Source organism: Tasmannia lanceolata, unplaced genomic scaffold (genome assembly GCF_043159265.1).
Source record: "Tasmannia lanceolata isolate RefF3 unplaced genomic scaffold, GAP_Taslan_0.1 ptg000013l, whole genome shotgun sequence".
Taxonomy (NCBI): Eukaryota; Viridiplantae; Streptophyta; class Magnoliopsida; order Canellales; family Winteraceae; genus Tasmannia; species Tasmannia lanceolata.
The window spans coordinates 25,732,643-25,804,731 of record NW_027518690.1 but is presented as its reverse complement, the minus strand read 5'-3'; the positions used below and the strand labels follow the sequence as shown (position 1 = coordinate 25,804,731).

Here is a 72,089-nt window from a genome sequence, read left to right as displayed (position 1 = left end):
AAGTACTTGCGAATTTTTCGGGTTCTTTTTACAATTGGACCTCGATTTTTTGAAATTACGGGACTCAGTTTTCGGGGCGCTCTGGGAATTTATTCGATTTTGGGAAATTGGGTCAGGTCAAAATGGGGTGTCTATAGATGCCCCTCTTTGGCAGAGCGTGTGTAACGCGCGAATGCCAAAGCTGAATAGAATACACATTTTGATCAACCCAAAAATATTTTTTTTTTTTTTTGGATTTTTAGCTTCTAAAATGATATTCACAAAGGATAATACAAGCAAAATTACTTTTTCACTAGACTCAAACTCTATAAACAATAAGGAGATAGCCTCTCACTGACTCTTAACTCGGTGCTTGTATCGAAGATTGAAGATTTTGATTGACAAATTAAACCAAGAATTACTCGGGTAATTATCGGGTGCTAAAACAGGTAAAGAATATTTGAGAAAAATCAAACCAGATTACGAAATTACCAAGACGGGTAGAGAAGTATTTGAGAAAACTCAAATTTTCAATACCGGATCACAAGATTACCAAGACGGGTAAAGAATATTTGAGGAGACTCAAACTTTCAATACCGAACTGCAAGACGGGTAGAGAATGTTTGAGAAGACTCAGACTTTCAATACCAAACTACAAGACGGGTAGAGAATGTTTGAGAAGACTCAGACTTTCAATACCGGACTACAAGACGGGTAGAAAATGTTTGAGAAGACTCAAACTTTCAATATCGGACTACAAGACGGGTATTGAATGTTTGAGAAGACTCAAACTTTCAATACTAAATTACCAGACGGGTAGAGAATGTTTGAGAAGACTCAAACTTTCAATACCGGATTACAAGACGGGTAGCGAATATTTGAGAAGACTCAAACTTTCAATATCGGATTACAAGACGGGTAGAGAATGTTTGAGAAGACTCAAACTTTCAATACCAGATTACAAAACAGGTAAAGAATCCTTAAGAAGACTCAAACTTTCAATACCGGATTATAAGATGGGTAAAGAATATTTGAGAAGACTCAAACTTTTAATGCCGGATTACAAGACGGGTAAAGAATATTTGAGAAGATTCAAACTTTCAATACCGGTCTACAAGACGGGTATATAATATTTGAGAAGACTGAAACTTTCAACACCGGACTACAGGACGGGTAGAGAATGTTTGAGAAGACTCAAACTTTCAATATCGGACTACAAAACAGGTAGAGAATGTTTGAGAAGACTGAAACTTTCAATACCGGATGGGATGATGATATATCGAGTTTTTATCCTAGAACCGACAACCCGATCATTCCTAACATAACCTCTTAGAGGTCAGAGAGGAGGAAAAGGGGTTAAAACATAGCATAGCTAGAAGTGATTAAGAAAACATGACCTTTACCAAAGGTATAACTCAAAGAAATTTGATAAAATCTTGCGGGGTTTGGTCCCTTTAAACATGTAAACCAAAAACTCTGCTTATATTTTGAAAACTGCGAAACTAAATTTTAAATTCCAATGAGGATTGGATTTTTTCTGAAAAACTAATCAAGGAATTTAGCTCAAAAGGGTGTGTTCAAGCTTCTCTTATCTTTATTTGATAAGAATAGCCATCTCAATCCTAAATTTTTGTTCGACGTCTTTACGTCTTTTATGACTTGGGAAACCAAGTCATAAAAGATGCCCCTAGTATGATTTTATTTCCATGACAAGATTCATAAGAGAGCAAAACGCAAGGGTTCAACTAAAGGTTTTCATTTCAAAGAAATGTTTGAGGTTATAAAACTTTTCAAAACGATGGAAGAAGAAACTAAATCATTAAACACGGAGCCATCAATTTTTATCCTTATTAAAACTTTTCAAAATGATGGAAGAAAAGACCAGACTCCAAAGCATAGAGTTGTCAATTTCTATCATTGTAAAAAAAACTTTCTAAAACAATTGAAGAAAAATCCACCAACTTTGATTGATTTCACTAATGGATCAGTCACCTCTTATCGAGAGTAACTAGGAGTGCATGATCTTTGCTGAAAATAAAACTCAACTAAATTGATGAGATTTTTGGATATTGACTCTCTATAACAGGTGAAAAGCATTTTGCTAAGGTTTGAATGTTGCGGGAGTAGATTCTAGACTCCGCTGGAAATTGAAGTTTCTGAAACTTTGACTCCAAAAGAGACAATTTGATTAAGGAATTCAACTCAAAGAGTGTGTTCAAGCTTCTCTTGTTCCTATTTGCTAAGAATAGCTGTCCCAATTGTCATTGTTTAATATCTTTTATGACACGAGTCATAAAAGATGCCTCTAGTGTAATGTGTTTCCATGGTAAAATGTTAAGAAAGCAGAACCAGGATAAGTAGGAAAAAATTGAATTTATATGGGGTTCTTTCTTTGGTATAAGGGTAAAACAATCTCCACAAAGGTTGAATCTAAGAATTCTTCATTTTTGCTCAATGTTACTTTAAGTTTGATGTCTCAGACAAGTCTGAATAAGAAGTCTCTTGCCCTCTTTGATTCCTAAATCAAGATCTACTTTGAATTCTCTTCACACTTTAAAAGGTGTACTCTCGCTCTTCCAGTGCCAAACACTTTGGACATTGAGAGAAAAAATTATACAAACGAGGAACAAACTTCCAAAAACTCGATCAAAGAAAATTGGCATTACTAAACAAGACTCGATTATCAAAGAAAATTGACATTATTCAAGAGGCTTGACTCACTTTTGATTCACTCTTAGATAAAGTGTATTATTTTTTATGGTAAGGCTAGCTATTCTTAGAGTATTCTCGAAAACCATGTCAAAAGGTTCTAATTTCCTCCACTGGGATTTCCGTCATGGTTATTACCCCCTTCGAATTGCTCAGTCTTAATGCTCCTAGTTTAGAGATGTGTCAAAAGTAAGTCTTGCCGACACTACTGAGATTCGGGAATTCTGACCTGTGTAGAGATTGCTTCTCCTTCTCCTTTACTTCTCTCTTTGCAGGAAGTCACAACTAATGTCTTCCAAGTTTCTGGTCTAATAAACCACTTGTCTCAACCCTTGCTCGGAATTCTCATACCTACTCAAACTTCAGAATTCTTCATGACTGAGGAACTTCTATTTCTCACCAACTCGCTCTTTATGGGAAGTCTTCGCCCTTGACTAGGTTGCCTCTTCAAGTTTTCAATCTAGCAGACCGCTACCCTTACTCTGCATAAGCCAATCCCTTTGGTTATTGACTTACAAGAAAATGACTTTATCTAGGCCGCCCCCTCGGGTTTTCAACCTAACGGGTCTTCAGACTCTCGTTTTTCTCTTTTCTTTCTGTTTTTGGTTTCATTTGCCTTGAACCTTTGCTTGTTTCACCAGAAGGACTTTCTAAGTGGGCTTGGGTTCAAAAGAGTTGAATACCTAAGGTTCTAAAGATTTGGACCGAATTTGGTCTAGCCAGACTTCCTACGTATCCTAAAAATGGAGGATCAGGTCCGCGTAGTTCGCTTTTGTGAGGTTTAGCAAAGAATGGTTTAGCTTTTAGCTTCAAAGATTTAAAATAGATTTTATCCCAAGGTTGACCGAATCTGAATTAATCAGACTACCTACGTACCCCTGAAGAGGTGGGGATCAGGTCCTAACGTAGTTCAAACGCTTAAAAAAATGCCCCTCATTTATTATGTGGTTGAAAAAAATGGTTTGATTTGACTTTTGGCCTAAAGGGTTTACAAATGAATTTTCAAACGTTGGGATTTTGGCTATAAAGGCTCAAACGTCCAAGTATGGCCTCTTGGTGTTTTTGACGTACAATTTTCTTTTGAGTGAAGTAGGTTCAAAGGCATTGAATATTTTTGTCGAGGAGTCTGGTGGTTTTCTAGCAAGACTTCAACCACGGTGTTCCATTCTCATCTCATGGATCTTGAATCTTTACTCTAGGTCCCACAACTCTCAATAGTCTCCAAATGCTGAAGACGGTTCTCATATTCAATTTGTGTCATTAACTCCATCATCTGGGTTTTTGATATTCCTAAGGAGTTGTCTTAGGGACTCATTCCCTTCTCCTTGTCTTTCTCTCATGTTTTTCCTTCTCTTGAATAATTTCTTTCTTTTGGATGCTCTATTTCTTTTGGACATGAGAATTGTCCTTACTCTCAAAATATTCCACCTCGGAATCTCATTGAATACTTGCAGCCCAAGTGTTCTTTTAGGGCTCAAGTTGCATCATGACTTCATTATTTGAAAGTCTTCTTTCAACACTCTCATCAGCTTCACTCGAGGTTTGATGTTTACTTCTCTAGCATTTTGCTCTTCAACCTGATGTCTAAAGTAGATGAAGTCTTGCTTTGCACAACGACGGGGCATTCACCCAGTTTATCCTTATAGGATCAAGCAAGACTATCCTGAACCCCTCTAAATAGGTTTATCAATTCTTCGCGCTCCTCGGAAAATAAAATGTTGCCAATCCATCTTTTCCGAGTTTAGGATTTCGATATCACTATCGATAGCTTCAATTTTTTCTTCAAGTGGCTATGCTAGACGCCCTTCCTCTCGGTTGACAATTTTTCAGATCTCGAGGGAAATTTCGTCTGCATTCTTATCCGAGAACGGTGCCTTTAGTTATTTAAACATTAGATCTAAGAGTGAATCATAGAGTATCAACGATACGGCATCAAACGCTTTATTGAATTGAAGACTACGATGATTTTGATTTTTTTTTTGATGCGCCTCAATGGGCTTTACATCAAATTTGACAGAAGATAAAACACTGATTCTGAATAAGAAGGACTTGACAGACAGAACACACCCCTTTTTTTGTGACATTGACACTACAAGACTCACCAACTTTCAACACAGGAGTTGGTACACATTTAACAGAAATTGAATCTTGAAACATGACACTTGGACCATTACACTTGAAACATGACACTTAGACAGAGACAAGGACTTGACACTGAAGTTCATGAGTAACACACCTGCCTCCATGATAATGATGACTGCAGAGTTCGATCCTGGAGTAGGAATCTCAGAAAAGGTAACCCTACAAGGACTGGGTTAAGTGGGACAATAAAAGTTATGTTGGCATTGTAGGGGAAGCAGAGGTTACCTGGCTCAAATGTGTTTGGGAATGGTTAGTCTTTTGAAAGGGTGGTCTTTTGTTAACCACAGACTCTTCAATTTGAAGCGCACACACTAGTTCAATAGTCATGGGATAAAGATTCTGAACAAATACAGATAAGAGTAATCTTGAACACAGGGCATTTTAATTTGGAAAGTCAAAGAAAACTGTCTTATGAAGGTCAAAGAAAAATAGACTGTGATAATACGACCTACACCTATAAGGGTATCAAAGAATCCTCAATCCACTCCTTTAGGTCTTCTGTGAATACGACTGCTCTCTTTTTGGGTATGAAAGAGTAGGAATGATAAACACCCATAATCTAAATAGGTTTTTAATCTCAGCAATAATCATGCACTCAAAGGATACAGGTAAGATCAAATTTTTCCATCAATGATTTCGATATGATCCTAGGGTAAAAGGATATAGCCATCGACGAGATCTAAGACAAAACAGATAATTAGACAAGAATAACCTAATAAGTAATATATACATAATATGGATATATGCCACAACAATAGAATGGGTACACAATAGGAGAGTAACATATACACAACATGAACCTATGACATAACGAAAGGATGTGTAATGTATACACAATATGAATACATGACCTAACAAAAGAATGAGTACACAATTGAAGGGTAATATATACTGTGGCCATGAGAACGACAAATATAGGCCACTAATCAGGTAAACCTGAAAGAATATAAATGCGATTGACTAAACCAAGGATATCTCACTAGAAATGGGTCCTAATCTAATCAACCGACAGAATCAATTATATACACAAGGAATCTGTACAATCCGAGAATGAAAAGACAGGCTATGGTCACAACAATGGCAAAAGAAATGCCACCCTCCATATCGAAAGAATGTAAATAGGATGCATTAGACTAGGAATATCCACTGAAAATGGGTCCTAATCTAAACGATTGACTCTACAAATAGGGTATGTACAAGAAGATGACAAAACTGTATATCGACTCAGCAAATAAGACATGTACAAAGGAACGACACAACTGTACATTCAAGAAGCAAAACATAGACCATGGTCAAGATAACGACCAAGGAAAATTACTGACCAGGTTAGAGAACTGGAGGGTGAAAGAATAGAGCTAATAGTTAGACCCGAAAACTTTACAGATGGACAAGTCCTGGTCTAACAACTATCACAAGGAGTGATTAGGTTCATAGATTTTAAGTGAAGCGGATAATGAGGAATCAAGAAATGGACCATGGTCATAAAAGGTGGTGAACAGGAACCATCTGTCAGATCCAAAACTGAAATAGTAAACAAACTCTAATCGGTGATAATAGACCAGAAAACCTAAGTAGAAAGTAGGCCCCGATCTGACAGCCGAAAAAATGGATATAAATCCGAGATACAGGAATAATCATATGACAAAGATGATAGGGCAGACCACGATCTGGATGATGACCATGCAAGAGCAAGGGTCATCGACCGGGTCTGAAAGAATGGTATGACTGAAGTAGATAAAGAAACCTTATTCGAAAAGATAAGCCCTAATCTAAGAATAATATACTATACACACATATATATACATACATATATACCCTAACCAGGGGCACCGGCCCTAATCTAATCTAACAGAGTCGAGAAAGTCTCGACTCGTGACAGACTAGTGAGTGTTAGGACTGTGTTGTAGCCACGCAAGGTGAGCTACCCTAGTCTACAAATGGAACAAGGCTCCTAACTCTAGGCTTCACATATGTAATCAACACATGTTCGTCCCTATATGAATGCAATATATACATATGTAAACACGGGCACTTCCTAGGTGGTTTCACTAAGTTAGCAAATATTATATACATAATATATGAAATAAAGTAGGACTCCGGACTCAATCTATCGGGCACTATGCATATGATCCATACTTTAAATGTATAACACAAGTGCACCGAGTGTTATACATAGTATGCTTCATTGCTCATCGGCTGCTGTAAACATAAGTGCACCGAGTGTTTACGGGTGCAGCACCGGCGCATAGCTTGGAAATAGATTCAACAGCACCATCAGCGTAATGACATCCCATCTGTCTATCCCGTGGAGTCAATAATAAATAAATAAAATAATAAAAGAGAAAGAATAGGATAATGCATGCTTTGTAGTGTGTGATTCCCTCGTTTTATTTGCGCACCTATCTGGTGCCCCTGGATTCTAAGCAAAAAAGTTCCCATTTAACTTGATTTTGGCCCAAGTTTCTTTAAAATTAGTAAAAATGGCATATTTACAGAGTTAGGCAATGTTTCAAGAACTCCCCAGCAGAGTCACCAGCCTGTGGACCCCGATCCTGAGGAGGCGGCGCAGGACACGAGATCCCTGTCAATCCTCTAAGATCTCCACAATGTGAAGGAGAGCTCCACCAAGGAACTCTCGAAATGATGCCACCCTCATAGCATAGCACGAGTGGCGATAAAAATGAGTGAGATACCTCTTGATCCGGATCTAGGGCTCGAAACCAAGACGTACCTAAAAATAACTCTGAGTCGTCATCCATGGATACGCTATGGAACCAAAAACAAATGCTCTGCTTGCAACGGAAAATCAGAGATACAAAAGGTCTGTGCCTGGTGACGAATGAGGAAGAGCCGAAGAGCACCCCCAATTCACCCAAGTGCAAGCACCTGGTCTCTTATGCCATTTATTTATTAACCTTGAAGAGTTTTCGGCAAAAATAAGATGAAATGGGAATGAATATCCCTGAGAAAATGTCTATCTAAGCATGCATGACCTGGGGATGGGCAAAAGAAAATAAACATCCAAATCCTAACTCATCGTATCTAGTCTTAACTCATCACATCTAGAAAAGCAGTAACATCCGCATGCACAGCTACAACTAAGCAAGTAATATAGCAGATATGATAAGCAGGAAAGCAGTAAATAACTACAGTTAAGCATATGATCATGATAAGTAAGCAGATAAATGCTACAGCTAAGCATATGATCATGATAAGTAAGCAGATAAATGCTACAGCTAAGCATGTAAATAAGCATGTGAAACTGTACAAAAGATGAGCTAAAAGATGCTAGAAAATAGTAATCAATCACATGCTAATAAAGTAAGCAAGCTAAAAGTAACACATAATAAACCAAAGACAAACACACGATAAGCTAAAAGATGCAAGAAAAGAAAGGAATTAGAAAATCAACGGTATACGAGAACCAAAAATGCAAGGGAAAAGAAAAGGGGCATATGATAGACTCAGGGAGCGATTCTAAAGGATTCAAGCTCAGTGATCCTGATCCGCCAAAGATCGGACAAGTCTCGCGGTCGTCATAGCCTATCGTTGGGCTCATTGAGGAGAATCCCTGTGAAGGGGCCACGCTACGTCGTTATCCGTCCCAAAACCCGATAAAACGTCACAAAATCGATGAAAATAAAAAAACCACGATCAAGATCGGAAATGGAATGAAAAGAGGGCTCCGAATGACCTGGCAATCACTATCCTTGCCCATTTTGGTTTTTGATTTGAAATGTTTGAAAATGTTTTATTTAAAAGGTTTGAAAGATTTTTTTAGAAAAGTTTGACTGGACTTGGGATGCCGGTCCCAAGCTGCCTACGTACGCTGTGGAAAGGGATCAAGCCAACGTAATTCGAAATAGCTTTTCAAAAAATGTTTTTAGTGTTTTTCAAGTTTTTCATTATTTTTGTGTTTTTAGCCCTTTTGATTGAAATGGGGTTTTGGCTTAGGAGGTTTCCGTCCGTCTTCGCCTGAACCCGAACGAGTGTTCCCGCGATCGAAGGGATCCTGAAATGCGAAGAGAATCCCGAGGAACATGAAGAGACCCGAAAGAGAAGAAGGCCAATCCTAAACCTCGTAAAAAATGATCATCTCGGAGGGGAAGGAACCCCTAAGCCTTGTAAAAAAAATAATGATCACGAAGAAGAGGAAACCCTATGCCCTATGAGAGGTGAAGATATGGAAAGAAACATGAAGGGCAAAAGGAGTGGCTCAAGAACATTCCGTCATCGTCTTAACCCGGGGGAAATGTTCACAAAATCGATGGAATTCCGACGATCGATAGAAATCCTGAAAGGAAAACAGATAAAAGTCCCGAAAACGAAAGGAATCTCGAAAGAAAACTTGAAATGAAAGGAAACCTCGATCATAAAAGGAAACCCCTCTAACCCTCTTGAGAACTCGAAATGAAGGGGAAAATGGGTAAGGGGTATTGGCACAACCCGAGTATTTTTTGACCACAACATATGGCAACCTTGTAAGAGTTTTGAGCCACTTGAACTTGTCAAATACCAGGAAGAAATACTCCCTAAGCTATCTACCCGAGAACACAAAAGGAAGAATCTTAGACGATTTTCAAATAGAAAGCTTCATTTAGTTTTCAAAATACCCCAATGGCTTGAACCCAGGCGCTAAAATGAAAATCACAATCACAATCACATTATAAATGTTGGGGAAAAGATGTGAATAGAGAAAGAAAGCAGGGAATGAACCTCAATAATCCAAAATCAATGAACCATGGAGTGGAGACCAGGGGACTGGCCAAACAAAACCAACTTAAACTTCATGAACTTCTAAGCATAAAGACATATATGGGTATCTCATGCCATCCACAAAACTTAAAGAACAGACCCAAAGTGATAGGAAATGATCAACCTAATGGAACTGATCTAATCTATTATTGGAACCATGCCATGTAAAAATGATACAAAGGGAATAGTAACAGGGGCACCCTAATCCTTAGAAAATGAACAAGCTCAGCTTGTCTCACATTGATCATTCTAACCACTATAGTCTCATTGACACTAATCCAAGCAAAATGCAAGCATCGCCAAAACCTGAAAAATAAAAGGGAAAGAAATAGCTCTGGAAATCTAGAATCACTCAAATCAAGCATAAAAGAGCAGGCTTACTATCGAGTTGTATTTGAAGAGAGAACGACCAACCTTGCAAGTCTCCAATAACAGCACTTTAGGTTGAACTCTTTCTTTTAACTCCGAATCCAAAATCTAATAAATCTCCAGCTCCTTCTCCACACTAATCTAAGAGCTTATCTCCTCCCTTCTTCTTTCAATTTAGCTCCAAATGAGAGAAGACCCAAGTCAATTTCTATTTTCTATTTCTGTCTTTCGGGTATTGGAATTTCTGAAATTCATAGAAGATGGGGCAGGGATTTAACAGGGCTACCGACGAAGATGACGCTTGTGGTCGGACTAATCAAACCCTTATCTTTTTCCTTCTTTCTACTCTTCACAACCTACCGACCCCAAGAGGATTCTCTGATCTTTGCCCTTTTCTACCAAACCCTTAAGATATGGAGAGCTTCCATGATAGCTAGCTGGTGAAGATGATTGGGGTAATGGTTGGAAATTTCAGGGATGGCTGTAGAGATGGAGGAGAATGGGTTTTGAAGTGGGTTTGGATGAGGTAAGTACGGTCGGAATCCGGTGAGATTCTCGCCGGAATCAATGGAGGTGGCTGCAAATAATGGTGGGATTAGGCTGAAATGGTGGTGGATATGGTAGAGATGGAGTTTAGATTTTAGAACAAAACAGGGGATATGTTCTCGGGTATGTGATGGTGGGAAACGGTGGAGGCGATGGCAATTGTCGGAGAAGATGAGGGGCAAATATGGTGCAGAAGTGGTGGTGGCTGCAAATGGGAGAAAATCAAAGTGGGTTTGATGGGTTTTGAGGTGGGTTTGGTTGGAATGATGATGATGGCTGAGGATTTTAAACGAAGAGAGATTTGGTGAAGATTAGATGGGAAGAAGATGTTGGGCAGCTGGAGGTTGACGATGGTGGTGGAAATGGAAAGGTGGAGAAGGAGGTGGATGTGAGGGTGGCTGGCCGGAGAGATGTGGAGATGGCCGGAGGTGGGCCGGATCTCTCTCACCCACTCTCCTTCTCTCTTGGTGGCTGCCCTCAGAAGAAAATGAAGCCTCTCCCCTCCTCTTCAACCCTAGCTGACCTTGTCTTTTATAAAAAGAAAGTGATATTTTTCACTCCCCATCTTCCATGGACAGCCTCCCCTAATGTGCATTTGTGACTACCCTTTTGCAAAACAGGGTTGTCTAGGTTAGAAAAGGGAAATGATATATTTTCACCCCATTTTTGCCTAGGACAGCCCATGTAAAATATCTTGTCCTTTTCCATTGCTAAGGGGGTGTCTGGGGAGAAGATGGGGTGAGACAAATACTCTTCCTTTTTGAAATGCTAATAACCCCACCATGTTTTGATAAGTGCACCAACTCGCCCATCTTTTCTTCTCTGTAAGCTCGAAAGGGTACTTTGAGAACAAAATAATATTTTAATGACTCCTAAAGCAAACCAATAGGCAGGATGGGTTAGTGAAATTATCGAAACAGGATTGTACGGGTAAGCCACGGAGTTTGGGGACTGCAATAGGGCAGTGCCAAAACCAATGCTCAGGGGTATTTTTGTATTTTTTTTCAATTTTTGTAAAAATGAAAGAGAAGGTCGGGGCAATTGAGTGGAGAATATCAATAAGGTTCAGGGAACACTCGGGCTTTCAGAATATTTCGAAAAAAAAAATGGTTTTCAAACAGGCACTTTAGAAATTTTCGGCTTGTTTTTACAATTGGACCTCGATTTTTGGAAATTAAGGGACTCAGTTTTCGGGGCGCTTCAGGAATTTATTTGATTTTGGGAAATTGGGCCAGGTCAAAATGGGGTGTCTACAGTATAATCCCTCCTCCCTCTAAAAACGAGAAGAGGAACCGACGATTTGGGTTGCCTAAAAAAAAAATGGCAGGTTGCCCAAGAAAGAGGGTTGCTAAGCACGCCCAAGAACTTGCCCAAATTGGAATCAGTTAGTAGGTTTTCCAAATTTTGGACAAGACCCAGCAATATCCACCCCAAAAAAAATTTGTTTCCAAGAAGAATAGAACAAGCTATTAGTGGCTACTTTCCAAACCAAAAAACCCAAAAGCTTTTAGCAACTTCTTATGCCACTTGTCTATTCCAGAGAGAGTTGGTCTGTGTGTGTGGCATACAAGGAGGTTGAAGACAATCGGTGCTTTTCATCTTCTAAATACCAACGAGGAATAAACCCACGTCCAACCAGTGAATCCGAGAAACCAAAAATTGCTTGGGCTGCAAGGAATTAAAACGTGAATTCCACAATCAAGTGAAAATAACCCAAGATCGTGTAGAAAGTTGGAGACGATCCAAGGAGGCAGACAGAGGGTTCGGTGTAAAATGATTCTAAGCAAAGATCAAGAAAAACCAAAAACGTATTTAGGTTTTGTAATGCTTCAAGATTGTTAGAGGTAATTAGGTCAAGCAAGGTTGCTTGAAGCATTACACCCAAGGTATCTAGTTTGGAATACCAAGTTTGTTGCCTCCAGCCCCTATACATAGAGATACACTAGGGTTAATGACTGGTTAATGGATTCTAGCCCATGTAGGCCCACTACACCTGTCCATTATCTTATTGGGCTTATATTAGAACATACATGGGTTATATCTTATACCCAATAAAAACAAGTATAGCAACTCCCATGTGAGAGTTGTCATTCTTGTTTTCTTTCTAATTCTCTCTACTAGCTTGCTTTTCCCTCATGTTTCTTAATTGTTTGTGTTTCTAAATTCATCATAAGAAGCTATATTAATTTTCAAGACATTCTATTTTGTATAAAAGAGAGCTTCTCATGACTTTTCTAGAAACTTCTTCATAAGAAAGCATCTTTTTTAAAGATTATTTTGGAGATTTCCGTCCAAAAAGCACTATCCAACTTTGAATCCCATTTTTGACCTATTTAGCGTACGAATCACAAAAAGTCGTAAACTACAAAATTGTAACCCTTCGAAAGATCTTTCCAACGCATATTTACACTTTAAATTTGGCCAATTGATTAAAGAGTTATGACAATTTTAGTTGGCTGGAATTCCCTTTCAAATGTCACTGCCTGATTTTAAAGCTCATTTTTTACTTATTTCGTAGAAGAATCATGAAAAGTTGTGAACTAGAAAGTTACAGCCCTTTTCGAGATGTTTTCAGCAAGTATAAGGACGAGTATTTTGGACAAGTGGTTAAACATTTATGTCCGTTTTAGTGATCTGATTATATTAGCCCTTTTCTCTTTCTCATCTTTTATTTTTATCAACCAAATCTATTCAATATAGGGGAAGTCCATCATGTGGGGACCACATGTGGGTCACCCACACATGTGACCAAACCACACATGTGGTTCCCACATGGGTTTAGCCCTTGGGTTTTTGCATTGCATGCCTTTTTACGTGTATTATGTATCAGACCAACTCTTTTGAATTTTATAATGATGGGCCCACTCTATGTAATGGACATGGTGGGTCCCACACACATGGCCAAACCTCTCTCATCCCTTGAGAGAAAAATTATTTTAGCCCATGTAGGCCCAATTCACCCATCTCACATCAAAAGTGACCAAAATACCCTCGAACCGGAATATCCTTTAAGGATGAACTTAAAAATCGCAAGGAGATAAGGAAGATTTCAAAAATAGGAAGTATTGAAGTCCACTTCAAACGAAGGACAACATCAACCACGATCATTTAGGCTACCCTGGAAATACCCAAAATACCCCCAGGACACAAAATTTTCAAAAGAGATAGAAATTCTGAGAAATTCTAAAAATAGTAGGTTTCCACACTCGAGTGGAAACACAAGATATCATCATCTGGAGACTAATGGAATCCCTTAGAGGCCTTCGAGATTTGCGAACCAACATTAAAACACTTAAAATGAGACGAAATTCACCCTAAAATGCAAGAATACCCAACCTAATGCAGATGACTGACTTGGGATTTAACAGACCAGTCAAACCTTTTGCTTTTGAAAGCGTAGGAAAATGGGGGTGTCTATAAATGGTTTTAAGTTACATGAATCAGACAAATGTGTTATAGCAAATATAAAGGTGGAAAATGTGTCATCATATGTTTATATGTAGATGATAGGTTGATCTTTGGTAGTGATATGGATAATATCACAAGAACCAAAGAGTTTTTGTCATTAAACTTTGATATGAAAGACATGGGTGTTGCAGATGTGATACTAGGTATTAGAATCGTAAGGAAAGGTAGTAACATTATTCTTTCCCAGTCACATTACATTGAAAAAATACTTAGAAAGTTTGATCACTTTGATTGCACACCACTTTCCACACCTCTTGATTCAAGTTTGAAGTTATATCCTAATACTGGTAGGTTTATATCTCAACTGAGTTGTGCTAGTGTCATAGGAAGTCTGATGTATGCTATGACATGTATTAGACTTGACATTGCATTTGCAGTAAGAAAATTGAGTAGACACACTAGTAATCCTAGTAATCTACATTGGAATGCAATAAATAGATACTAAAATATCTAAAAGGTACTATAGACTATGGGTTGTCTTATAGTGGGTATCCAGTTCTGTTAAAAGGATTCACAGATGCCAATTGGTTAACTGAGCATGTTGATCATTCATCAACGAGTGGATGGATATTCACTTTTGATGGGGGACCTATCTCCTAGGCTTCTAAGAAGCAGACATGCATAACTACTTCCACCATGGAAGCAGAGTTCATTGCATTGGCTTCTTGTTGTAAAAAAGCAGAGTGGTTGAGGAATTTGCTGATAGAAATTCCTATTTGGCCTAAACCTATGCCATTGATATATATACATTGTGATAGTCAAACCACACTATCAAGGGCATATAATCATGTATACAAAGGCAAGTCCAGACATATTGGACTTAGGCATAATGTTATCAAGCAGTTACTTACTGATGGAGTAGTAACTATAGATTATGTGAGATCAAGTTAAAACTTGGCTGATCCATTAACTAAAGGTCTTGTAAGAGATTTGGTGTTAAAGACATCAATGGAGATGGATCTCAAGCCAATAACTAATGATCACCAATGATGGAAACTCAATGCTTGAAGAGACATCAAGTCTTGAGTTCAATGAGCCCAAGTACATCATATCGAGTGATTGCAAGCACTATAATACATGCTATTTTCATCCCAAGGTAAAAGTGCTTGGTACCTGTAATGTGTAACGGAGGAGGATGAGCAATTGGCTCTTAATAAGCTCGTAACAGGATGTTAGGGTGCTATAGTTACAGGGGCACTCGTAAGCCTACCTATGTGAGTGTGAAGGTGATGCTGGTTTCTATGAGACTTGGCTAGTCTCTAGAGCACTTATGAAGCCGAGATACAGACACAGGGTCAATACATGTGTCGGCTCTTAAAAACTACCTACAAAGATGAAATCTTATGTGTGAAGTTGTGTCTGGTTAGCCGTATAGAATAGTTAGTTCAAAGATACGTCTACTATGTAATTCTGGCTAACTTTGATATGTCATCACTAAGTGAAGGTTCAAATCGTCAAATACCTTCATCTATGCATAAAATTTTCAAGCCTTATGAGAAAGCTATTTTCATTTTTGAAAATGGTGGGGGATTGTTAGAGATTTTCAAAATGCAAAGTGGTATTTGAAAATTAAAATGGTTTTACAAGTTTTTAATTTTAAATATAAAAATAATTTTCAGATAGGGCCAGTCGACCAGGGTATCCCGAGCGACCGCGGATTGGTTACTGGAAACTTGAATAATTTCCAGGAAGGTGTCAGAGGTCGACCGCGGAAGGCCCGGTTGACCGCGGTTCTTTGGATCGAGAAAAAATAATGAAACAGAAGCATGTCGGCGGGCGACCGCGTAGGCCCGGTCGACTGCGGATGTTCGAAAAACTATCCGTTGGGGGAAAATAGACATGGCTTTTCACTTCTGTTTTTTAACCTTTCTTCATGTCTTTTGCTTCCCAACAGTCATTGATATTTTTCAAACACAAGGGACACTTTTTTGGATGATCCAAAACACTTAAATTACAAAGAGTTGTGATCGGATGGTTATTATTCAAACCAATCCAAGGAATGTTTTGAAGAGATGCTTCTCTTATTGAATAGACATCTAGTGTTCTACAAAAAGAGCAACCTGTCTTTTCATAAAAAGAGAAAAACAGTTATTGCTGTAGTTTTCTTCTCTCTCTAGCAATCTCTCTCTCACTTGCATTTTGAAAGTTAAATTTTGTTCCTAAAACAGAGCACTAAAATCTGTTTTCTGCAGAAACAGTTTTAGTGAATTTTCTCTAAGGCTTGAAGTTTTTTAAATCTTCTTTCTTATATCCTTGATTGAAGGACATTCCCACCAACAAGAAGCATGTAGCAGTAGAGTAGGTTCAAGAGGAGTTGGAACTGATGAGGTTGAAGAAGCCCTGAGAGAGGCTGGAGCACAACCTGAGTTGCCAGAGCACCATGAGGATATCCCTGCTACGGAGATCAGGGATCCTATGAGCAGCTTATTCGGGAGATGGGACAGATGAGGACCGAGCTGGGTCACCTTTCCACTAGTTTTGTTCAGGCCGAAATTTAGAGGGCCACCGAACAGGCACAACTGATGGAGGTACTGGCTGCTTGGGGTGATTGCATTAAGAAATCTATTACAACGGAATTAGTTTCCGCAGAGGCGCAAATTCATCGTAAAGAGAGCGACATAGTTCGTGCCTCATCTCGCCCCATTGAAAAGGATTCCTTAACTCATCTATTTTCTGTTTCCACAGAAATCAGATATGCCATATTTCAATTTTGGAGGAAAAGTCTTCAACATGAAAGAGTTGAGAGGTGAGGGTGAGGAGCATGGAAAGCTCCAAAAAATTAGAAAAACGAAAAATGAATTCTAAATAGGTATTTTCTTTTCACTAGTTTTTAGGATTTTTTTTATACAATCTCTACTCTTACCTACGCAACTCTCTCTCTCTCTCTCTCTCTCTCTCTCTCTCTCTCTCATAGTTGGGCCAATGAATATTCCATAGAATAATTTTTCATGGTTGCCAAAAATGGCCTAAAAGTTTAAAAGAAGAATAAAAAATTCAAGATTACTTTTATTGTTTTTCAATAATTTAGAAAAGGGAAATGATATCAGTACTACTTGATATTTTGGCTAAAGCTTCTTGTCTTTTAGTACTTAAATGACGGTCAAAAGGTTATTACTAGGGCTGCAACAAGGTCGGGTTGGGCCAGGTTTTTCAAAACCCTAGCCCAACCCTGGATCCCATTATCTTGGCCTTGGCTCGCCTGACCCTGAGTCAGGACCAGAAGACCTCAACCCAATGCCGCCCTGCAGGGCTCAGCGCGGTCTTGGCCCGCCCTGATTGGCCCTGATTGGGTCGGGCCGGCCCTTATTGACCCTAGTGGAAATACATTGCTGTCCATAATATAAAAGCGTTATAAGGTGTGTGACTGTGTAGTCCAGTATTTTTCAAAAAGTACCGTACAAGCCACTTCATAGGATGATCCAAACCGTTCATTTGTTGGGCCACAACATAAATAGGTAGTGGAGGCCGTTCGAAACAAATAAAAATGTAGTGGAGGCCACCATATTCGAAGATACAAGCCATTCGCCCCAACATAAATAGGGCATGCCCCTAAAATCATGTAAATATGATGATCATAAGTTAAGACCGTTTGTGCAAGCCGGGCCGCAGGGTTGGATTTTCCAACCCTTCGAGGTCAGGGCGGGTCAGGGCTCACAGGGCCAAACTTGCACCCCTAGTTATTACAGTTCCCAAAAAGCACTCGCAAGCCTATTAAAAAAGAACAGACCAGCCGGACCTTGTAACTATAAAAACATGGTTGTGCTGATATCACTTTCCTATAGAAAATTTTGTAGCTTTGGACTCTATAATGAGCTTTATTTTCTTCCATGAAGCCCCCCTAAAGGGCGATACTTTGGTACAAAGAAATAACAAGAGACTAGATCATGACTGTTGCTTCTACAAGCATGCCCGAGAATAGTATATAACTTAGGCAAATTTGACGGAAAAGCATGTGCATTCGAAGAAGTTCCGCTCGGTGTGTTGGGTCATTTTGGGCCGCTTTTTAGACTTCTTGCCGCTTGAGGATGGAGATGAAGGTCTCATTACTGACACTCTCTGGCTTTCTTTTACATTTTTGCCATCACAGATGATCGAAACATCACAAGAGTCCGGTGCATTCTTTCGGACAAATTCACCTTTGCTTAATCCCTTCCTTAGGAGCCTGTGAAAACAATCCAACACTAATAAATTGGTTTTCCATTTGGGGAATCATTCTCGGGGGGGGGGGGGGCGGCTTTATCCGTTTAAGGGAGGGAGGAAATATCATTTCCTTTTCCATTTTCTCATATATGCCATTTGAGTGAAATAATGGTTTTTTGCGCACTTGCAACGGACGTCGGTGCAGAGAGCTCAAATTAGTTAAGGCCATGAAATTGGGCAAATGATTTAGGGGTGCAACACGAACCCGACGGTTTCAAGGCAATTTTGGCTCGGGATTAGGGTTGGAAAAAGCTAACCCGATTTAATTGTTGAATTTTAAGAGCACAAAATATAGAACAAAATAGAATAGGAGAAGCTTTTCTTTGAGTAAAAGAACAAAATTCTCAGTTCTTTTTTATTCAGGTCAACACAAATAACAAAAACCGAACTTTAAATAGCAAAAGAAGCTTCATACGTCCAACACCATAGAAGTGTACGTTTCCATACCTTTTCAAATCGTAACTAGATATGACTCTAATAGATAACTTACCTTCCCTATGAAGTAGCTTCTCGATTCTATCAACCGAAGATAAAAACTACAGATAAGACTTCTAGAAACTAAAAGATAAGCTCAACTTGGCTAATAGATAAAAACTACCCAAAGACGTCTCCACTCGACCAGCAACTTTTAGAAAATCAACTTCTACAACAATAAGAAGATAAATATCAACTCGGGTGGGGCCAGTAGCAACAACATAGTTTGAATTACGTTTCCAACATTAATTTCGGGTTGGGTTAGGGTTGAGGCTTTGGGGAACCCGATCCGACCAGAACCCCCCTCGCCTAATTTTATCACAATTTTCAAAATCTTATTATTATGTTTTCTTTTTTGGTATTTTTTTTGTTTCTTTAGCAACCCGACTCGATTTTGAAAAAACCAGTTGATGGTTAGGGTTGAGAGATTTAAAAGTGGCAAGGGTTGCTTAGGGTTGACTCTCTTCAACCAGAGACTCGGGTTGGGTCAAGTTAGTGTAGGGGAATAAATCCTCAGGTTGGACCAGGGTTGGCCTCAAGTCGACCCAACCCTACTAGGGAGTTGTACCCCTACAAATTATGGGACCTTATCTTAAATGAAATGGCGTAGTCTATCTTGTTAATTAGTTTTTATCCATAGTTCATAACTATTGCACTAGTTCATGCTCAGCAAAGGACGGAATTAGACGTCAGGAAGATTTCATGGAATTATCACATGTATGAGTTGTAGGGGTCACCTGGAGGGTCGCTTTGTTCCCACGATGAGTCTGGTAATGTTAAGGACAGGAATTAAATCCACGATCACTTTCTCAATCATGTTGCTCTCGATAAGAATCGTCTCTGCCACCACCTGAATAACATAAACTATAATTTTGAATTGCTCATGCGCGTGTAGGGGTGGCTGTTGGTAATTTTAAGAATTTGAAAAGTTAAAAGTACTTTTGCCTTGTCTTTAAAATTTAGACGGAAAGATTCAAAATTTGGTTTCCCTCTTATTTCAAAAGCTACTGACTTTTGAGTCTTTTTTTGAGTTTAAATGAAAAAAGATTTTTTTAATGCCCAAAACGGTTTCCATTTTACCCCATTAATTGCTAAACGTTTTTTTTTTATAATGGCACCCCAAACGGTTATAATAATAACACCCATTTAAAGTTGAAAAACCCTTTCATCTCCAACGGTCACAAATGTGAATGTTGGGAGAGAAACGTTTTATGGTTTTAATGGTGGCTTTTCTCAACATTAATACCCATTGTTGGTGCCTCTTTCCAACAGAGACTTTCTGGTCTATGAAAGGGAGAACAGAATACGGTTTGGATAAATTTTGGGGCTTAAGAATATGGACAGACATTTTGGGTGGCTTTTTCCAATAGAAAAGGAAAGAGATTTACACAGAAAAAGGGTTTTGTTTTTTCTGCTTTTGCTTCATCTCCTCCCGTCCGTTCCTTCCGTGTCTGAGTACTATTCCAAGGTGGTTCTGGGTGGACCAGTCAGCGAGTGCACGTGGACTGGAGCCAACTTGGGCTGTTTAATCTTGGAGCATTGTTTTACGGATCCTGGTTGCACCGGTAGGGGGCAGATACGATTCTTAAGGAGAGTGACTAGTGGCATGACTCAGCCTCATTCTTTCTTCAAATCTGATTTTTCCAAACGATTTTCATCAAAAGAGATATGTGCAATCTATTTTTTCATGTTTTATTTCAATTATTGTTTGATTTACAGTACATGGATTTTTGGCTTCGAGTTGTACTGTTTTGAGGTCGAGTAACATGTTTTCGGTTCAAGTAACATGTTTTAGATTCAAAAAACTTGTTTTGACTTCAACTTTCTGTTTTTGGGTTCGACTAAGCCATATATCATTTCTTCATTATTTGTTTATAAGATCTGTAGAAATCTGATCCGTCCATTTTATCCAACAATCTTAAAAATCATAATATTTAGGCTTCTTAAGATATGAATTTTTCCAACAGTCTTAAGAATCGTAATATTTGGGCTACTTAAGATATGGATTTTACCAACAATCTTAAGAATCGTATTATATCAGATTTACTACTTCTCTTATAAGGATCAGAGTTGTTACTGATCTATGATCTATGGCTTTTTAAAAAAACCATTTTTGGTGCAAACGAAATAAAAAGATATGCTCAAATTTCTCAAAAGAAAATATAACATTTTAATGAATTTTAGCCACATGTCATGATGTTGATTGTTGATCCATTTATGTTTGCTCTTAAAATATGAACAGTTCCATAATTAGTTTTACATATAGTTTTGGAATTGCACATACTTGGTTGAAATTCATATGATGATGCTTTCAACCTTTGGTTAAAACTTTTTTGATGTTTGGAACTAAAATTAATTGATCACATGGTTGGGGTTTGGGAAACACCTTGTTTTTAAATTGGTGTAAAAACCCATCTCTTATTTGGTTTGGCAAATTAAAAGGTTGAGTACCTTAGGACTCAATATTATTATTAGCACCTAAACTAGTATATTATATTTGTTTGGCTTTGATGATGAATTTCCTTATTGTATCTTTATACAATTGCCACAACATGTTATGTTTCTGTTTTTAAGAAGTTTTGATGGTTTGTTAATAAAAGAAAAGGAAATTCATGGTTGATCATCATAAGGGCTTGATATTTGGACCGTTTGTGATGGCTTATAAAATCAGTAGCCTATGTTTTGATATCAACACCCATTTATTTAGTTAAATGTTTTGACACTCATTTGTTTTGATAATGGTACATGGTTAAAAAATGATGCTTGTCAAGTGTTTGCTAAAATGCCTTTAAGAGATAAGCATGTCTTGTTGAATGCTTGTAAATGAATCTAATGGCAATATAAGTAATGATTTATTTTCAATGAGAAAAAATCTACATTACTTGAATGGGAATGCTATATAGTTCATACACTATCAAAGTTTAAAGTTCTTGTTCTTGTTAAGGAACTTGGTGTATTGCCATCATGTATTGGAAATGATGTTTTATATGTACTATGGCATGGGAACTCTAAGAGCCAAATTGGGTTTGCCCTTACCCTAACTAGTTTATTCCATCTAAAGAAGAATTGATGAAATTCAGCAACATAATGCATGTTAAAATGTCACTCTAATTTTTTGTATTATTTTTTAGAAATAAGTAGATTTGGCATATTGGAACACAATTTGAATATTATATGTATTATGTACCTATTACATACATATTCTGCAGATTGCTGAATGTAAGTCCATAAAAATATTTATATAAAGATTGGACAATTGAATGCAATTACATATGCAATTATGCATGTAGTCTATGAATATGACTTTAAATTCTTGGTTGAGAGGCTAACCATAATTTTTGGAGTGTGGAGGCTTAAAATGTAAATTCCATATACTCACTTATGGTTTGTTGCCTGATAGGTACATGTGTAAATCAGATTGGGATGGATTGTACCTGGTAACTCAGAATTGAGAGGTAATTGTTCAAATTGTGGGGGTCCTACTGCTCAAGAAGGCTAGGTTGTGCTAATTGGATATCTAATTGAGAGAATCCATGTATACCAGTGGGTACTTATTCATCTTAAGTGGTGGAGCGATTTCATGAGAATTAGTTAAACAAATGTGTTGTTAAAGTCCCTCTATGATAGCAAGATTATAGCCTTATCCCTAGTAGGAGGTGGAGCCAAATGGCTCAACTTATGCTTTTATGGCAGATGGGATGCTATGGCCAAGACCGGTTCCCTCGGTAATTTTATATAGTGACTGCCGAAAAATGCTTTAGCCAAGGCCAAATGTAAGACCTTAAATGGCAAAATGGGCATATTTGCCTAAGGCATAAGTTGGTAAAGCATATGAGGGACAATAACACTCGACCTTGTAAAGGCGGAGAGGAGTCTGCAGATCCTCTGGTAGAGCCACATAAAGTGGTGTATAAGGCATTGGAAAGGGATGGGGTTAAAGCTCGAGGCATTAACCATTAGTGATGGACACCCAACCCATGTGAAAGGAGATCCCTATAATTAGGTTCAATGGGTACTAACAAGTCACCGGATGGTTTGTTAACACTATCACCCCCTACTCCTAGATGCAAAATATTAGAAGATAGTGTTCACTGCAAATGCGGTAGGATGAGTTTGAGACTCTTAATCAGTTTATAACCTGAATTGGGTGGTGTGTTACTTGTAGTGCACACTTGATGACTCACCTTAGTGAATGTGGAGGTGATGCTACTTCCTATGAGAATTTAACGGATAATTCTCTAGAGCATTCATGAGAACCAAGACGGGAACAAGGTCAAAATGTTCCAAAACCGTGAATGAATCACTAAGGAATCGAAGGTAGGGTGTGGGTGACAGGTTAGTAGGTTACACCTGCGAGGAAAGGTTGAAGGAGTCTAACTCTACCCGTACTCAGGAACGTAATATGTTTATCCTAAATATCAGTTGAAGTCCAAAAGACACCGGTATGAATCCACTCTATTTTTCTTATGTGCTCAGATGCTTCCGTTTTTAAACTCTAACAGTATTTTAAATCTTGTGGGGGATTGTTGGAAATTTTAAAGAATTTGAAAAGTCAAAAGTACTTTTGCGTTGTCTTTAAAATTTAGAGGGAAAGATTCAAAATTTGGTTTCCCTCTTAGTTCAAAAGCTAGTGACTTTTGAGTGCTTTTTTGGGTTTAAATGAAAAAAGATCTTTTTAATGCCCAAAACGGTTTCCATTTTGCCCCATTAATTGCTAAACGTTTTTTTTATAATGGCACCCCAAACGGTTATGATGATAACACCCATTTAAAATTGAAAAACCGTTTCATCTCCAACGGTCACAAATGTGAATGTTGGGAGAGAAGCGTTTTATGGCTTTAATTGTGGCTTTTCTCAACATTAATACCCATTATTGGTGGCTCTTTCCAACAGACACTGTGTGGTCTATAAAAGGGAGAAGAGAATACAGTTTGGGTAGATTTTGGGGCTTAAGAATCTGGACAGACATTTTGGGTGGCTTTTTCCAATAGAAAAAGAAAGAGATTTACACAGAAAAAAGGTTCTGTTTTTTCTGGTTTTGCTTCATCTTCTCCCGTCCGTTCCTTCCGTGTCTGAGCACTATTCCAAGGTGGTTCTGGGTGGATCAGTCAGCGAGTGCACATGGACCGGAGTTAACTTTGGCTGTTTTATCTTGGAGCATTGGGTCGCGGATCTCGGTTGCATCGGTAGGGGGCGGATACGATTCTTAAGGAGAGTGACCAGTGGCACGACTCAGCCTCATTCTCTCTTCAAATCTGATTTTTCCAAACGATTTTCATCAAAAGAGATAAGTGCAATATGTTTTTCCATGTTTTATTTCAATTATGGTTTGATTTACAGTACATGGATTTTTGGCTTCGAGTTGCACTGTTTTGAGGTCGAATAACATGTTTTCGGTTCAAGTTACCTATTTTAGACTCGAAAAACTTGTTTTGACTCCAACTTTCTGTTTTTTGGTTCGACTAAGCCATACATCATTTCTTCATTATTTATTTATAAGATCTGTAGAAATATGATCCGTCCATTTTATCCAACAATCTGAAGAATCATAATATTTGGGCTTCTTAAGATATGGATTTTTCCAATAGTCTTAAGAATCGTAATATTTGGGCTACTTAAGATATGGATTTTACCAACAGTGGCAAAATTGGCCGAACCGAAACCGAGCCGAAACCGAACCTAAAATTCACTGATTCAAATTTCGGTTCAGTTCAGTTCGGGAAACAAACCGAACCGAAACTGAATATTTCCAATGATTATGAGTAAGGGGTGGCAAAATTGGTGGAACCAAATCGAAACCGAGCCGAAAATTCGGTTTCGATTTGGTAAAACCAAACCGATTCAAATTTCGATTCGGTTCGGTTTGGGGGTCGAATCGAACCTAAACCGAACTATTGCCACCCCTATGCGCGTGGGAACACGTATGGGGAAGTAATATATTCATCCTCTTTGTCTTACTTGGAACAGCCCAAGTCAGAAAAGAGGGCTGAATATGTCATTTCTCGTAAATATGTATGCATGTTTATGTATATTTAGGGATTTGCTAGGAAATTTTGCGGTAAGGCATTACGTGTCTGACTTCTGCATGAGAGAACAGCTACGCAGGCTCACTTTTCAGAAGAATTTGTCTTATTCCCAACGCAATTTTGGGAAAACCATTTCACGGCTGACTTTTTCATAATAGAACAGCAAAATATGCTATCTTTCAGCAGATTTTTGTCTTATTTATTAATTAATGTGAGTTGGCTGTTCTGTCGTGCAAAAGTCAGCCCCCAAATGTCTTTCCGCTAAATTGGTGGAAATCTTATTTTACCACTGGAAATATCAGCCCTCGCAAATAAGTATGTATACTTGTACATATTGCATGTACGTATCATTTTCTATATAAAATCATACCTTGGAATCATCACACAACCGAATATATTTTTGGAGGTGGTTTCTTCTCCGCTGAGTCTCTTGGTTGATGAAACACTTCCATTGATCTGGGCTGACTTGGCTTTTTGATAGCCTGCCAACTGCCACAAACTACCCCAAACTTTTACTATTTGCATTATCTTTTGGCGGATGCGGATTTATTATGGGGTAACCAGACTTTTAAAAAGGTAGGTAAATATCAATTTTATAAAGGAGGATATGGCAATGCTACTTGTACATGCATATTGAGCATTGTATGCCCTTATAAGACAAATGGATGAAGTTTTTTTGTTTGAAGAGCATGGATGAAGAATTTCTATTTTCAAACTTCTATTTTCTTTTTGAAAAAATTATTTCTGTATTATTATTGTTCACAAACATGATTGCTTGTAGATATTTTAATTCTGAGTCGTAGTTCTTGACTAGCAATGTGTCACGATCTTAAATGAACATGTCCTAAAGATGGAGATCCCGAATAGATTCCACTAAAATTTTCTCTAAAAATCCTTTACGGTAGATATGATACTCAAACCGTACGAATTTTTTAAGAATACCATACAATCAATGAAGAATTCTTGGGGAAAAGGAGAGAAGTAGATGAGAAGCGGAGGTAAGACTATTGTGCTGCTGTGTGGTAACTTTATATAAGATTTTGAATATCCATGAATGTTAACGTGGAAAGATCAATTTTGGAAATTTTTAAAGGGAAATGTTATCAGCACTACTGTATTTTGATGAGGGCACTCTTCACTTTATTAGAAGTACGGTATTGCCCTCACCATAGGATGATCCAAACTGTCCATTAGATGGGTCACAGGCTGAATAGGTTGTGCCCGAAAAATAACTTACATAGGTTGATCCTAACCCTCCGATCTGAATGTTAGAGGGTTGATCATAACCCTGTATAGATCGGAGGGTTAGGATCAACCTATGAAAATAAATTTTGGGGCACATCCTAATTAGACTGTGGCCCATCTAATGGACGGTTTGGATCATCCTATGGTGCGGGCCATACCTTACTTTTAATAAAGTGAGGAGTGTCCTCATCAAAATACAGTAGTGCTGATAACATTTCCCTTTTTAAAATGATAATTTTTTATTTTATTATAACTGCGGAGAAACATAATCTTTCATTGATATTAGTGTATCCGACACAAATGGATGGATTTCTTTTAACCATGTATGCTTTTCTCTTAATTATTATTTTTTACTTTTCTCTATAATTGTAAATTCAAATAATTAATTAATATGATATATACAAGGTGAGAAAATTGAAAAAATTAATAAAGACGTAATATATATATATATATATATATATATATATATATATATAAATATATATATATAAATGTTTCTGAGCTCGAGCTCAAAAACTCATGTGGGCGCACATTTTTGGGTTGATCCAAAGCTTTCATTTGAAAGGCCCATACGTTGATAGGGTGCCTACAAAAAATCAAGTCCATAGGATCATTCTAACCCTTCCATTTGTCGAGGAAAAAAATGAGCAGATATGTGGAGAAACTGTATCTGTCCATTTTGCCATCCACTTTTGGATGGGTTAGGATGATCCTCTGGACCTGATTTTTGGTACACACTCTATCCATGTGAGGGCCTTTCAAATGAATGCTTTGGATCAACCCAAAAATGTTGGCCCACATGAGTTTTTGACACTCAAGCTCAGATAAGATATCTGAACCCAAGTTCAGAAACACTTTACTTATGAGAAGGTAAAATGGATGTCTTTAAACCTTCACAAATTAGTCCACTTTTTGCCTCCACAGTTTGAATGGTTAGGATGATCCTATGGATCTGATTTTTTGTGGACACCCTATCTATGTGAGGGCCTTAAAAATGAATGGTTTGGGTCACCCAAATAATGTGGCCCCCATTGTATTTTAAGCTAGTGTGTAGATAACTTATCTACACATATGTGTAGGAACCGTTTTCTCTCTCTCTCTCTCTCTCTCTCTCTCTATATATATATATATATATATATATATAGGGAAAAGTGATTGTGAGCGGTCCCTCATATAAGCTTATATGAGGTGGCCGCTAAAAACATGGTGGGCCCACATTTTTTGGGTGATCCGAACCGGTCATTTGATAGGCCCTAACATAGATAGGGGTGCCCAAAAAATCAGCTCCATAGGATCATCCCAACCCTTTGAACTATGGAGGTGAAAGAGGAAAAAATGGGCGGGTATCAAATTGCCCACTTACCCGTCTATTTTCCCCTCCACAGTACGAAGGGTTGGGATCTATGTCAGGGCCTATCAAATGACTGGTTCGGATCACCCCAAAAATGTTGGCCCACCATGTTTTTAGCGGTCACCTCATATAAGCTTATATGAGGGGCCGCTCACAATCACTTTCCCCATATATATATATATATATATATATACATATATAATAAATATGATGAATGATAAACTGTAAGCCCAAGGGTTCCCATGGGTCTAATCATTCACTTTACCTTCTTGTTTTGATCCTAGCAAACTCAAATTGATTAGCATTTATGGGCTAATGTGTTGCTTTGAGGTGTTGTGTTGTATACAGAATTTTCATGTCATAATCGCTATTACACAACTCTTCTCAACACATGACTTGTGGATCAAGAAGCAATGGAACCAAGAGCCTGCACCTAAATGAAGACATCATCTTTTGAAGATGTTCATGTCAAGAAGTTCAACATGAAGATCCCACATGTTCCTAGCAAGTGTCAAGAAGGAGCTTGGAGTTGAACATGCCATGGTGACTCTTCATGCACCTCTCAACATGATTTGAAGATTGGAGGAAGTCACAAGAGCCAAGACAAAGTTCAAGATGTTCACTCAAGCCGAAGTAGTCCAAGGAAGTGCAAAGGAGCTGATACAATCCAGGAAGACTCATGATATACACTTTTAGATTGTATTTAGAGTCCTCTTGATTTAAGTAAAATGCACTTTCAATAGGGTTTTAAATGGTTTTCATACTTAAGGTTTTTACATCTTTGAAAAGCATACACACACCCAAAAATGTCTTTGAAAACTTAGGACTAAAGCCCAAAGACCATGGCCCAAAGCCCCTGATTTTTATATGTTATAAAGAATTTTCAAACAGGGTAGGTCGACCGGGGCGTCCCGGGTGACCGCGGCAGCAGTGTTGGAAATCCAATAGTGTGCCGGTCGACCGGGGATGAGCCGGGCGACCGTGAAAATAGGTCTGTTGAAACAAAACATTCCGACATAGGTTTGGGCGGGCGACCTCCGTAGGTCGGTCGACCGCGGATAGGTTTTTGAGCCAAATTTTCGAGCGGACAGGAAGTCCTCGTCGAGCGACCGCCATGGGGCCAATCGACCTCGACGATAGAAATTTTGAAAATAAAAAGGCACCCTATAGGGGCGGGCGACCGTTGTGGCTCTGTCGACCCCGCCGGTCTGGCAAAAGAGCCGTTGGGCTTTTCGCAGGTTGACCTTTTCAACCATGTTTATTACAATTTTACCCCCAAACGGTCCTATTTTCTAATGGGCTATAGATACTTCATAAAAAGCTATCTAAACAAGCTTTTGAACATTTTTGAAAGATCAAATCCCAAAGTTTGGAGCTAAAACCTTCAAATCAAAAGCTATACCTCTTTGAACATGATTTTTATATTCCATCAAGAGGATTCTCCATTGTGCTTTTACATTTTCATTCTTTGGAAAGTTTGCGACCTATCAAAGTTGTAATCTGTCTATCAAGAGCCATTGAGAGTTCTTTTCTTTTTATTTTCTTCATTTGTATTCGAGGGTCTTCGATTCGGCCCGTTAACGAAGGTGAATCATTGTAAGAGGGTGTGACCCCTTGGCAAGGCATCGTGCAGAAAGGGTTTGTTTCCTTTAAAGATTGGAGGAGTTGGGTGTACGGCTTCGAGATTCGCCCTTTGAAGAATCTCATTGTTTTAGTGGAGCGCCCGAAGGAGGTAAAGTTTGAAGAGTGGAGTAGGTCTTGTGATAGATCGAACCACTATAAATCTTGTTCCTTGTGGATGCCTTTTCCTCTTCCTCCTCTCTCTCTCTTGCACATTTTGGTGATTGGTAATCTCTACCCTTTTCTTGTTTTTTGTGTTTCATTGAACAAGGGTTAGAAAGTATAGACTTAGAGTAATATCTAAACTATAGCTTTCATCATCTTGAATATTTTAACAAGGGTTAGATTAACTAGTGCTTAATTAGCAAATTAATTTCTAATAATCCAACTAATTAAGCCCAGAAATTTTAATTGATCAATTCACCCCCCTCTTGGATTGTCACACCTACATTTCATTTAGTATCAGAGCTTAGGCTCTTAAAGAGATTTTTAAATTTAAAATCTACAAGAGAAAGATCCGTGACAATCCAAATGGATTTTGAGAGAGGCCGACCCTCCCTAATTCCTCTATTTTTCGATGGAACGAATTTTAGAGCTTGAAAAATTAAAATGCTAGCCTATCTCAAATCCATAAACTTTGGCATGTTAGATGTCATTGAAAGGGGATTTTCTATTTCAAGGAAAAATAGTAAAAATTATTTAAAATTATTTTCCTTGAACTCAAAAGCAATGATTTATTGTGTTGTGGCTTAAGCCCAAATATTTTTGAGAAAATTTCAAAATATTTAAATGCAAAAGATATTTGGACCACACTTGAAGATATTTTTTAGAAAAATATGTCTCTTTTCAAATGATAATTTTCTTAAGCCAAAAGAGACTTCACAAAAATCTTTTGCAAATGTTGAAAATTCAATTTCCAATTTCAAGAATCAAATTGAAGATTTAAAAATGGAAATTGATGAAAGTTTAAAAATGAATGAAAAATTAAGTTAATTGAGTAAAATATTGATAAATAAAAATAATGACTTAATACAAAAATGTAATTCTTTTGAGAAAGAAAAAGAAAGGCTTGAAAACACAAACAAGGATTCAAATGAAAAATATATACTTGTTTGTGAAAATGAAGAAAACCTAAAAGCTAATTTATCTCAACAAATAAATTGCCTTGAAAATCAAGTAAATAAGGTAAAATTAGTAAATGAAGAACTCTCTATAAAGAACCAAAGATTGCAAGAAGATAAAGACAAACACGTTTGTCATCATGTGCATTCTTGTGGTTCTTCATGTTCCTCTTCTACCAATCATTACTCATGTACTTATTGTGGTAGATTAGGACATCACAAATCTAGGTGTAAGCTTAGATTTGTGAAATCAAACAAGATTTTTTGGATTAGAAAAGATATACTCTCGCAAACAAACTTGGTCGGAACCAAAGTAATTTGGGTTCCAAAGTCCGCCACTCAAATCATTATTTGAATTTATTGATATATAGGGTTGTGCTTTATTTGTTATATCATATGAAAATTCTTCTAGATACTTCACTTCATTGAATTACTCTTTGTATCTAGATTACATGAGCTTAATTGGTATATCTTTTATCCATGAATATAGATACTCATATGCATGAAGTTTTAACTTGAATGCATCTATATTCATAAGAGCTTAATGATCATATCATATTCATGCTATAGTCTATAAGTAAAATAATGCTATATTTATCTTAGACTATATTTTGTGCTTTATTGAATATTCTCTAGAAAAACCCATCTAAGTGCACACACCTTAACTTATACCTCCTTGCACTTAGTATTCATCCACATAACAAGCCACAATAGAGAACTTAATGTGAAAACCATATCTATGCCGAAATTATTATCAACCTCACCATTAGCCCATGAGTTCAACTTAATCTATTAAGTCCATTTTCTCCATATTTGAACTCTATCTAGGACAAATTTGGCATTTGCTAGATCTTAGAATATTCAACTTGGTTTGAATATCATTTCTAACAAGATTAAGAAGTTAAAAGCCATGTCTAAGGAATTCCATTCAAATTCTTTATTAGACATTTTTTGTGCCCCAGGTGAGTAGTCATGTCTATTACTTTGCACCTAGTTGTCCTTCAAACCCATTTTTGTGTGGTTAATGATTATAATTAAATGCATAAGAAATCTTGATGGGTTAAAGTAAATGTGTTCCAAAGACTTAAAATGAATATCTTCTCATGGCTAAGATGAAACTATCTAGTCATGGTAGTTCATTTTTGGAATGCATTTGTCCAAGGTGTTTATCTCTTGACATACTCTAAAGAGTCTTTGGATCTTTCCCTAAAGTTCATATAAGAATATATTATATAGGGATGTTGGAAATGAGTCTAGATTCAATATATAAAAGTCATTTGAGCAAAATTAAAAATCTTATAGGAATCTAGTTTCATTTTTGGGCATTTACCCATGATGGTGGTTGACATGCAATACATTGTGATGGGGAACACTTATCTCCTACACATTTTAGTTTTCTATGAGCCTATGAATTTTGTGTTTAGTGCCTTATCTTTGTATAAGTGGTTTGTGGATGTAGACATAGATGTTTGGACCATGAACCTTATGTGTTATGTTTCTTGTGTCTATACATGGTAGACTATCCATGAATGCTTTAAAATGTACTCATAGTGGTATGCTCTCACTTGCATGAGCCATGGATGTCTCTCTCAGACATAGTCCTTCATAGTCTAATTTTCTCTTGTCTGAGTTCTATAGATTTGAGCTTAATTCATAATCTGTATAATCTATAGTTTTATCCCCTTGTATGGTATTGGTTGCATGGTAAAGATGGTAAACCTAAAGTTAAAAATCACTCAATTGGTACTCTTAGTCCTCTTACCTAGTAAGTTGGAGAGTGTACACTCATCTATTTAATTAAAATATCTAATTTCTTTGGCTTCTAGCCAATATCTTCACCATGATAAAGCCATATGTGCATTAAAATGTTGCTTATATATACAATATATATGTGCACATAATTAGGGGGAGCATGGTATGCCAGGTCGTCATTTCACTCAGTATCACTTGATTATACCTAGCAATCATGCATTAGTAGCCCAAGGGTTGATTGTAAATCATTCACCTCAAAATCCCTTGGTGCTTGTGTTGGACATCCCTTTGGATTCATAATATGTATGAGTCATAAACAAAGGAGGAGCTTTACAAGTCATATCTGTCATTCTTCCATCTTATTATATGAGGGTTGATATGGTTAATATATTCCATATGATAAGAGCACCCAATTGGAGCCTCATTGCTTCATTTGTGGTGCAGTTAGTGCTTGTCTTGTGCTTTCACTTTGAGATAGCTTCTCATTTATGACAAGTACCCTTAGCCTGTACCTTAGTATCATATACTTATTGGCTTTATACTTATCTTGGATGAACTCATATGCTTTCATTATTTTCAATGATAAGTATCTTGTTCTAGAGTTTGAAAACTCTCTAGAACTCTCCTACATAGGATAGGCTTAAATTGATCATATCATTGCCTATGAAGTTGTCTCTTATCATGTGGTTTTGAAGATAAAGATATCCTTCATCATGATAAGATCCTGTGGCTATACATTCACAGTCATATTTATAGCTACTCTGTATTGTCATGCCTTACATTATAGGCTTTACCAAAGGCTATGACAAATACTTAGGGGGAGAGCTGATGGCCTGAAGAACTTCAGTAGATTGATTTGCTCATCAGCAGGCTTGTTTGTAGAAGGAAAAATCAATTTAGATAATTTGTCCTTCACAGCTTGTCTAATCTACTTGTCTCCTCCATCATGCCAGATATAATAAGATAGTAGATGTACACAATTTTTCTTTGTCCAACTCGACATTCTTTCCACAGTGAAGGATGAACAGAGACTAAGGAAATTGATAATGCATGACTATAAGCTGGCATGTGCATTTCCTAATTCCTCTCAAAGATGACATTTTGATGAGATAGAGGATTTAAAACAAGTATCCAATCTCTCAATCTGGGAAGATTTGTAAAGATGCTACCCTTACATAAAAGAAATGGTCAAGCATTGATCTAAGCTCTTCTAAACATTCATCAGTAAAAGAGTTTCGGATAGAAGAATGCGAAGTTTAATTTTACTTCTTTCGAAATATTTCCAAATACCACTTTTATCATTTCAAGAGATATTAATTGAAATGTGGTATCAATCTTCCATCATTTGTTCATGTATATGGAGCATTATAGTTTATATATATATATATATATATATATATACATACATGATCTTTGGTTGCCAAAGATGTGTACCTCATTGGTTTCATTCTCTTATCTATGTACTTATTAGACTATACTCTCTTCATTGTCATATTTTAAGTATAATAATCATCCATTCCTATTCAAATTGTAATTCTTATTTGAATGGAGCAAAAATTTTGAATGGTTAAGGTGATTTTGAATCAAGGGCCTATGTGCTTGGAACTCACATTTTGACTGGATGCACATAGTCAGGGGGAGCTTACATTTTCATATGTGTAAATCTCTAAGGGTAAGCAACTTAAGATCTCTAAAAGTTATATTATAGTTCAAAGCATATCCATGCTCTGGAAGAGACTTGTCTGCTTACTGTCCAGAGATCCCCTCATGAAGCAACTTGTGAACCTAAATGGTTGTGTCATAGATTTGAGCATATCCTAGCTTAGGTAGATACTTACATGCTTAAAAAGTTACTAATGGAGCCCAAGTGTTCAAATCATTTACCTTTACCATCATAGTGTCCTGTCATGCCCTATCACATAGGTTTCACCTAGGGCCTCTGACAAATTCATAGGGGAGAGAAAAATAGTTTCTTATTCATGTTTATATAGACCATTGTGATGTGCTCACATGGTTTATTGCCCTCATACTTGTGCTAAACTTGCAAAATCTTAGATAAAAAAAACTACTTATCATGCACTGTACTTGACTTTTTCCTGCAAATCTTTATGATAAGCATTATATGAGGTAAAATGTCATATCATTAGTAGATTCATGGGCTACAGAAGTAATGTGTAGTATATATTCTTCATCTATACCCATTCCCAAACATTGAAGTGTTTTACACTATCATTTCACATGTCTATATTTGATTAGGCTTATCAATGCATTTCACTTTTGTTTTCTACTTTGATAAGCATCATGAGAGCTTAAATGTCATATCATATACCCTATATATAGCTTATATAAGCTATCTTTCATCTTGACACCCCACTTGCACTTTCACTTGCATATCCCTACCTTTTTTGCTGCTGCTAAAAGGGGGAGAGTTTTAAGAATTGATTAGCTAGTTCAATTGTATATGCACCATATGCTTTACATTAACATTTTACACTTGTGCATATAGTGAGGAGGAGCCATGCTCTATTGGTATCAATTTAATCTCTATATGTCTATTACTTTGATATCTCTTGCCTCCCTAATCAATTTGTTTGCCATCATCAAAAAGGGGGAGAATGTATGCCCAAGGGTTCCCATGGGTCTAATCATTCACCTTACCTTCTTCTTTTGATGCTAGCAAACTCAAATTGATTAGCATTTATGGACTAATGTGTTGCTTTAAGGTGTTGTGTTGTATACAGGATTTTCATGTCATAATCGCCATTACACAACTCTTCTCACTTGTGGAATAAGAAGCAATGGAACCAAGAGCCTGCACCTATAGTGAAGACATCCTCATTTGAAGATGTTCAAGTCAAGAAGCTCACATGAAGATCCCACATGTTCCTAGCAAGTGTCAATAAGGAGCTTGGAGTTGAACATGCCATGGTGACTCCTCATGCACCTCTCAACATGATTTGAAGATTGGAGGAAGTCACAAGAGCCAAGACAAAGTTCAAGATGTTCACTCAAGCCGAAGTAGTCCAAGGAAGTGCAAAGGAGCTGATACAATCCAAGAAGACTCATGGTATACACTTTTAGATTGTATTTAGAGTCCTCTTGATTTATGTAAAATGCACTTTCAATAGGTTTTCAAATGGTTTTCATACTTAAGTTTTTTACATCTTTGAAAACCATACACACACACACCCAAAAATATATTTGAAAACCTAGGACTAAAGCCCAAAGCCCCTGATTTTTGTATATTAAAAAGGATTTTAAAAAACGGCCGGTCAACCGGGGCGTCCCGGGCGACCGTAGAAGCAGTGCTGGAAATCCAGCACTTGCTATCCAATAGCGGGCAGGTCGACCGGGGATGAGCCGGGCGACCGCGGAAATAGTTCTGTTGAAACAGAACATTCTGACATAGGTTTGGGCGGGCAACCTCTGTGGGTTGGTCGACTGTGGATAAATTTTTGAGTCGAATTTTCGAGCGGACAGGAAGCCCACGCCGGGCGACCGCCATGGGACCGGTTGACCGCGACGATAGAAAATTTGTGCTTAAAAGGGTTAGATTAACTTGTGCTTAATTAGCAAATTAATTTCTAATAATCCAACTAATTAAGCCCAAAATTTTTAATTGACCAATTTACCCCCCCTCTTGGATTGTCACACCTACATTTCATAAACTGAATGGCGCCCTTGCAAAAGCCATCTACCAGGGTGCCGCCATTAATCCATCTCCATAAAGTACATTTATAAGGGCATGTAAGAGCATAAAAAGGCCCATAAATTAAAATCTTTAATGAACAATAAATACAATTTGCTGAGATTAACCAATGGGGGTGCCCTTGTAGATGGCTTTTTGCAAGGGCAACCGTCAGTCTATTATTCCTCAGGGTGAGCGACACCTCAGAAACCTTTTCCCTATATATATATATATATACATATATACAGTATATATATACATATATACAGTATATATGTATATAGAGAATAGAGTTCCTAAGGGTGCCCTCATATAGCTTATATGAGGTGGCTCTCACAAAACATAAGGGGCCCACATTTTTAGGATGATCCAAAGCATTCATTTGAAAGGCCCCATCATAGATAGGGTGTGTACAAAAAATTAGCTCCATTGGATCATCCTAACCCCTCCAAAAGTGGGGGCAAAAATGGATAGACACGTTTTGTCCACAAATCTGCCCATTTTTGCCCCCACTTTTGGAGGGGTTAGGATGATCCAATGGAGCTGATTTTTTGTACACACCCTATCTATGATGGGGCCTTTCAAATGAATGCTTTGGATCATCCTAACAATGTGGGCCCCTTATGTTTTGTGAGAGCCACCTCATATAAGCTTATATGAGGGCACCCTTAGGAACTCTATTCTCATATATATATACATAGAGGAAAAGGATTGTACGCTCGAGTGTACCTAACCTTAGGTATGCTCGAGTGCCAAATCACATGGGTCCCACATTTTTTTTGGTCTTCTAAACCATTCATTTGCAAGGCCCCATCATAGATAGGGTGCATACCAAAAATCAGCTCCATAGGATCATCCTAACCCATCCATTTGTTGAGGTCAAAATAGACAGACACTGTTTGTCCACAAATCTGCCCATTTTGCCCTCCAGTTTTGGAGGGGTTAGGATGATTCAATGGTGCTGATTTTTTGTACACACCCTATCTATGATGGGGCCTTGCAAATGAATGGTTTAGATGACCAAAAAAAATGTGGGACCCATGTGATTTGCACTCGAGCGTACCTAAGGTTAGGTACACTCGAGCTTACAATCCTTTTCCTCATATATATATATATATATATATATATATATATATATATATATATATATATATATATATATATATACACACACACACACACACACATACTAGCAAAAAACCCCGTGCGATGCACGGGCCGACAAAGAATTGTACGGACTACATCATAGGTTGATCTAAACCGTCCATGTGATGGAACACAACATAAATAGGTTGTGCCCCAAAAATCATTTCCATAGGCTGATCCTAGGCCTCTAATCTATAGAGGTTTCCACAATTCCTCTTCAATCGGATGGTTAAGATTACCCTATCGATTTTTTATTAAAAAAGCATATAGGAGGGGGGGGGGGGTAAGATTGAAATTATGTGGCTTTAATGGGTGCCATTTGTGGGGGTTAATATATATACCCACATCGTTTGGATGATCCAATGCATTCATATATTAACCCCCACAAATGGAAGGGTTAGGATGATCCTATGAAGCTGATTTTTTGGGCACACCTTATTTATATGAAGGCCAATCAAATGAATGCATTGGATCATCCAAACGATGTGGGCCCCCTATGGTAGTGAGATCTTGCTGATGTAAGCTTATATAAGCTCTAGCTCACAAACATTTCCCCACATATATATATATATATATATATATATATATATATATATATATATATATATATATATATAGAGAGAGAGAGAGAGAGAGAGAGAGAGAGAGAGAATAGAGTTCCTGCGCTCGAGCACAGAAACAAGGGGGTGGGGCCATTGGGGGGGTGATCCTAACCATTCATTTGGAAGGCCCCATCATGAATGGGGGGGCCTACCAAAAATCAGCTCCATTGGATCACCAATGGGTCTCCATTTGTGGGGCAAAAAGTAGACAGATACTGTTTGTCCACAAATCTGTCCATTTTTTACCCCACAAATGGACACCTTAAGGTGATCCAATGGAGCTGATTTTTGGTGGACACCCTACCCATGAAAGGGCCCATCAAATGAATGGTTTGGATCTCACCCAAAATGTGGCCCCACCCTCTTTCTGTGCTCGCTCGAGCATAGGAACTCTATTCTCATATATATATAATGGACAGATTTGTGGACAAACAGTATCTGTCTACTTTTGTTTGAGGTATCGTGTAGGCTGAGCAGCCCACTCAAATAGACCATCTCCCATGTTGTTTGACTCATACAACACATTCATTCCGTAGGACCTCACATAGATAGGGTGTTCCTAAGAAACCATCTCCATACCATCATCCTAACCATTCGATCTATAGAAGCCTACTTTCTAGCCGTCCATTTTAAAACTCCACAAATCAACAGATACCATGATCCTATGGGGATGATTTCTTAGGACACCCTATCTATGTGAGGTTCTATAGAATGAATGGGTTGGATGAGTCAAATAACATGGGAGATGGCGTATATAGAGGGCTACTCAGGCCGCGCGATACCTCAGAAACCTTTTCCTGTAGAAGCATATTTTCTAATCGTCCATTCTAAAACTCCAAAAATCAACACTGACCATGATCTTATGGAGATGATTTCTTAGGGACACCCTACCTATGGTAGGTCCTATAGAATGAATGGGTTGGATGAGTCACACAACATGGGAGATGGTGTATGTAGCGGGCTGCTCAGGCTACACGATACCTCAGAAACCTTTTCCTGATATATGATAGACGCTCATATACATATATCAGGAAAATGTTTCTGAGGTATCGCGCAGCCTGGGCAGCCCTCTAAATAGACCATCTCCCATAGTTGTTTGAGTCATCCAACCCATTCATTCTATAGGTTATTCTTAGGATTATGGTTATGGTTATGGTTATAGGTTATGGTTAGGGTTATGATTTGTGGAGGTATAAAATGGATGGCTAGAAATTAGGCTCCTATATATCGAATGGTTAGGATTATGGTATGGAGATGGTTTGTTAGGAATAGCTTATCTGTGTGAGGTGCTATAGAATGAATGGGTAGGATGAGTCAAACAACATGGAGATGGTGTCTTTATAGTGGCTTGCTCAGGCTGAGCTATAGCTCAGAAACCTCGCCCCCTATATATATGATGCTCGACCGTCAAGTAGCGTCAAAAAGCTACCACCCTTGATATTTGATCTAACAACAGCACACTTTTCAAGAGGCGGTTGTTGGATCAAATATCAAGCGTGGTACTTTTGAAGTACCACCTTGACGCTACTTCGCGGTCGGGCACCATATAATTTCTCGTATATATATATATATATATATATATATATATATATATATATATATATATATATATATATATATATATATAGAGAGAGAGAGAGAGAGAGAGAGAGAGAGAGAGAGAGAGAGAGAATAGAGTTCTTGTGCTCGAGCACAGAAACAGGGGGTGGGGCCATTGGGGGTGTGATCCTAACCATTCATTTGGAAGGCCCCATCATAGATTTTGGGGGCCTACTAAAAATAAGCTCCATTGGATCACCAATGGGTGTCCATTTGTGGGGCAAAAAACGGGCAGATACTATTTGTCCACAAATCTGTCCATTTTTGTCCCCACAAATGGACACCCTAAGGTGGTCCAATGGAGCTGATTTTTGGTGGACACCCTACCCATGAAAGGGCCCATCAAATGAATGCTTTGGATCCCACCCAAAATGTGGCCCCACCCTATTTCTGTGCTCAAGTGCAGGAACTCTATTCTCATATATATATATATATATATATATATATATATATATATATAGAGAGAGAGAGAGAGAGAGAGAGAGAGAACGATTTCTACACACAAGTGTAGATAAGTTATCTACACACTAGCTTAAAATACAGTGGAAGGCATATTGTTTGGGTGTTCCAAGCCATTCATTTGATTGGCCCTCACATAGATAGGGTGTTCACAAAAAACAGCTCCATAGGATCATCCAAACACTACGATTTGAGGAGGTAAAATGGACGTGTATAAACCTTCACAAATTTGTCCATTTTTTGCCTCCACGGTTCGAAGGGTTAGGATGATCCAATGAAGCTAATTTTTTGGGCACACCCTATCTATGTGAGGGCCCATCAAATGAATGCTTTAGATCACCCAAACAATGTGGGCCCCGACAGTATTTTAAGCTAGTGTGTAAATAACTTATCTACACTTTTGTGTAGAAACCGTTTTCTCATATGTGTGTGTGTGTGTGTGTGTGTGTATATATATATATATATATATATAAGAAAACGGTTCCTACACATGTGTAGATAAGTTATCTACACACTAGCTTAAAATACAGTGGGGGCCACATTATTTGGGTGATCCAAACCATTCATTTTTAAGGCCCTCACATAGATAGGGTGTCCATAAAAAATCAGATCCATATGATCATCCTAACCATTTGCACTGTGGAGGCAAAAATTGAACTAATTTGTGAAGCTTTAAAGACATCCATTTTACCTCCACAAATCGTAGGGTTGGGATGATCCTATGGATCTGATTTTTTGTAGACACCCTATCTATGTGAGGGCCTTTAAAATGGATGGCTTGGATCACCCAAACAATGTGGGCCCCCACTGTATTTTAAGCTAGTGTGTAGAGAACTCTCTACACATATGTGTAGGAACCGTTTTCTCTCTCTCTCTCTCTCTCTCTCTCTCTCTCTCTCTATATATATATATATATATATATATATATATATATATATGTAAGTTAAAGCGAGCTTGTCAATGATATATTTGTTTTCTCCTCTCTTTTTCTTTTTATTCTTGCGTCTTATTGGCCTTTCGATGCATGGCATCATTCTTGTTGATGTAATTCATTAATTTCAAAGGAAATGAAGGTTTTTTTTTACTCACCTTGAGATTAGTCTAATGTGTGTTGAACTAAGATCTAGTGACGGATGTAGATAAAAAACATTGTTGGATTAAGTGAATTATTTTGTTTATAAATAATTAAACTTCATTATAGTTAATCAAATTTATTATAGGCTGATAAGCTCTAAGTGCAAAATAGAAACTACAAAAATGGGGTTCTTTTTTTGTCTCAGGTGGTGAAGGGCCCATGATGTGTCCCTTCTGTCAAAAAAATTATCTATATGTAAATCTTAAAGTATTTTATTTTTGGGAAAAATACACTTAGACCCCCGTGGTTTCTGACACATTCAACTTAACCCCTAATGTTTAAAAAGTTACAAGTAGACCCCCTGTGGTTTCAATTTGTGTAAGGTAGGCGCCCTCAGTTGATGGTTCGTCCACATATTGAAGAGCTAGGATGATCCGATGGAGCTGATTTTTTAGGCACACCCTATCTATGTCAGGGCCCATCAAATGGATGCTATGGATCATCCAAACAATGTGGGCCCACTGTGTTTTTGGTAGTGTTTGGATTGGGGTATGGGCCCACATTGTTTGGATGATCCAAAGCGTTCATTTGATGGGCCCTGACATAGATAGGGTGGGCCCAAAAAATCAGCTCCATCGTATCATCCTAACCCTTCAATCTGCGGACGAACCGTCAACTGAGGGAGCCTACCTTATACAAATTGAAACCACAAGGGGCCTACTTGTAACATTTTAAACATTAGGGGTTAAGTTGAATGTGTCAGAATCTACAAGGGGTCGTCTAAGTGTATTTTTCCCTTTATCTTTTGTGCGCTGCTAGGAAAAATTCCATCCACTAAAAGGGAATCATTCATTGGAGCCACATCCACTAAAAGACAAAATAGGTAGCTCAAATCCCAATAAAACACTTCTTTCATTTATTTTTTGTGTGCTTATTATTTCTTTTCTCAGGAAATGCATGCTTAGGTAGACGACTCCTGAGGATTGTTCCCATTTCATATGATTTTGCCTAAAATTTTTTAAAATTAATAAAAATGGCATAAGAGACCAAGTGTTCGCACTCGGGCGAATTGGGAGTGCTCTTCGGACCTTCTCCATTTGTAATCAGGCACGAACCCATTCATTTCTGGTTATCCATGGTATACAGAGCATATTTGTTTAAGGATCCATGGCCGTATACCATGGATGGCGACTCTGAGTTTGTTTAAGTACGTTTCGAATCCGGACTTGTTCCCGAATCGAGAGGTATCTCTTTTATATCGTCACTCGTGCTTTGTTATGAGGGTGGCACCTATTTCGAGAGTTCCTCGGTAGAGCTCTCCTTCACGCGTGGATGATCCCAGAGGCCGTTGGGGGCTCGTCTCCCACCTCTCTCTCTCTCGGATTGAGGTCCACAGGCTGGCGACTCTGCTGGGGATCTCTTGAAACATTGCCTAACTCTAATAAAAATGCCATTTTTATTATTTTGGAGAAATATGGGTGAAAATCATTATAAATGAGAACTTAATCACTTAGAATCCAGGGGCACCAAATAGGTGTTTAAAACGAGGGATTCACACACTGCACTGCATACATTATCATATTCTTTTTTTTTTCATTGATTTTATTGGCTCCATGGGATAGATACAACACATACCAGATGTGATGTCATTACCCTGATGGGATTGTTGTATCTTCCAAGCTATGCGCCGGTGCTGCAGCCGTAAACACTAGGCATACTTGTGTTTACAGCAGCCGATGAGCAATGAAGCATACTAACCGTCACATCACTCTTGTTTTTATTTTCCAAACGGAATCCCGTTGTCACAGTGTTTTTCTTATTTTTTAGACATAATTTAGTTAGTTACTGACGATTAGAAATGTTAGGTTGTTAATTTTACAGGAAAATTTAGTGACATATAGTGAATTGCATTTTAGGATTTTGGATGTATATGTACATTTAAAGCACCTTTTATTAACACGATGCCTTTTTATCCTGCCATTTTTTGTCGTGGTTTCTTTATTTTTTATCTGTTTTTTTTCTTGTCGGAGAGAGTTAGATCCATTTCTTATTTGCTACCAGTCTCGAAAAGTCATGTGTCATGTATTTTCTAATTATATCGGTTCTACAGTACCCATGGCTCACATTTAATGACTAGACTATGCACGTGGTGGTTACGTGGAGCAAATAGTGGATCGTGAAAATAAATTGGATCTATAAGCATGTATTCAAGGGAAAAATTAGTCAAATAAGACGGTTAGTTAGGATAGTCAAACCAAATCAATGCTTAGGCCATCCGGAAGCCAATTTAGGCCCACAGCATGAATGATCTAATAAGAAGAGAATAATAAAGCCATTATCTCAGATGTCGCCCATGACAATCAATTTTTATTGAATATTTTTGGAAAAAGTAAAGGCCTCTTTGTTGGATGCCACCAGAAATAAGATAAGATTATTTGAAGTTAATCCACTTTGGAAGCTATTAATTATATAATTTCAGAAACAAATATTTGACAATAATTATATTTAAACATTTAAGATTGTTATACACAATTTATATTTACTGGTATCCCAACTGGCGATAAAATACTTATGTTATATTAACATAAGTATTAACATAATTATATTTAAATATTTGACAATAATTATATTTAAACATTTAAGATTGTTATACACAATTTTTATTTACAGGTATCCCAACTGGCGATAAAATACTTATGTTATATTAACAAAGGCTGGCTAACTTTTAAGGGCGAGTTCTACATGGATCCTGAGAATAGAAACCCTAAACCTAGTGTTAACGCAGAGGGGTTGGGCCTTTAGCTCAAGTATTGAGGCGTTGTTTCTCAACCTTGTGGTCTCAAATTCAATTCCAGCTTACCAACCAAAAAAAATATTGAAAAAGGCTAAAATATTTCTGAAAAACATTTAATTTTCAAGATTTTCTAGTTAGAAGAAAATAAAAGGACCTGAAATTCTTAATGTTATCTTCATTAATAGAGAAAACTAGAAGATAAAACAAAAGAGAAAGGGAAATGTTATCAGCACTACTGTATTTTGATGAGGGCACTCCTCACTTTATTAAAAGTACAGTATGGCCCTGCACCATAGGATGAACCAAACCGTCCATTAGATGGGCCACAGTCTAAATAGGTTGTGCCCCAAAAATCATTTCCATAGGTTGATCATAACCCTCTGATCTATAGAGGGTTAGGATCAACACTCTGACATCAGATTGGAGGGTTAGAATCAACCTATGGAAATGATTTTTTGGGCACAACCTATTTAGGCTGTGGCCCATCTAATGGACGGTTTGGATCATCCTATGGTGCAGGCCATACCGTAGTACTTTGAATAAAGATAGGAGCGCCGTCATCAAAATACAGTAGTGCATAAGTTTTTCCAAGAGAAAGCGTCACCAACTCGGAAGTTCTGAGTAAAACGAAAGAGAAAAAGAATAAAATATGGAAAAATTATAAAATATGAAATCAACAAAAAAGGGGTGGTTTCCTTACCTGGTGTAGGAATGTAATTAACAGGAGTGAAAACATGTATGAGGAAGACGCAGCTCCCAGGAAGGAGCGCGTTGTTGAGAGCCCATTTCACAGTGTCCGAATCGTCTTTCCCAACCGCAACATAAACGTCTTTCCCATTTCTGCTAAGGCTCATACTGTCCTCGCTTATCTCTACGATTTCGGGAGACATAATGGCGTCCAAACGGAACCCTCGGTTCGAGCTCGATTGTTCCATCTCGATCGTCTGTTATTCACTGGTTTTTCTTCTCGCCTACCATCTGGGAATAGAAAAGAAAAGGAATATCAGTAGTATGAGATGCTAATATAAGAATTACATGAGAGAGAGGTCGTGAAGATTTCAAGGGATTTTGGGTTTGGCATGTTGCACGGGGTCGTTGCTCTCAAAGGGAAAAGACTCGTTTGTCAATGTCTGTAGGCTTTTGATTCGCTTTTCCTAGATACCCTCACTATCTTCCAAGATTTTGACTAGGCGTTTGTCCGAGAGAGAGAGCCTATCCTTTTATAACGTTCTTTTTTTTTATGGGTAATAACGTTCTCTTTAGTCGTCGATATTGACTAGCGTTTAGAGAGAGAGAGAGAGGAGGATTGTGGGTGGGAAAGGACCACTACATCTTTCAAGGCTAGGAAGAATCACCCACTTGTGAATGAGTTCTTCAAGCTAGGAGACAACCTTGCATGGAGAGAGAGAGAGAGAGAGAGAGAGAGAGTATGAAAGGACCACTACATCTTTCAAGGCTAGGAAGAATCACCCACTTGTGAATGAGTTCTTCAAGCTAGGAGACAACCTTGCATGGAGACCCTTCAAGCAGTGGAGACCCTTCAAGCAGAATGGAGACCCTTGAGGAATAATACTCGATTAGACAGTAGCTCGTGCAGGGGGAATTGAAAAGGATTTAGTGGGAAGGAACCCAGTGCTGTAGCAGGTGAGAAGAGACCAATTGTCACATAAAGCATTAGTGAGTACTCGAAGGCCACCAAAAAATGGTAATTGTGCTTGTCTTGAAAATTACTATTTTACATTTTAAAACATATATTGGTTTTGATTGCTTTTATAAAAGATTTTTGATTTTTTTCATACATGCATGTTTTGGGTTGCACATTTTCCACAAATTTCATATTATAGGATTTTCAATTTGATATGAAATTCAAAGAAAGTATCATCCCCTTTATGATTTTACTGTTAGGCCCTCATTGGATTGCGGGAATTTTCTAGAAAAGTTTAGAACGGAAAAATATTTCTAAAACTTTCTTCTTTTTTAGACATGGAGAAAGATAACCAAGTCTAATTTTTTCAATTTTTATTCAGAGGTCTTACGCTCGAAATCGGTAACAAGATGAGGCAGTGACAGAAGAGCTGATCTGGACGTTATGATAACTGAACCAGCAGAGGAATTATATCTTGCACAGAAGAACACCCGGTCAGATGACCAACCCGGAGTGATAGCTTTGGATAGGCCCTCCGATGCTTAAGTCAGTAATGGACACAAATATGAAAACCAAAACTATGAATAGTAATTTTTTGGGATTCGGACCCTTACCTTTGCCTTTATGAAGGCTATTTATAGTGAGGGCTTAGGTATTTGATTACCATTTTACCCTTGGACATGTGTTAGCCTGTGATTGGGTAGTAAAAGTTCTCTTTAGAGTTTTCCCCTGGGGCGTAATTACCTACTTACCCCCGTCTTTGGTGTATAACCCCGTTTCTGCTTTGGTGCCACGTGTTGACTGGTGATTGGGGTCACCTTTTTATACCCCATCATTTGCCCCCAGATTCTTCAAGTCATTTTGATGACTTGGCGAAGCTTGACAGGATGTGTACATAAGGGATACTCTGATCGGGTTCTTCTATCCATTTAGAATGGCTTGGGACGAACTGAAAACTTCACATGAGTGGGCTTCTGAGATTCTTATTCAGAACGGCTCGGTATGAACTGAACAATAAATACGAACTGGATTCTGAGACTTTTATTCTGAACGGTTCAGGCCGAACTGGAAGCTCTGGACGAACTGACTTCTAGAATTTTTGTTCAGAATGGCCCAGGACGAACTGGAAGCTCTTAATGAACTGACTTCTAAGTCTTTGTCCAGAACGGCTCAAGACAAACTGGTTTTTGTCCTTTAGTGGATTGCATCATATCCTGAACAGCTTCAGATGTTTTGATTTTTGTCGTTTAGCGGATTGCGTCATATCCTAAACGGCTTCAGACGATCTGATTTTTGTCGTTTAGCGGATTGCATCATATCCTGAATGGCTTCAGATGTTCTAATTTTTGTCGTTTAGTGAATTTCGTCATGTCCTGAACGGCTTCAGACGTTCTGATTTTTGTCGTTTAGTGGATTGCGTCATATCCTGAACGGCTTCAGAGGATTTGATTTTTCTGGCGAACTACCGCACTTAGTAGTTTTTCTCGAATGTTCTTGATCATTATAGGAATTATAATAATGATTTTTTTGGTCTTGTCGCTTCGTATTTTGGGCCTTCTCATTAATACCTTGCTGCGTGGCGGAATGGGAGTTGTGGATACGAAAGGTCACCTGACAGGTTTGCCTATAAAATGAGTTGTGGGGTTTCATTTTCTTCATTCACCATTTTGCTCTCCCTTTTGGTTCTGCTAGTGCGGTTTAGTTTTTCTACTCGGCTCGTCGTTGCTTTCCACTGTTTGAGCTCTGGGTCTTACCTTTTAGGGAGGTAATCTTTTCTAGTTCCAACAATTAGAAAAAACCAACCAATTTTGAATCCAATTAATACATTAGCAACCACACAAAACACAAATTCTAAGTATACTTTCATACCTTTGGCTGTGACTACTACCTTTCTCATATTACGTCCGGCCAAAGGAAATTGATTACATAACAAAGAAAACGAACAAGAGTATCTAGCAAACCACCCAACCAAAACTTCCAAACAATGACTTGATTATAGATTTTCTAACAAGTGTCAGCAGTCCTATGCAAGAATACTGGATTTTTCATGACATTCAGGCCCCTCACCCTTGCTGGCCCAGCTTTCACATTTCACAATTATGCGAGGACCAAACCATGGAATTTATTGACCAATCAATGGTCAATCAGCACGGCCTCTAATTTACTTATTGAAAAGGAAACTGCTGATGTATTGCCCTCTTTTAGCGACACAAACTCAGTTCAAGCAGCAATAATCTAAATCAAAATAGATCGACAATATATGTGAAGGTAGTAAAGTTTATCACCTATGATACCATTACCAAAAGGTAAGAAAATTAAACATCACAGCAATGACGAGTAAATTCAGCGTAAGAAGACATCATTTTAAATCCAAAAAGGTTGACACAGGAATGTAAAACCCAAATAGAATTTAACTTTAAAGGCTCTGAACTCCTAGATACCATGAAAACCCAAATTACTAATGACCCCAAAATCATCAGGTATTAGAAAATGATCGCCAGGATAGAACATGTCTAGCACACATCATTTAGTCAATGATTTTATATTGCAGATCTCATGACAGAACAAGTATTTCTCATCAAAACTTATTAATTAAAATTATTCTAGCCAATCAGGGGTATCACATCACGAACTTCCAATAAATAATCAAGCTTCTGAAAATCACAAGAATTCGAATTATCTTAACAGATCAAATGTATAATTCCAGAAATCCTATAGCGAGTAAACAATTTTTCTGAAAAAGAATCTCATGAATTTGACCTGCAAACTAAAAATTTCAACAATTCAAATCAGCATATTTCACACTTCACATTAAGAATTAAGAGAAAAGAGAAATACCCTATGCCGATGATCAACTGCGATGGATGATAGATCACCTCTATGAAACGCTAGAACTCAACTACTGATACTGATCGTACACGACTATATGAGCCAATTTTGGTATCATGAAACAACAATCAGTCGTAGATAGGGATATTTGATTGCAGAAGCAATCAAATTTTCAACCAAAATGAACTCCACAAGCTTCAAAAAAATAATAATTTCTGCTTCATAGCTCTGAGAGGGAGTGATGGTATTTCTTTCCTTAAGGCAAGAAAAAGCTCTAAAATAGAGATGATATTATGATTTTTTTGCCTAAAATCAGAGCTCCCTCCTCTGCTTCCAACAAAAAAATGGGGTGTTGGTGATGGAAGAAGAATAGATGGTGGCTGAAATAGGGAAGAGGTGGTGGATGGTGTAGAAGATGGAGGTAGGTTTGGTGCGGCTTTGACAGAGGTGGCCGGCCGGAGTTGCAGAGAAGGTGGAGATGTTCAGAGATGGGTTGCAGAGAAGGTGTTGGCCGGAAACTGTGGTGGTGGTGGGTCCGGCCGGAATCAATGGGGATGGTGGGTGTTAGAAAAAGGGGAAAATGGAGAAAATGATGGATTTAGGCTGATGTGGCTGATGGAGCAGTGATGGGAAGAGAGGGTGGAGAATTTGGGAGGTGAGGGTGGTTGCTCGGTTGGTGGAGATGGATGATGATCGGCCGGAGGGTGGTGGTGGCTGGTATGGGTTTAAAATGGAGAATCTCAAAGGGGTTTTTGGTAGTGAAATGAGAGGTGGTTGCTGGGAAAATGAAATGGGTTTGGGAGATGGTTTGATGGTGGCTGTGGGTTTGGATTTGATGGAGGTTTGAGGGTAATGAGAAGAGGGTTAGTAGGGATAGGGAAGATAGTAGAGGTAGGATCGGATTTAATGGAGGTTACCGGATTGTGGACGCCGGATTCTGGCGGGATGATCGGAGAGGTTGACCGGAGTTGGGGTTGAAGGAGAGGTAGATCGGAGCTTCGGGTGGTGGCCAGAATAAATGGAGGAGATTGAAGTGGGTTTGATGGGTTTTGAAGTGGGTTGGGCTGGAATGATGACAATGCTGAGGTTGTGGCTGAGAAGGTGGAGAGGTGGCTCGTTGGAGGAGATGATGGAGGAGGTGGGTGGTGGAAAAATGGAGGAGGGTTTGCCGGATTCCGGCCGAAAATGAGGCCGGAGAAGAAGATGGTGGGGATAATGGTGGGTGTGGGTTTGGGATGTGGGTTTTGAGAATAAAAGAAGAAGAAGAAGGAGAATGGGTTTGATGGTGGTGGATCAAGGGGATGGGGAAGATGGGTTTGGATTTTTATGGGTTTCTCCTCTCTTCCTCTCTTCTTTTTTTTTTCTTCTGAACGAAAATGAGGCCTCGTCCTCTGCAAACCCTAGTTCGATGGGCTTTTATTAAAAAGAGATGACAAATTTGACCCCCCTACTTCTCCCTTGGACAGCCCCCGTATGGTGAATTTGTGACCATTTTTTATACTAGCAGGGGCCTAAACAGAAAACATGGGGGGAATATTTTTTCTTCTCTCCACAAATCTCAACCCTTCATTTCGCCTCTTACATTGAATAGCCAAGATCAAAACCCTAAAAAATATCTAGGAAGCTTCCAAGGAAGCTTCGCAAGATGCCTTCCAACTAATCTTAGCCCCTAACCCCTTAATAATCTAGATTAGGGTCTAATGGTGACTTGAAGGGGAAGAAAGGCATCTTTACTATTTACAAAAATGCCCTGGCCTCAGATAATGCACCCCTCAATTATGTTGTACTCTAATCCGCGTACCCACATATCCTCCCGGACAGCCCATTATGAAAAATTTGAACTGGTTTTCCAGGATCCAGCGCACCCCTGATTCTGGCTAAATCGCCACCCTTATGAACTTCTACCACGACACTTTCTGAGGATTGATTGCTGGGTAAATTAGCTCGGATTTTGACGGAATTTTACAGGGAGCCTAGTGGGGCCCTAAGCTAACCTAGGGCCCAATTTGTGACCTCGGAATACTAGTTTATTAGGGTAATTATTTAAAACAAAACGTAAAAGGGTTCGGTCAAAATGGGGTGTCTACAGATGCCCCTCTTTGTCAGAGTGTGCTTGTCACACAAATGGCAAAGCTGATAAGACAACGCATTTTGGCCGACCTGGCTTTAAAAGATTAAATTTTGGATTTTTGGTTTTGAAAAAGGTTTACACAAAAGCAAATTGGCGAAACAGCTTTTCACCGAACTCTAACTCTGCAAATGTACTTGTGAGATAGTCTCTCACCTACTCTTAACTCGGTGCTTGCATCAAAGATTGAAGCTTTTGATTGACAAAATTAAACAAAGAATCACTTGACTAATTATCATGTGCTAAAACGGGTAAAGATTATCTGAGAGGACCCAAAACCGGATTACGAAATTACCAAAACGGGTAGAGAATGTTTGAGAAGACTCAAACTGTCAATACCGGAATACAAGATGGGTAGAGAACGTTCGAGAAGACTCAAACTATCAATATCGGAATACAAAACGGGTAGAGAAACGTTTGAGAAGACTCAAACTTTCAATACCGGATATGATGATAATACATCGAGTTTTTATCCTGGAATCGAGAGCCAGATCATTCAAAGCGGGTAAAGAATATTTGAGAAGACTCAAACTTTCGATACCGAATTACAAAACGGGTAGAGAATGTTTGAGAAGACTCAAACTTTCAATACCGGATTATAAAACGGGTAGAGAATGTTTGAGAAGACTCAAACTTTCAATACCGGATTACAAAACAAGTAGAGAATGTTTGAGAAGACTCAAACTTTCAATACCGAATAGGATGATGATACATCGAGTTTTTATCCTGGAATCGAGAGCTAGATCATTCAAAACGGGTAAAGAATGTTTGAGAAGACTCAAACTTTCAATACCGGATTACAAGACAAGTAGAGAATGTTTGAGAAGACTCAAACTTTCAATACCAAATAGGATGATGACACATCGAGTTTTTATCCTGGAATCGAGAGCCAGATCATTCGAAACGGGTAAAGAATGTTTGAGAAGACTCAAACTTTCAATACCGGATTACAAGACAATTAGAGAATGTTTGAGAAGACTCAAACTTTCAATACCGAATAGGATGATGATACATCGAGTTTTTATCCTGGAATCGAGAGCCAGATCATTCGAAACGGGTAAAGAATGTTTGAGAAGACTCAAACTTTCAATACCGGATTACAAGACAAGTAGAGAATATTTGAGAAGACTCAAACTTTCAATACCGAATAGGATGATGATACATCGAGTTTTTATCCTGGAATCGAGAGCCAGATCATTCGAAACGGGTAAAGAATGTTTGAGAAGACTCAAACTTTCAATACCGGATTACAAGACAAGTAGAGAATGTTGGAGAAGACTCAAACTTTCAATACCGAATAGGATGATGATACATCGAGTTTTTATCCTAGAATCGAGAGCCAGATCATTCGAAACGGGTAAAGAATGTTTGAGAAGACTCAAACTTTCAATACCGGATTACAAGACAAGTAGAGAATGTTGGAGAAGACTCAAACTTTCAATACCAAATAGGATGATGATACATCGAGTTTTTATCCTGGAATCGAGAGCCAGATCATTCGAAACGGGTAAAGAATGTTTGAGAAGACTCAAACTTTCAATACCGGATTACAAGACAAGTAGAGAATGTTTGAGAAGACTCAAACTTTCAATACCGAATAGGATGATGATACATTGAGTTTTTATCCTGGAATCGAGAGCCAGATCATTCAAAACGGGTAAAGAATGTTTGAGAAGACTCAAACTTTCAATACCGGATTACAAGACAAGTAGAGAATGTTTAAGAAGACTCAAACTTTCAATACCGGATAGGACAATATCGCGAGTTTTTATTCCGGAAGCGACAGTCAGATCGCTCCTAACATAACCTCCTAGAGGTCAGAGAGAAGGAAAAAGAGTTAAAACGGATCATAGCTAGAAGCGGTTAGGAAAACATGACTTTTACCAAAGGTACAACTCAAAGAAATTTGATGAAATCTTGCGGGCACTGGCCCCTTTAAAGAAGTAAACCAAAAACTCTGCTTATATTTTGAAAAATGCAAAACTAAATTTCAAATTCCAATGAGGATTGGATTTTTCTAAAAAACTAATCAAGGAGCCTAGCTTGAAAGGGGATGTTCAAGCTTCTCTTATCTTTATTTGACAAGAATAGCCATCTCAACCCTAAAGTTTTGTTCGACGTTTTTTAGGGCTTGGGAAACCAAGTCGTAAAAGATGCCCCTAGTATGATTTTATTTCCATTACAAGATTCATAAGAGAGCCAAACGCAAGGGTTCAACTAAAGGCTTTCATTTCAAAGAAATGCTTGAGGTTACAAAGCTTTTACAAATACAAGAAAATGGGTTCTGCTCAAAGCATTCTTCCTTCTGTACTTTGTGATAACATTCCGAATAAACTATGAAAAGTTGTCCCTTCTGAACTCTGTTCTGTTCGGCTCTGTCCGCAGGAGATGCAACTTCTTGCTTTTAAAGCTTATCACCCCAGCCTCAAGAGAAGTAAAGGCTAAACTTGACCTTAAAGAGTAAAGACCTGATTTTGACCTGACAATGAAAGATTTTGACACACTATAAACGGGACTTTGACAAATGACAGACGAAAGCTTTGACAAATGTACAACATAGGCTCTAAAAGAGACTGAATCTGCTTCTTAATTTGATAAATGTTTAAGGTGGTAACATTCTACCGCTCTTAGGATCTTTCGAATACCGTATCTAAAAGTGTTTCATTCATCTTTTCAGTATTTCAGTCATGGTTATTACCTCCTTTGGATTACTTAGTTTTAACCACTTTAACTTGAAGAAGTATCGAAAGAAATTATGCTGGCGCTTACTCAGACTCTGAAGTAATGCCAAAAATGGAAGCACAATCGGCTTTCAAAAGCTTTGTCCTTTGTGAAATCACTGCCATACTGAATTGCCCCTTTTAGGGTTTCGATTCAGTGTACCGCACGCCTTAATTTTTGCCTGGACTGTCTGCCCTTGCAGCTTTTCCATCCATAAGGCTCAGCACCCTGATTTTTGCCTAAGCCGCCCTTTCGGGTTTTCAACTTAGCGGGTGAATGACCCTAACTTTTGCCTAGACCGCCCTTGCGGGTTTTCAGTGTAGCGAGTCCAAGACTCTATCATTTTTCTTTTCTCTTTTTTTTTAAATTTTTCTACAAACCTGGGCCAATAACACCAGAAGGACTTTTAGGTAGGCTTGGGTTCAAACAGGTTAACATTTGGTAAGTTTTTAGCAATTAGACCGAATCTAGACCATCCAGACTGCCTACGTATCCCCAAAAAATTGGGAATCAGGTCCTGCGTAGTTCAAGGTTAATATCTTTTATGACGAAAGACATAAAAGATGCCCCTGGTTTAAGTTTGACAAAGAGGTTTTGTTTTTGGCTCAAAGGAGTTTAGCAAAAAGGGTTTTCATTTTTGAAATCTAGGCTATTGGCTTAAAAAGTTCAAGTCGTCCAAAGATGGCCTTCCAGTGTTTTAGGCGTAATATTTCTTTAACTGATCCAGGTTTGTAGGTTCTGTTATTTTTTTTCCATTTTCATCGAGGAGTCTTATGGCTTTTCCCGGCAAGACTTCATCGACAATATAAGGACCAGACCAATTTGGATGAAACTTCCCTCTCGGATCAAATACCGGTGCCCTATAGGACTTCAAGACAAGATCCCCTGGCTTCAAATCTCGGACACGAACCTTCTTATTGAACGCCCTTTCAATCCGCCTTTGATACCCCTGGATATGGTACAGAGCTCGTACCCTCTTCTCATCTATCATCTGTAGTTCCTGATGTCTGGCCTTCGCCCATTCAGATTCTGGCAAGCTTGCCTCTATCATCACTCTTAGAGATGGGATTCTGAGTTCAACAGGCAAAACTGCTTCCATTCCATACACTAAAGAATACGGGGTGACACCTGTAGAAGATCTGATCGACGTCCTGTAAGCCCACAAAGCATAAGGAAGCTTGTTAGACCAGTTTTTGTAAGTTTCTGCCATCTTGCTGATGATTACCTTGATGTTCTTATTTGCTGCTTCAACGGCTCCATTCGTCTGCGGCCTATAAGGAGACGACTTGTGATGCTTTATTTTAAACTCTTCACACAAGTGTGCTACTTCCTTCTTGAAGTGAGAACCATTATCTGAGATTAACTCATGAGGTACTCCATATCTGCAAATAATGTTTGTACGAATAAACTTCGCAACAGAGGTAGAAGTCAAAGAATTATAAGAAGCAGCTTCAATCCACTTCGTAAAGTAGTCGATGGCAACCAAAATATACTCATGTCTGCTAGATGACTTCGGAAATACTTTCCCAATGATATCTATTCCCCACACTGAAAACGGCTATGGCGAAGTGAGAGAATGCAACTCTGAGGGAGGTACATGAATAAGATTTGCGTAAACTTGACATTTATGGCACTTCTTTACAAAGGCAAAACAATCTGCTTCCATTGTAGGCCAATAGAATCCAAGTCTAAGGATCTTTCTAGATAACATCTTTCCGTTCATGTGAGGTCCACAAACACCTTCATGAGTATGTTCAATAAGCTCAGCTGCTTTGTCTTCTTCAACACACAAAAGCTGGATTCCATCAAAGGATCTGCGATATAACTGACCACCACAAATAACAAAATTGGCAGCTAATTTATGAAGGGTTCTTCGCTCTTTTCCAGAAGCCTCCGGTGGATGCCCTTCACCAGATATGAGATTCCCGATGTCTGTATACCAGGGCTTTCCATCTGGACACCTGGCTGCTATTTCAATAACGTTCACATGCGCTGGCTCCCATTGCAATCGCACTGTAAGCGACTGGACCTCCATTGTTGCTGAAATGTCTAACATAGAAGCCAGTGTAGCCAAAGCATCAGCAAAATGATTCTTTGTTCTGTACAAGTGAGTAAATGTAATACTCCTGAACTTCTTGACCAAAGATTCCAGATATGCATTATACGGGATCAATCTATCTTCCCTAGTCTTCCATTTTCCATTAGTTTGGCAAATGATCAAGATGGAATCTCCAAACACATCAATGTCTTGAATCTGCAAAGCTAAGGCTGCCTCCAGTCCTGCAATACAAGCCTCATACTCTGCCATGTTGTTGGTGCACTCAAACTGCAACTTGATAGATATAGGAATATACTCTTTCTGAGGGGATACGAGTACTGCTCCTACTCCCTGACCCTGGTTATTGACTGCACCATCAAAATACATTGTCCATCTGGTATTTGGAGTATCTTCTTCAACATCCATAATCTCTTCATCAGGAAATTCAGCCTTTAGGAATGCGTTCTCTTCCACAGGGGAATCAGCTAAATGTTCTGCGATGACCCGCCCTTTAACAGACTTTTGAGTGACATAAGTAATGTCGAACTCAGATAACAATAATAACCACCTTGCGGTTCTTCCAGTAAGAGCAGGCTTGTCAAACAGATACTTCAACGGATCCATCCGTGAAAGCAGAAGTACCTTGCTTGATAACAAATAATGTCTGAGCCTCTGAGTTGCCCAAACTAATGCTAAACAGGTCTTCTCTAAGATTGTATACTTCACTTCGTACTCTAACATCTTCCTGCTGATGTAGTATACAGGCCTCTCCTTCTTAGACCCTAGATCTTGCTGAGCGAGCATACAACCCATCGCTGTATCCATGACGGATAAATACAACAACAATGGCTGACCCAGGATGACAGGGGATAAAACGGGAGGTAAGGACAAACACTGCTTGATCTTTTCGAAAGCCACCTGGCATTCTTCGGTCCATTTCTTCAATGAATTCTTCTTCAGAAGCCTGAAATAGGCTCACAGGTCATAGTCAGATGAGCTATAAACCGTCTCAGATAATGAACTTTTCTGAGAAAACCTCGGATCTGCTTTTCGTTCTTCGGCGGTTCCATCTCCTGAATCGCTTTGATTTTCTGAGGATCTACTTCAATTCCCCTTTCGCTCACCATGAATCCCAGTATCTTTCCTGAAGTAACCTCGAATACACACTTGCTGGGGTTCAGACGAAGCTGATACTGTCTGATTCTTTCAAAGAATTTTCTTAAAGCGACAGTATGCTCCGGTCGAGTCTTTCCCTTGACGATCATATCATCTACATAGACTTCGACTTCTTTGTGGATCATATCATGAAGAAGAGTAGTCGCAGCTCTCTGATAAGTAGCACCTGCATTCTTTAACCCAAAAGGCATTACTCTGTAACAGTAAGTTCCCCACTGAGTAGTAAATGCTGTCTTGATCATATCTTCCAGCGCCATCTTAATCTGATTGTATCCCGAAAACCCATCCATAAAAGATAACAGAGCATGACCAGCTGTATTGTCCACCAGAAGATCAATGTTCGGAAGCGGGAAATCGTCCTTCGGACTCGCCTTGTTGAGGTCCCTGAAGTCCACACACATCCTGACCTTTCCGTCCTTTTTGGGCACCGACACTATATTCGCTAGCCATTCTGGATATTCAACAACTTGAATGAATTTTACTTCTAATAGCTTTTTAACTTCGTCATGAACTTTTAACTCCCATTCTGTTTTAAGTTTTCGAAGTTTCTGCTTCTTTGGCTTTGCGCCAAGGATTAGAGGCAATCGATGCTAGACAATGTCTTCGCTCAATCCCAGCATGTCATCATAAGACCAAGCAAAAACCTCCTTGAACTCCTTAAGTAAAGTGATTAATTCCTCACGCTCTTCGGGAGATAAAGTTTTGCCAATTCGTATTTCCCGAATTAAGGTTTCGTCACTAATATTTACGGTTTCAATTTCCTCTTCAAGCGGTCTTGCTCGGCGACTCTCCTCTTGTTGAATCATATGTTTGATTTCAAGGGGAGTTTCGTCGGCATCCTCATCAGAGGGGGAATCTTGATTATCATTATTAATATTATCAGTTTTAAGAGCAGATTCAGTACTTGAAATGGGAACAGGAGAAATAGAAATAGGAATGTATGTAAAAGAGTCTTTCATTTTATTCATAGAATTGGTTATATCAAGAATGGAATAGCCCACAGCAGGCATTGTATTGGACTCTAACGATGTATTCACAGACTCAACAGACAACTCGACATTGAACTCAGCCAACTCTGGCATATGTGCAGTTGAAGAAATAAACTCATCATCTAAAGTATTCTTGGACTCAACCTTATTAGAAAGAGACTCATCACCGACTCCGGAACCAGATCCAACTTCTACGGTACCTGCATCAAAAGAATCGTTATAATAAACAAACTCAATATCAGACTGGGAAATAGACGCATACTTAGAGACTACTGACTCTTTTGAGGAAACGGGACTATACTGAAAGACTACTCGAGGTAAAACCTAGGAGGTCCAGTTGGTCAAGGGTCCCTCGGCTGAGTGATTAATTCTGCGGGGTTCAGAATGAATGCATCTCTGCCTATCACTGCCACCTCTGATGCTTCGGTCTCACTGCCAACCACTGCTGCCACTGGATATTCAATCTGAAACATGCCATTCAGACAACTCGGCTCTAAAACATCGGCCCAATCAGTTTCTGGTGCTTCCTCAGTAATCCGCGCACTCATTGGCGCCTCTGATAACTCTAGGTTAAAGAAAATTTCGAAGCCTGGAAACCTCTGCCCTGTCACATCATCGGCCCATGGCTCAGCAAACCCGCAAAATGGAAAATCTGCCCCCTCTTTTCTGAAAATGCCGTTTCCGATCAGACTGATTGGCCCCATAGGCAATTCTAATCCCCGGCGGCGACACTCGGCCCATTTCAGCATGTATCTTTTCATTTCTTTGACCTCCTGCTCGGTCGGCTCATATCCTAGGCCAAAGAGACCATTGAAAGTTCTGCGTTCACAGGCCACTTAGTAGGGCCTTGATGATATTTGCCCAGCCCTGCGCCTGGAATATAACCCTGTTTACGGATCATCCTGACTACATTCGAGTTTGTGCTTGTCAAGAAGAAAACTTCTTCGCCCATGGCTTCTTTCATGGATATGACCGACACCTTCAGTGAAAAACCTGTCAAACTGACATCGGCTCCCTCCCAACTACGAGCTCCTGCGAAATCTGTCCAATTTCTAAATTTGGGTCACCCTTTATAGTCACTACCCTGTTGTTATGAACAAACTTCAACTTTTGATGAAGGGTAGAAGGGATAACTCTGACCTTATGCAACCAAGGTCGACCCAATAATAGCAAGAAAGAAGCTTTAATGTCCAATACTTGAAATTCGATGTCAAAGTCTTCTCCCCCAATCTGAATTTCAGTGGCCAGGGTTCCGATGACATCTCGCCGGGTGCCATCATACGCTAATATACCCTGCTATGAAGGAATGAAATCCCCGGGCCCAAAGCCCAAAGTTGCTGCAGTACTCAGAGGACAAATATTCAGAGCAGACCCATTGTCGACTAGCACTTCGGGTACCCTCTTCTTGTTGCAGATTACAGTAATTTTGAGTGAACGGGCATGATCTCTTCCTTCAGGAGGTAAATCATCATCTGTGAAAGATACTGCCTTGGAAGTCCTAGTTACAGCGACTAGGCTTACTAACTCATCGGGAGTGATCTCAGTTGGCACCTGAGCAGCATTCAGCTCCTTGAGTACAACCTTCCTGTGCTTAGACGAAGACATAAGTAGGCCCCAAATAGAAACATTTGCTTGGGTCTTCTTCAGCTGCTTCAACAAATTATCTTCTTCCTCATCTGTACTCGGCCTATTCTACCCCTGATTCTCTGCTGCTCTCACTGCTTCTACGGGGTTTTCTGCTCTCAATTCCGCGGGCTTGAACATACGGCCACCCCTGGTAACATCACGAAGCTCGTCACACTGAACTTCTAACAGAAGCAAATCATCTGCATCCATTCTCAGAACATACGGAGTTTCAATTACCTCTTGTTCTTCAAAATCACCCATCCTCAGAACATAAGGCGTTTCCTTTTCTGCCTCAACATCCTCACATCAAAGGACATATGGAGAGGACGTCTCTGCCAAGCTAGTGCTCCCCCTCCAGAGGGCATAAGACCTTTCTCTTTCCATCTCTTTGATCTCTTCAGAGTCAAACCTTAGGATATAAGGTTCATCAAGAGTGATTGCACAAATGAGAATGGATGGATCAAGAACTGGCTCCTCGACAAAAATGATGTTCGTCGCAGGAGGAGGAATTGCACGATGATTAGGAAGGGGATTCTGAGTTACATTGGGCCTTTCCACCTCAAGCTTTCCCTTCTCTAACATAGTCTGGAGCGCATGCTTTAAGGCCAGACATCTTTCAGTGAGATGACCCAAATTTCTGTGGTATTCACAATACTGGTCTAATCTCCAATATGGAGGCAACGGGTTAGGTACTGGCCTAATAACAGGTAGTCTGATTTTAGTATCCCTTATCAACTTTTTCAGGATCATGGGTAAAGGGTATGGGAGTGGATCAAAGTGCCTCTGAGGTTTCTGCTCTACTGGTGCTGGCACTGGTCTCACCACCTCTGTTACAGTTCTGGCCGCTGGGCGAACATAGTTTACGTGGTCAACTTCTTTCTGTGCGACCACGGGTCTCTTTCCTTCCCTGATGTCCGATGGAAGTCTGGCCCTCAGACCCTTAGCTATCGCGTCCTCAGTCCTCGTCCCAGTCTTAATTAGATGGTCAAAGTCGGTGTAATGCTGAGGGGACATAAAATGGAAATACTGCGGCGACAAACCCTTGATCACCAGCTTGATCTGATCTTCTTCTGATAGGCTCTCGCTCAATTGCGCAGACTTTCGACGCCAACGACGGATAAAAAATGTGAATGTCTCCAGCGGACCTTGCTTTAACTGCTTGAGGTCCCTCTTGGTAACCTTTATTCCTTCCTCCATCGAAAACTGCTCTACAAATTTGTTGGAGATGCTTTGCAAGGTCTTCACCTCTTCGGGCTTTCGACGCAGAAACCACTTCTTCGCCACCCTAGTAAGAGACATTGGAAAGACCCTGTTCATTTGCTCAGAAGCTAGCCCATACTGCTGCGACAGCTCGATGAACCACCTCATATGATTCTGGGGACACCCAGTCCCATCATATTTGTCATAATCCGGGGTTTTGAATTTCGGGGGCAAGGTGACTCCAGGAGACATTATCAGCTCGGATATATCGAACTGCCTTGGGCCTTGATGCTTCAAGCTTTCCATTTCTTTTGTCAGCTTCTCCAATTGATCAGCTACCTGCTTTTCCTTATTATACTGGGCCATATCTGGAATGCAATATTCTTCAGCGTACTGCTCTTCTTCTAGGTCGACGTCTACTGGTGAAATGAAAGGACGGTTCAAGTTTGCAGGGCTCAGATTTGCAGGTATAACGGGAGGGGGTTGAACCGCAGGTGCTCTAGAAGTAGAGACCTTCTCATTAGACTGAGCTTTCAATTGGGCCATCTCTTCTTTCATAAAGGCCATATCCCGGGTAAGATTCACCATCATCTCTTGAATTTTAGTTAGCGCATCATTGGGTTCAGCCATTTGGACAGATTCTGAGGATTCAGATGACTCGGATAAAGAGGGTAAAGGTATTGTTGGTGACGCAGTGGGATCGAAGTGACGAACAAGTCTAGACACTGAGGTAGGTCTAGACCAGGTAGGTTTAGACTGGTTATCTTTTGATGGAGCGATGGTTGCTCTCTTTCAGAATCCTGAATGGAAATGAACATATTAGATTAAATGAATGATGAGTGAAATAAGACATCATGAGCAAATATAGATAGGAGAAAACAAACACACTTTCATTGATAAAATTCGATCTGATTACAAAGATAAACTGGTAACATAGAGGATAACATGGTCATAACCATAACAAAGAAATTATGAACTATAAGATGCTTAGGACAAGATGGATGAAGATTATCAATCATCTTTTTCCTCCAACTTAGCCCTCTTAGGCTTACAACCTTCGATGTTCTCCAATAACCATTGATAATACCCCTCGGATACTCCACAATAAGTCTTGCCTCGCAAGCTCCACGATGATCGCATTACTTTATGATCCCAATCTCTACAGATTTCTTCAGCAATATGACGATTGAATTGTTCAAGAGGACTATCACGTGCTGGGAGATAAAACTCAGTTCGAAAATCCCCATGCGAACATTCAATTTGAAGTCTTCCGAACTGATGGAAGATACGGTCTGGGATATAGAATGAGGTCTTCTCCAGACCAAGAAATTGAACAATTCTATTAGCTCGGGTCTGGTTTATGAACTGATGATAAACAGGGAAACACCAAGCAATTTGGTTAGCTTGACGGGAAGCTAACCACTCAATCCATTCATCCTTAGTATAGGAAAAAGTTTTGTGTTCCCATTGGTCAAACTTGGACAAGGTGAAGTCTTTGTTTCGCAAAGGTACATAAATTTGAAGTTTTAAACATAGCCAAATGTACAAAAGGACTGGGGATCCAGCAAAAGTGGTACGGACTCCATTGACAATGTCATCCAATCCATTTAGGGTTTCTGCAAGCATGGTGGGGATTGGATTACTCCCTTTGGAAATTTGATATACAAAGTCTAAAAGTTTAGGGGAAGCATAATGGATATCTTGGGAAAGTAATCATTTGGAGTAGACACACAACACCAGGGCGTGACTACGGCTGGTTTGGAATTCCTTGGTTAGCTTACCAGGCTGAGCAAAAATTTTGACCAATTGCTTAACGGACACACCTTTCTCCCCTAAGATGGATTTAACTGAAACAACTTGAGAGGAAATAAGTTGCTCAAAGACATGATTATAACCCAACTTGGTATCAATTTTGACCAAGGGACCAGAGCGATCGCGGTCCATCAGATAACACCATTCGTCAAAAATGGGGCAGACCTCTTGCATGCCGAATCGAAACACATGGACATCAGGTTGCTAAAAGGTGACGGCTGCTTTAAGGAGGTTCCAATCAATCTTATGGGAAGCAAGACTGTAGAAATGGGAAAAGTCATGACTAGAGAAGCTAAGGCGACCACCTCTACGATCAGCAATCCATTCTTTCAACAATTCATTAGACATGTTAAGTCACCTGATAATCAAGGGAGGTAAATGAAATGAGAATGAGGTCAACTCTAAATATTGAGTTACAAAAGGAAAGGTATTGACAATAAATCATATAATCAAAGGATACAGGTAGAATACAAGCAGGATCGAACTTTTCCATCAACGATTTCGATACGATCCAAGGGTGAAAGATACATGATAAACATGGATCAAATGGATAGTCACTGGATGATAGATCATGGCCATAAGAATGACAAAGTAGGGTCAAGGACCAGATCTAAAATCTGCGTGATGGATGAATATATTTGATCAACTTAGACAAGAAGTTTCTACTAAGGAGTAGATCCTGGTCTAAGAGTCAAGAAATACCAAGATTGAATTTATCATCAATGAAACAAGATGTAAACCATGGCCACAATAATGTCAAAATAGAATCCACTGACCAGGTTCAAATCTGAAAGATGAACTGATATCAATGATAGACTTAGACAAGGAAGCCTCACAAGATGAGTAGGCCCGAGTCTAGAAGGATCGAATTTACCATGAATGAATCGAAAGATAGATCATAACCACAAGGGCGACAAGGAAAGAGCCACATGGTAGGTCTAAATCTAAAAAAAAAACGATTGATATAATTGATTGGATTAAATATGGAACCGGACTAAATAAGTAGGTCCTAATCTAATAATGAATATAAGTATACATACATATATACATTCTAACCAGGGGCACCTTCCCTAGTCTAGTCTAGCGAAGTCAAGGAAATCTTAACTCTTGACAGACTGATGAGTGTACTAGGACTGCGCCTGTAGCCACATAAAGTGAGCTACCATGGTCTACAAATAGGATAAGGCCCCTAACTCTAGGCTCCACAAGTGTAAGTAACACATGTTCGTCACTATATGCAAACAAGAGGACAATGCAATACATAGAAGGGGTACAACTGCGAGGTCCACCTGGCCGGGTGCATAGTTACTTGTACACTGTGACATAGAGTCCAGTGTACGAACTATGTCCGTTTTACACACGAAGTGTCCAGGAACTGAGTATACTACTGGTGCGGTGGGACTAGAAGGCGGGTATAGCCCTCACGGCTCCTACTCATAGTATCTCGAATAGGTCATCTGATAGGATATCTCAAGCAAACCATAGCAGAAAGTAACCACAAAACAGATAATATATGCATGGATGAAAGTGGTGTGTGAACCCTTGTTTTATTTACGCACTTATTTGGTGTCCCTGGATTCTAACGATAGAGTTCCCATTTAAAATGATTTTAACTCAAATTTCTCCAAAGTTAGTAAAAATGGCATTTTTAAAGAGTTAGGCAATGTTTCAAGAACTCCCTAGCAGAGTCGCCAGCCTGTGGACCCCGATCCGAGGAGGACGATGAGGAAACGAGTCCCTACATCCTCTCGATCTCCACATGAAGGAGAGCTCTGCCTAGGAACTCTCGAAACAGTGCCACCCTCACAGCATAGCATGAGTGGCGATATAAAAAGAAAGAGATACATCCTGATCCGGAGCCAAGGCTCGAAACCAAGATATATTTAAAAATAACTCAAAGTTGCCATCCATGGATGCGCCATGGAACCAAAACAAATGCTCTGTTTGCAATGGATAACCAGAGATACAAAAGGTCCGTGCCTGATGACGAATGGAGAAGGTCTGAAGAGCACCCTCAATTCGCCCGAGTGCGAACACTTGGTCTCTTATGCCATTTATTATTAACCTCGAAGAGTTTTGGGCAAAAATCATGTGAAATGGGAACAATCCTCAGGAGTCGTCTATCTAAGCATGCATTTCCTGAGAATAGAAATAATAAGCACACAAAAAATAAATGAAAAAGGTGCCACCTAATTATTGCTAGGTTATGAGTGACATACCTAACTGGTGTCTAAGTTCTGATGTACAAACACATACAAGCTATAGCTAAAGGTATAAGATTAGTACAAAAAAAGTAAGAGAACATAACAAAACACACAACATAACAAAACAACAAATCCTAAGACTCTAAACGATTTAGCCCGAGTCCTCGGATGGTCTAATATTCATCCAAAGAAGCCTACGTATCCCCTCCTTCACGAGAATCAAGGCAACGTAGTTCTTCGCACCTATTCAAAACTATGATGTCTAAGACATCTAGACCTCTATCCTAAACTCGACCTAAAAGACCGGACTAGTTATTAAAACTTCTTGTACGATTATTTAAATTCCAGTGGATTGTGGATTTTAGGACACCCTATATGCCCTAACTAAATGCAGGTTAGCCTTAAGCTAGTGCAGGTGGTTCCTACAACCTATGTGTAACTAGGCTGTGCGTCCTGAGGAAAACAATGGGATCACTAACGCATCTTAGACCTAGTCATCAGTCGGCGATGTGAATCGCCAACTGACAGGACGGAGGCGCTCCTAGCTAGGACAAACTCCTAACTCTAACAGAAACACACAACAAGAACACAATAAAAGACAAACTCCTAACTCTAAAACTCTCTATCTAGGACAAACTCCTAACTCTAGAGGAAGATCTTGTTGAAAACAAGGTTTTGAAGAAGAAAGGTTAAAGCATTTATTTACAAAGTTTGGCTGGACTTGGGATATGTATCCCAAGCTGCACTACGTACCTCGTGGAAGAGGATCAAGCCAACGTAGTTCGAAAACGAACTTTCCTAACTAAAACCTACCACTCCAAATGATTTAAGGGTTTTAATATTTTTCAAATATTTTTGATATTTTTAAAGTTTTCAAATATTTTTGAGTTTCAAATTTCTAATGTTTTTGGATTTTAAAATATTCCAATACTTTTGGATATTTAGATATTTTCACCCTTCAAGGGAACACGCAAGCGTAACCACAAACTAGGGCAAAGCCCTAAATCTAAAGGGGAAATCCCGAACAAACAACAAGCAATTAGCGTCTCAAAGAGACAGACCACAACAAGTAAACAAATGTCCCAAGAACAAAGAAAACAATCCAAGATCCCAAGCAAGCAAAGCTCTAATAAGATTGAGTTAGTCTCTAATCAAAGCGAAGTAATCAAGAAGTCTACAGGAGAAACTCCTAACTAAAAACACGAAAGAGGGGTACAAATGAGTCAATGACTCTCTAATAACGCTACTAAGAATGGGGTAAAAATAAGTCAAAGACTCCTAGAAGAAAGGGGTATTCTAACATGAGGCTGGGTAAACCTCGTAAAAGGAAGACTCCCTATATGAGACAAGGCTTGTCTCTGAGACACAAATGACGTAAACATCTGATGAGACTGGGCAAGTCTCCTATATACAAATGAGGGGTATGCTACTTGGACTGAGCAAGTCCCCTAAGGATGGGTTGAATTTACTTGAAATCCAAATGAGAATTTTATGAAGTATAAGAAAAGGAAGCACTTAGGGTTACTGATGAGGGGGCATGTAATGGCTACCTATATCAGAAATATGGGGGCGGCTACTATCACAAAGGTGTGGGGCTGCCAATATGAAAATATGAGGGTAAGGTCAATATTTAGGTCACATCTACACAAATATACCCAAACCATTTAACATAAAACATATGACTCTTTCCAATTCCTAACAATTAGAAAAAACCAACCAATTTTGAATCCAATTAATACATTAGCCACCACACAAAACACAAATTCTAAGTATACTTTCATACCTTTGGCTGTGACTACTACCTTTCTCATATTACGTCCGGCCAAAGGAAATTGATTAAATAACAAAGAAAACAAACAAGAGTATCTAGTAAACCACCCAACCAAAACTTCCAAACAATGACTTGATTATAGATTTTCTAACAAGTGTCAGCAATCCTATGCAAGAATACTTGATTTTTCATGACATTCAGGCCCCTCACCCTTTCTGGCCCAGCTTTCACATTTCACAATTAAACTATGCGAGGACCAAACCATGGAATTTATTGACCAATCAATGGTCAATCAGCACGGCCTCTAATTTACTTATTGAAAATGAAACTGCTAATGTATTGCCCTCTTTTAGCGACACAAACTCAGTTCAAGCAGCAATAATCTAAATCAAAATAGATCGACAATATATGAGAAGGTAGTAAAGTTTATCACCTATGATACCATTACCAAAATGTAAGAAAATTAAACATCACAGCAATGACGAGTAAATTCAGCGTAAGAAGACATCATTTTAAATCCAAAAAGGTTGACACAGGAATGTAAAACCCAAATAGAATTTAACTTTAAAGGCTCTGAACTCCTAGATACCATGAAAACCCAAATTACTAATGAGCCCAAAATCATCAGGTATTAGAAAATGATCGCCAGGATAGAACATGTCTAGCACACATCATTTAGTCAATGATTTTATATTGCAGATCTCATGACAAAACAAGTATTTCTCATCAAAACTTGTTAATTAAAATTTTTCTAGCCAATCAGGGGTATCACATCACGAACTTACAATAACTAATCAAGCTTCTGAAAATCACCAGAATCCGAATTATCTTAACAGATCAAATGTATAATTCCAGAAATCCTACAGCGAGTAAACAATTTTTCTGAAAAAGAATCTCATGAATTTGACCTGCAAACTAAAAAATTCAACAATTCAAATCAGAATATTTCACTGCGATGGATCAACTGCGATGGATGATAGATCACCTCTATGAAACGCTAGAACTCAATTACTGATACTGATCGTACACGACTATATGAGCCAATTTTGGTATCATGAAACAACAATCAGTCGTAGATAGGGATATTTGATTGCAGAAGCAATCAAAGTTTCAACCAAAATGAACTCCGCAAGCTTCAAAAAAAAAAAAATTCTGCTTCATAGCTCTGAGAGGCAGTGATGGTATTTCTTTCCTTAAGATAAGAAAAAGCTCTAAAATAGAGATGATACTATGATTTTTTTGCCTAAAATCAGAGCTCCCTCCTCTGCTTCCAACAAAAAAATGGGGTGTTGGTGATGGAAGAAGAATAGATGGTGGCTGAAATAGGGAAGAGGTGGTGGATGGTGTAGAAGATGGAGGTAGGTTTGGTGCGGCTTTGACGGAGGTGGCCGGTCGGAGTTGCAGAGAAGGTGGAGATGTTCAGAGATGAGTTGCAGAGAAGGTGTTGGCCGGAAACTGTGGTGGTGGTGGGTCCGGCCGGAATCAATGGGGATGGTGGGTGTTAGAAAAAGGGAAAAATGGAGAAAATGATGGGTTTAGGCTGATGTGGCTGATGGAGCGGTGATGGGAAGAGAGGGTGGAGGATTTGGGAGGTGAGGGTGGTTGCTCGGTTGGTGGAGATGGATGATGATCGGTCGGAGGGTGGTGGTGGCTGGTATGGGTTTAAAATGGAGAATCTCAAAGGGGTTTTTGGTAGTGAACTGAGAGGTGGTTGCTGGGAAAATGAAATGGGTTTGGGAGATGGTGTAATGGTGGCTGTGGGTTTGGATTTGATGGAGGTTTGAGGGTAATGAGAAGAGGGTTAGTAGGGATAGGGAAGATAGTAGAGGTAGGATCGGATTTAATGGAGGTTACCGGATTCCGGCGGGATGATCGGAGAGGGTGACCGGAGTTGGGGTTGAAGGAGAGGTAGATCGGAGCTTCGGGTGGTGGCTAGAATAAATGGAGGAGATTGAAGTGGGTTTGATGGGTTTTGATGTGGGTTGGGCTGGAATGATGATAATGGCTGAGGTTGTGGCTGAGAAGGTGGAGAGGTGGCTCGTTGGAGGAGATGATGGAGGAGGTGGGTGGTGGAAAAATGGAGGAGGGCTTGCCGGATTCCGGCCGAAAATGAGGCCGGAGAAGAAGATGGTGGGGATAATGGTGGGTGTGGGTTTGGGATGTGGGTTTTGAGAATAAAAGAAGAAGAAGGAGAATGGGTTTGATGGTGGTGGGTCAAGGGGATGGGGAAGATGGGTTTGGATTTTTAGGGGTTTCTCCTCTCTTCCTCTCTTCTTTTTTTTTTCTTCTGAATGAAAATGAGGCCTCCTCCTCTGCAAACCCTAGTTCGATGGGCTTTTATTAAAAAGAGATGACAAATTTGACCCCCCTACTTCTCCCTTGGACAGCCCCCATATGGTGAATTTGTGACCATTTTTTATACTAACAGGGGGCCTAAACAGAAAACATGAGGGGGAATATTTTTTCTTCTCTCCACAAATCTCAACCCTTCATTTCGCCTCTTACATTGAATGGCCAGGATCAAAACCCTAAAAAATATCTAGGAAGCTTCCAAGGAAGCTTCCCAAGATGCCTTCCAACTACTCTTAGCCCCTAACCCCTTAGTAATCTAGATTAGGGTCTAATGGTGACTTGAAGGGGAAGAAAGGCATCTTTACTATTTACAAAAATGCCCTAGCCTCGGATAATGCACCCCTCAATTATGCTGTACTCTAATTCGCGTACCCACATATCCTCCCGGACAGCCCATTACGGAAAATTTGAACTGGTTTTCCCGGATCCAGCGCACCCCTGATTCTGGCTAAATCGCCACCCTTCTGAACTTGTACCACGACACTTTCTGAGGTTTGATTGCTGGGCAAAGTAGCTCAGATTTTGACGGAATTTTACAGGGAGCCCGGTGGGACCCTAAGCTAACCTAGGGCCCAATCTGGGACCTCGTAACACTAGTTTATTAGGGTAATTATTTAAAACAAAACGTAAAAGGGTTCGTTCAAAATGGGGTGTCTACACACCTAGACGAAATCTCGGAGTTTCGAGAAATTTTCTCGGAGCTCCGAGAACCTTTCCAGGTTCCCTCTGTCCCTATTCGCGGACTTCCGAGAAAATCTCAGAGTTCCGAGAATTTCTTTTGTTTTTTTTAATATGAAACTAATTAATGTATGTAGATGTATATGTGACACAATTTCATACAATGAGGCTCATTTTGAAAATCGGGGACCTCTTAACACTCATTCATAACACTATACATATATATAGGACATTTCAAATTCAAATCATTTACTTATGAATCATCATATATTTCTTACACCGTATGATACACTTTTATCATTCAATCAAGGCATGAATCACACATATGACTTACCAGTAGTTTAGATGATGGCACATGGCCAAAGGTTAAGTACCTTAATTAAGGATGACGGTACCGACTCCACCTTTGAACAAAGTGGGCTATGGGCTCCAATTGAGTGAGTTTTAGAGTTGAGGTTTGATCATCTTAAACCATGTAGTCACTATCAAAACAAGATGGATACATATATACATACAAATAGAGTGCTAGCTCATATTCATGCTTCATTTTTAAATTCTTTTACTTGATCCAAACTCCAAATGTTTAGTTCACTCCTAATGTCACAAAATCTATCTTCATTTAGGGGTTTTGTAAAAATATCAGCCAATTGTTCATTGGTGTGGATATACTTGATTGAAATATCTAGTTTTCAAGAATGATCTCTTAAGAAATGATGCCTTACCTCTATGTGCTTTGTTCTAGAATGTTGAATTGGATTCTTCGTCAAGTTGATGGCACTTGTATTATCACAATGGATTGAAACATTGCTAAATGCAAGATTGTAGTCCATGAGAGTGTTCTTCATCCATAGGATTTGTGCACAACAAGCTCCGGCCGCAATGTATTCGGCTTCGGTAGTAGACAAGGCTACGGAGTTTTGTTTCTTGCTAAACTAAAACACTAGAGATCGAAATTGACAAGTGCCATTTGTGCTTTTTCTATCAATTCTACAACCGGCAAAGTCGGCATCCGAGTATCCTACTAGGTTGAATTCATTCGATCTTTCATACCATAAATCTAGAGAGGGAGTTCCCTGTGTGGGTCCACATGGGCCACCCCCATGTGGGCTTCAATCCAATGGGCTTTTTCATGTATATTTTGGGCCTTTTTAATCAAAGTTCAACAAAATCAACTAAATTCAAATTTTATATGAATGAGCCCAACCCATATGAAATTTAGGGTGAACCCCCAACCCATGGTCGAACCACCTTCTTTAGGAAAAATTATTTTTGGACCAAAATACCCCTATCTGATCAACACACACTTAAAAGCGACCAAAATGCCCTCAAACCGGATTGCCCTAAAAGGGGAAAGTTTAAAAATAGAAAGTTTCAAGGGTAATCATAAAAAATAGCAAGTTTTGAAGTTCGCTTCTTTTGGTAGTCGATCTCAAATAGAATCACTTGGAACCCCCTGAAAATGTTGAAAATGCTCTTGACACAAAATTTTCAAAGAAAGTAAAACCCCAGAGAAATTCTAATTTTAGCAGGTTTCCCAAAATTTATGAAGTGACTCACGATTTATTACACTCTGGGGATCAAATGAGACACACTGGAAATGACAAAAATACCCCTGTGGTGTTAAAATTGATCAAATTAGGGAAAACCCTGAGAAATTCCAAATTTAGCAGGTTTCCCAAAATATATGAAATTACTCATGATTTCTTAGACACATCCGGGGATCAAATGAGACATACTAGAAATGATTCAAATACCTTTGAGGTGCAAAAATAGGGAAAACCCTGGGAAACTCCAAAAATAGCAGATTTTCTCACTTGATTGGAAACTTGAGTTCTCATCTTTCGAAGATTAATGGAACCTCCTAGAGACCTTTGGGATTGCGAATCAACACCAAAACACCTAACATGATATGAAATTTACCCTAAAAATGCGAGAATGCTTAACCTAATGCAGAAGACTGACTTGGGATTTAGTAGACCAATCAAACCCTTTGCTTTTTAAAGCATGGCAAAATGGGGGTGTCTACATATGCCCTTCTTTGGTAGAGATGACGTAGTCATTGAATACCAAAGCAAAACTGACAACACCATTTTGCGTAGCGTTTAGCCAACAAAGGACTCTCTAGAGGATAAAGATTCATGATCTAAGTTGGGCACGACGACCATTGCTAAAAAGAATGGATTTTGACCACCACAGCTATGGGAAGTTGCAAACTTGGAGATAACTTAATGGGTAAAGATTTTGAACCAAAATGCGATAGATATTGGCAGCAATAATTTATTTTTGATACCTCAGCTATGGTAAAGGGTGGTGATGTTAGAGATAACAGAACATGTGAAGATTCTGAACTGAACCTGGTGATGCTTATTGCTTGATTGGAATTTATTTTGAATACCACAGCTATGGTTGCAAAGGTATAAAGAATTGAAGGACGGAAGATTTAAATCTCCAAAGATTTTGATGAACTGAATATGGTGGATTATTCAACTGATGAGTGCTTGACAAACATTGTTCTGACAAAGATGTGTGGACCCCGATCCCGAGGACGGCGGCGAGGGACACGAAATCCCCCATCAATCCTCTAAGATCTCCACAATGTGAAGGAGAGCTCTACTAAGGAACTCTCAAAATGATGCCACTCACAGCATGGGTGGCGATATAAATGAGATACCTCTTGATCCGGAGACAAAAACCTTGAAACCAAGACGTACCTGAAGCAAAGAATGAGTCGCCATATAAGGAAGTCCGCCCTGGATCCCATGAAATACTCTGTAGCAACGGATAACCAGAGATACAAAAGTCCGTGCCTGGTGACGAATGAGAAAGATCCAAAGAGCACCCCCAATTCGCCCAAGTCCAAGCACCTGGTCTCTTATGCCATTTATTATTAAGTTTGAAGAGTTTTGGGCAAAAATCAGATGAAATGGGAAGGAATATCCCTGAGAAAACGTCTATCTAAGCATGCATGACCCGGAGATGGGCAAAAGAAAATAAACATCCAAATCCTAACTCGTCGCATCTAGTCTTAACTCATCACATCTAGAAAAGCAGTAACATCCGCATGCACTGATGCCTATCTGATAAAGAAGCCAAGTTGGCCCTTGAAGAAATACATGCTAGTGTAGACACCCCCATTTTGTTATACTTTAAAAAGCAAAATATTTGGTAGTTTGTCAAGTTTTGAGTCCGTATTCCACCTAGGATTAAGCATATGTGCATTTTAGAGTAAATTTTGCCTCGTTGAAGGAATTCTGAAGTTGATTCGCTATCCTAAAGGTTTCTAGGGTGTTCCAATGGTATCTAGAAGATGAAAATTCAAGTTTCCAACTAACAGAAAAAAACATGTTATTTTTTAGAATTTTTGGAGTTTCCATCATTTTTGCCCATTTTTACACTACTGGAGTATTTTGGTCATTCCCGATGTGTCTCGTCTGACCCCCGAATTATATTTGAGAAATCTTGAGTGATTTTACAAATTTTGAAAAAGCTGCTATTTTTAGAAACTCATGGGGCTTCCACATTTTCATCATCTTATGGATATTTCAATCATTTCTCATATATCCAAAACCATCTCGAGGGTACAGCTGATGGATTAGCAGTAATTTCATAAGATTTGGGAAACCTGCTAAATTTAGATCTCTCAAGATTTTCTCTTTGTCTTGCACTTCAGGGGTATTTTAGACATTTTTAACATATCATATTTGGTCCCTAAGTTGTGTCTAAGAAATCTTGAGTCCGTTCATAAATTTTTGAAAATCTGCTATTTTTAAATTTCTCAGGGTTTTGCCTAGTCTCGCCAA

General features: G+C 39.0%; 1 protein-coding gene across 2 annotated transcripts; it reads right to left on the bottom strand.

Annotated features, from left to right (window-relative positions):
* Positions 1-17,424: 17,424 nt before the first annotated feature.
* Positions 17,425-44,229, bottom strand: LOC143889975 (U-box domain-containing protein 33-like). 2 transcript variants are annotated; one of them, XM_077394411.1, is made up of 4 exons: positions 43,821-44,229; positions 25,039-25,157; positions 19,380-19,492; positions 17,425-18,130 (listed from the first exon to the last, which is right to left on the bottom strand). In XM_077394411.1, exons 1-4 carry the CDS (start codon positions 44,053-44,055, stop codon positions 17,896-17,898), a joined length of 702 nt encoding a protein of 233 aa, XP_077250526.1. In that variant the 5' UTR covers positions 44,056-44,229; the 3' UTR covers positions 17,425-17,895. The 2 variants fall into 2 exon arrangements, with proteins under 2 accessions (XP_077250526.1, XP_077250527.1); XM_077394412.1 differs by lacking the exon at positions 17,425-18,130 and adding an exon at positions 18,543-18,811.
* Between the last annotated feature and the right edge of the window lie 27,860 nt (positions 44,230-72,089).

Excerpts from the sequence above, each read along its gene's own strand:
- LOC143889975 (XM_077394411.1), bottom strand. The coding sequence starts at position 44,055 with ATGGAACAATCGAGCTCGAACCGAGGGTTCCGTTTGGACGCCATTATG. Across the intron at positions 25,158-43,820 it reads TAATTACATTCCTACACCAG|TTGGCAGGCTATCAAAAAGC; the intron begins GTAAGGAAACCA and ends AGTTTGTGGCAG. Across the intron at positions 19,493-25,038 it reads GGTTGTGTGATGATTCCAAG|GTGGTGGCAGAGACGATTCT; the intron begins GTATGATTTTAT and ends TATGTTATTCAG.